We start from the raw sequence: 72,089 nt of genomic DNA, 5'->3' as shown, positions 1-72,089 counted from the left end.
CTGGTCACCTTAGAGCAGGATTATATGCACCCTTTGAAAGATCCAGAAGGAATTATCTTCTGGAGGTTGCTGCTGGCCTCTCTACACTCTCTCCAGTGTGGAAATTGATGTAAGAGTCACAGTCTACCTTTTTATGCATCTCCTAGTAATAACGACTTCAGTGAGGGGTATGCCTGAATGAAAAGTGAGCCAGAGGCTCTGGATTTAGTCCATTCATAATAATTAACATACAATACCTTGCACTCATATAGCACTATTCATCCAGAAGAACCTAACATTCATTCTTTTACCCATGTAGCATTCTGCATACTGTCCTGTGTAGGTCTTTAATTATGGTACTGCCACAGATCCAGTTGTGTACTGTAACAAGACTCTAGAGAAGTGGATGGTGTGAGAAGTGATTGTTAGGATTTTATATCAATTTAAGAAATATCTATAAAATGTAAGAGGTCTAAATAACTAGCAAGCTTGAGTCTGTAGACTTTAGCAAAATATTTTAAAACTGGGTATTTAAAATTAGGTACCTAAATCAGTATTCAAGAATTTAAATAAAAGTGGCTTGTTTTTTCAGTGGTGTTGAGCACCCACAGTTCTTGTTGATTTTGCTGCTGAAAACCAGCCATTTTATATGCCTAAAAGGGTATTTAGGTGCCTAATTTTAAGTACCCAGGCTTGAAAATATTGGCTTTTGACTTTCATGGGAATATATGACTGACTTTACAGCAACTTGTACTTCGTGAGTTTTAAGTTTTCCCTCCTGTTAAAATGTTTAAAATAGGCTAAACAAGAATTTGTGAGGACCCAGAAATTACCCACAAACACCTTCCTTAGTGATTATTATAAACAAGGTGGTTTGAGACCAATAAAACATCATTCTAGAAGCAGGAAATGTTGAGAAATTGATATTCATAAAAGTGATGACAAAGGCTTTTTTGTAAACAAACTATCTCCTTTAATTTGCGACAAAAAGAACACGGCAGCTGACAAAGATGAAGATTACATGGACCGAGACTGACTATATCTTTCAGTTGACATGGTAATGAAAACTCATTTTGGGTACAGACGGGAATTCACCAATACAAGACAAATGATGGTATAAGATAGAACAGGAGGTTGGTGAAAATAAAAGTTATAAATGACAACACTCCCGTTATCCCCTGATGTAGCAATCACAGTAGACGCATTCCAACCGTCCATCTTAAAAAATTGGTTTTATCCCCAAAGATGGTCTCAGTATTTGCAGACAAATCATGTTAAATATACAGGTGACATCATCGGCATACTGCCCAAAAGTGAGGGAGAGCTAGAGGACATGGTTAAAGACCCAGGATCACTAAAACCCACAGGGTTCGCTAGAATTGTTAGAAGCTTGCAAGAACAGAAACCACGTTAGTGGCGGGGCCTTTCTGCTGACTTTGCTAAATGCTTTGCAATATATAAACTGGCTTGATTTTTCAAAAAGACTGGTGACCTTGGGTGCCTCCAGTTTTGGGGGTCCAATCTGAAACACTATAAAGGGGCTTAATTTTCAGAAAGTCCTAAGAACCCCACCCTCTGAAAATCAGGCCTATTTAAGGTGCGTCAAGGCAAGCGGAAGCCAGACAAATTCTAATTAGAAACAAGGCACACATTTTTAACAGGGAAGGTGATTAACCATTGGAACAAGCTACTGAGTGAAGTGGTAGATTCTCCAGTGCTTGATATCTTCAGATCAACACTGGATGCCTTTATGGAAGAGATGCTTTAGCCAAACACCAGCTATTAGGTTCAGTACTGGGATAACTGGGTAAAATTTAATTGTCTGTGTTATACAGGAGGTCAGACTAGATGATCTAATGGCCCCTTCTGACCTCAAAGTCTATCAATCAGTAAGAAGGCCTGTCAATGAACTAAACCACAAATATAAGCCGGCCAAGCATTCAGTAATGTTTAGCGGTTCTGTTCTTTCTGCCCCTGCACTGTCTTTCCACGACATAATGATGAAAAGTAGGATTAATTGTGCAAGTTTAACATTTTCTGGACTGGAAAAGGATTTACTTACCCCGCCAACCACCACTACAATACTGGACCAAAACAGACGTAATCCTCAGTATCTAGCTTCCACTCGTTTTCACAAACACACTCCATTTTCCTAGTAACTTTGTCTGTGATTTTTAAAAGCACTCAATATTAGCCTAATTCTGCTCCCACTAAAGCCAATGGAAGTTTAAATAGACTTTACTGGGAGGAAATTTAAGCCAATGCAGTGTTGCCAACATTCATGGTTTTATCATAAGTCTTACAATATTTGTTTTCTTTCTTAGAGCCCCAACTCCTAGAGTCATGTGATTACCTGAGAATCTCAGATTTCATTAGCCCTCGTGGTTGCAAAGAAGAACTTGAAAATGTGACTCCAGTGCACTTAAAAATGCTCAGAAACCAGAAAGCCAAGAAAAAGAACCTAAAATGTATATTTTTTGTTAAATCTCATGATTTTTAAAACAATCCAATGATTGGGGGGGGTCTAACTAGTGAGTTTTGAACACCTGAGACTGGCAAATGATACAATGCTAAATGATTTTGTGAGGAGTGAAAGTTCATAAAATGTCACAATAACCTATCACGACAAAAGTTGACGGGAAAAGGTGCGAAAGGGAGACAGAAAGACCGAATCAGTTGAAAGAAAAAGGCCTCCTGCTATAACTCAAGAACTGTGTTAAGATCATGGCTGGGTAAACAAGAAGAATGTGGAACCAGAAATCAATGGACAACAGTTAGTGTTGGAAATTGGGCCTAATTCGTGGACACAATGATGAGAGGATGGGCTATTTCATCCATCACTCCCTTCTGAAGTCCTTATTAAAAAAACAAAGAGGGAGTGAGACAGACGGACTTGGGGAAAGCCAGCTATCTCTTAAAAGACAAGAGAAAGGAAGGAGTGAGTTTCACCAACATGGCTGACAAGCCCACCATCTCCTGGGATCTCAGGAATCAGCGTGATACCCTTGTGCCTTCTTTATCCTAATCCTGAGAGATGCCCTGGCCCCTGACCAGCCTGGGCCACAGGATGACACTGCCAACTCCACCAGTTCTGGCCAAATCCCAAACATCACCTGGGATGCAAGACTGTCTCGCTCTTCTGCCCCCCACACATCCACGTGGCCTTTTACTTCCCCCACCTTCTTTATTTTCTTTCCTATCCCTTTTCTTTTCCTTTCTCTCTAGTAAGAGTCTGGCATGTTAACACCTTTGATTCTTTGGATCCATTTATTGCATCTGAACTAATACAACAGTAAGTATTGATTTAACTCACATCTACAGAAGGATATCTGGGTAAGACAGTACAAAGCTGAAAAATACAAAATATACGTAGCCAAACCATGTGTCCAGTGCCCATGGAAAAACAAGTCACCACATCGGTCTGAAGAACCTCTCCTTTCCATCAATCTACCCAACTGACAATATGAATCCCAGATTAAGCAGCTGTGTGGAAAAGCTGCCAACATTTCACACTGCTTCATACTTGAGAAAAACTGAGCTTTTTGCTTCAGAAGGAACCAATCTAGGGCCTGTAATAACTTGAAAGTTTGGTTGAAATGTTACACGCTTGAGCATTGCTTCCTATTCTTCTGTTGTTCCATTAAAGATAATGAGCTTGCAGAAGAGGGCATGGTTGTGGGTGGTGGAGATTTTGGGTGGTATTCTGGGTAATGTAATTGTTCATTTAAATCCCGATTCATCATAAGTAATTACTCTTAGGTAATTACCAATCCATGCAACAAACCTCGATGACAACTCTGCCCACATATCTACACCAGCGACACCATCACAGAACCTAACCAGATCAGCCACACCATAACCGGTTCATTCACCTGCACGTCACACAAATCAGATATTAGGAATGGCAATATGCAAAAACCTGTAGGAGAACATGTCAACCTCCCTGGCGACACTATAGCAGACCTTAAGGTGGCCACCATGCAGAAAAAAAACTTCAGGACCAGACTTCAAAGAGAAACTGCTGAGCTTCAGTCCATCTGCAAATTTGACACCATCAGCTCGGGATTAAACAAAGACTATGAATGGCTTGCCAACTACAAAACCAGTTTCTGCTCCCTTGGTTTTCACACCTCAGCTGCTAGAAGAGGGCCTCATCCTCCCGATTGAACTAACCTCTTTATCTCTAGCCTGCTTCTTGCTTGCATATATACACCTGCCCCTTGAGATTTCCACTACATGCATCTGATGAAGTGGGTATTCACCCACGAAAGCTCATGCTCCAAAACGTCTGTTAGTCTATAAGGTGCCACAGGATTCTTTGCTGCTTTTACTCTTAGGTTACTTCCTAGCTCTTCCAGTTTCGAGCTGTCAAGTAAATCAGAGCCAAGTCTGGAAGGCAGGGCAGACATTTCTGTGTTGCACCCACAGGAAAAGGATAACATTAATAATTAGGCATTATCAGAGGTTAAGATCCCGTCAGAGAAACGGATCTGGGATTTGGCCCTATTTTAAACCCATGACTCCCACAGGAGGTGTGCGGAAGTCTATTTACTGTGCTCTCTAATGTCTTCCAGCTGCATTTGATAGAGGCTCGTACAATCACAGATCACCTGGGCTTTCAGAGGGCCTAGGGTGGATGAAGGCAGAAGCAGGAGAAGAGCATTTGGCATTGTTATAACTTTAAATAAAGGCACACACAAAACAGCAGTCCAAAACTAGCTGGGACAGGCCCAGGGTTGCCATGGCGGCCATGAGATTCCCAAGTTAGCCCTGAAGAGCCACAATCTATATGGGCATAGAAATCACACAGGATAATAAACCTGGCAGATGCCAATACCTAGCAGTATGAAAGCCTGACAGGTTGAGAGAGGGAGTCTTGAGACACAGGGGGGGAGGCCTCTATTATCGAATTTCTGTCCCATGTAGGTACTTGAAACAGGGATCAAATCACTTCTCAACCTTCTCTTGGTGAAGTTAAACAGATTGAGCTCCTGGAGTCTGCCACTATAAAGCATGTTTTCTAATCTTCTAATGGTTCTTGTGGCTCTTCTCTGAACCCTCTCCCTCCTTGAGCTATGTCTATCAGAATGGTGCACAGTATCCAGAAGCAGTTGAACCTCTGGACTTCTACTCAAATTTCCCCTCTTTACACATCCCAGGACTGCATTTGCCCTTTTTGGCCACAGAGTCATACTGGGAGCTTGTGTCCAGCTGATTAGCCGCACACACCACGTCTTTAACAGCGTCACTGGTACCGTCTGAGTCACCATAAATGAGCCCTAAAAGCCCTGGCTCCTGCTCAGGGAGGATCCACAACCAACAGGCACTGCAGGAGACGGCCATAAGCCCTGGAGTAAGAGGCATTCCAAAGGATGAATGCAAATGGGAATAGGTACAGAGAAGGGCTACTAGGATGATCCAAGGAATGGAAACCCTGTCTTATGAAAGGAGACTCAAAGAGCTTGGCTTGTTTAACCGAACCAAACGAAGGCTGAAGGGAGATATGACTGCTCTTTATAAATATATCAGAAGGATAAATATCAGGGAGGGAGAGGAATTATTTAAGCTTAGTACCAATGTGGACACAAGAACAAATGGATATAAACTGGACGCTAGGAAGTTTAGACTTGAAATTAGAGGAAGGTTTCTAACCATCAGAGGAGTGAAGTTCTGAACTGGCTTCCAAGGGAGTAGTGGGGCAAAAGACATATCTGGCTTCAAGACTAAGCTTGATAAGTTTATGGAGGGATGGTTTGATGCGATAACCTAATTTTGGCAATTAATTGATCTTTGATTATTAGCGGTAATATGCCCAATGGTCTGTGATGGGATGTTATATGGCGTGGGATCTGAGTTACTACAGAGAACTGGCATGGTGAGTCTTGCCCACATGCTCAGAGTTTAACTGATCGCCATATTTGGGGGCGGGAAGGAATTTTCCTCTGGGGCAGATTGGCAGAGGCCCTGAGGTTTTTCGTCTTCCTCTGCAGCATGGGGCACGGGTCACTTGCTGGAAGAGTCTCTGCATCTTGAGGTCTATAAACCACGATTTGAGGACTTCAATAACTCAGATAAAGGTTAGAGGTTTGTTACAGGAGTGGGTGGGTGAGATCCTGTGGCCTGCATTGTGCAGAAGGTCAGACTAGACGATCATAATGGTCCCTTCTGACCATAAAGTCTATGGAGGAGGGCGGGAAGGAGAGTAATGGCATGAAATGCTACAGGTAAGGCTATAGCATAGCGCTGCAGAGATTCCAGGCAGCACTGTGGCCCATGGGACAGTCCAGTCAGGCCACTGTAATGTCAACCCCCTAGGAGCTTCTCCAGCCATGGGAGCTACCCAGAACTGACAGAGCACAAAAGGTGGCTTACACCCATTTTAGCCCCTACTCCCTCCAAGTTTTGTCTCTCTCCTCTTCTCCTGGCTTTGACTTGGCTGCATTATCCCCAGGAGTGTGGAAACAGGTATATTAATCTCTGGGAGCAAAGCTGGGGTTTGTCACAGCTGACCATGCTGTTCATCTGGGGGCATCCTCTTCTATACAAATGACATCAATGAAAGAATCAACAGTATTAGGAGAAGTAATGACACACAGAGCGAGGAGCAAACGCAAGCCAAAAAGCTGTGGCCGTGCTTTGTAAACAACACAACGCAGCAGTGAATTGTTGTTTTGACAGATGTGTAATATGCCATTTGGCTCGGAGTCGATATTTGTGGTCATTTGAAGAAACAATTAGATGGCATCTGGGAGAATTGGAATATTAAAAAGGGAATGAATCTTAAAGGAACTCAGTGACCTTCACTCACTTCAAAAGGAAAAAAACGTTGTATGGATTTTCCAAGCCTGCGTGCATTAGTTACTGTTTCATTCCCCAGGTATCTCATCTTTTCCTTTTCTTTTATTTTATCCACATAAAGTGCAGATCCGATGGGACAGACAGACAGATGGGCAGCGTGTGTGTGTACACACTTACATGGGATTTGGTCTTACAATTTGTTGCCAACTTGATTTTACCTTTCGGATATTGGCGATCTAACATCATGCAGCCTAATATTTTTTCCAAACAGTACCTCACACTGACTGCCTAATACTCTCCCTGCTCATCAGCTCCTCACTGCTGTTAAAATCAAATTAGATTTTTATTACATTAACATTCTCTAAATTTAATTTATTTTTAAACAATTAATGCGTCAATAGGCAAATTAGCAGTGTGCTCTAATGGAGTTAGACTGGCGGGATGGGGCTTCTGGGTTCTAGTTTCATTTCTGCCACTGACCTACTATATGACCTTGTACAAGTCATTTCACCTCTGTGCTTCTGTTTCCCTTTTCTCCCTCCTACATTTAGTCTGTAAGCTCTTCAGAGCAGCGACTGTCTCCTATTGTATGTAGCACAATGGGGCTTCGATCTTGGTTGAGGTCTCTAAGTGCTACTGTAATAAAAGCACCAGCTGGTAAAAAAAAAAGGTTGAAGGCCTGAAACAGCTTACATTACAACTATTGTTTGCATGCATATTTAAATGTATTTTGCAATGCAACATGCCTGCAGATAAAATTGACAACTGCCAATGTCTTGTTGGCTGGTAAATTACCCTGTATTCCTCCACGCCAAAACAAACAGGGACATAATGGCAAATGATCCATACTGAAGGGATAGGGTTTAGCTTCTATCATTCTTTTTCTGTTATTCCTTTTTCTGTATATATGGCAGCTAATCTGGCACTGGTTGGGCTGGTGACCACTTATAACTGCTCTGACTACTAAGGATTTATGCAACTGCACATGCATCTACTGGTGCCCTCTCCTCTAGTCCCCCTGCCCCATCCCCTCTTACCCGTTTATTCACTTCCTGTATATTATCTGAATCTTACATGGTGAGGTCTCTGGGGTAAGAACTGCCTTTGCATTATTTGTTTGTACAAAGCATCCTGAACCCTTTAGGCATTCCTTTTCAGCTACCGCTATAGAAATATAGTAACTCCTCACTTAAAGTCGTCCCGGTTAACATTGTTTTGTTGTTATGCTGCTGAACAATTAGGGAACATGCTCATTTAAAGTTGTGCAATGCTCTCTTCTAATGTAACTTGGCAGCCGCCTGCTTTGTCCATGGCTTGCAGGGAGAGCAGCCCATTGCAGCTCGCTGGTGGGGGCTTGGAACTAGCGTGGACCGGCAGCCCCCCATCAATCAGCTTCCTGCTCCCCTAAGTTCCTTGTGAAGCAGCTGCCCAACAGGCTAGCAATTGCATCTGTCCCTACCGCCACTGCCATGTGCTGCTCCTGCCCTCTGCCTTGGAGTTGCTCCCCAAGACTCCTGCTTGCTGTGCGGGGCGGGGGGAGGGAAGGAAGAGGGGAGCTAATGTCAGGATGTCCCCCTCTCCCCTGCTCCTGCATCCCACTTACTCCATCTTCCATAGAGCAGGGGGGACACACAGGGCTCAGGACAGAGGGATCTTGCAGCAGCTGTGGTTTCAGCAAGCTGATCTAATTAACAAGGTAGTGTACTTAAAATGCGCATATCTCCTTCCATTCCCGCTGCCTTGTAGAGTAAGGGCTTGGCTACACTCAGAACTCCAAAGCGCTGCCGTGGGAGCGGTCCCGCGGCAGAGCTTTGAAGTGCGAGTGTGGTCGCAGTGCCATCGCTGGGAGAGAGCTCTCCCAGTGCTGCACATACTCCACCTCCCCATGGGGATTAGCTTGCAGCGCTGGGAGCCACGCTTCCAGCGCTGGGGCACTGTTTACACTGGTGTTTTGCAGCGCTGTAACTTGCTGCGCTCAGGGGGGTGTTTTTTTCACACCCCTGAGCAAGAAAGTTGCAGCGCTGTAGAGCGCCAGTGTAGCCAAGGCCTGAGAGAGTTAACTCTTGAGGGCTTAGCCAATTGCTAGTTTATCATTTAGCAGTAAGGGAAATATCTCCCCCTCTGACTCCTCCACCTCAATCAAGCTTCACAATTATCACCACTGTCTACCAATATTAAACTGTTTGTTTAAAACTTATACTGTGTGTGTATATATGCAGTCTTGTCTGGTGAAAAAAAAATTCCCTGGAACCTAACCCCCTCATTTACATGAACTCTTATGGGGAAATTGGATTAGCTGAACACTGTTTCACTTAAAGTCGCATTTTTCAGGAACATAACTACAACATTAAGTGAGGAGTTACTGTAACCACAATAAATATGGTATGGAGAGGTTATGGGGGTCTCTAGAAACAATCAAGGAAAATTTAGAATAATGGGATTCTGAGAAGCCAATTGTGATTTTTTTTCCATATATTCAGCTTTCATACCAAAGGAAAAGAAAATGGGCATTAGATGTAAAGTCTCTTAAGACAGTCTGTGTCAATGCACAACAAAAAAAACACTGTGGTGAGGTCATAAAAGCAGCAGGTAATAATTAGTGCACTGCACACACATATATGATAAATGAGACTTTGGCTTTCCCCACCAGAAAACAGAAAAAAGTCCAGTCCATTTGCTCTGCCTAGGATGTAAATGGGTCTCCAGCCTGTTTGCAATTTACTGATTTGCAACCCACTCTGCGTGAGCCCAGTTAATTAACACTTAAAGGAAACAGGAACACGCTGTTGTAAACCTAACTGTTCTCTTTAATCCCACTCTCCATCCAGGACTGTTTATTTATGATGTACTGTTGGACAATACTGATTAGTGATCACAGCCTCATCCACCTGACTTTGAGTCTGGCGTTGAAATTGCACTTGAATATGAGAACGCACATTTCACGTTCTGATGCATGTACGCAGACACTTGAAAATTCATTCTTCACAGGCAGCGCTCACATGAACTTGTAACAAAAAAGTATTGAATCACATCATATCTTTCTCTGATTGCTCCTGGTTTGCAGCTCACGGTAATGAAGAAGACTGTATTAGAACTAAATCGCAGAGAATTCTGAGGCATAGGGGTATTGCTATGAAGAAAAGTTCCTAGTACATCATCAAAACACTCACGTTCGGTGGCAAGGGTCTGTGCATTTATTTTTCCTAACATCGCTGATCACCGAAGATCTGGAATTCTCTTACTGATTAGATCCTGCAATCAAGATCATAAAAAATGGATGCCTAGAATTAAGATCATGGCCTGGATTTTCAGAAATCCTCACAATGGGAGCTACTGGGTGCTGAGCTGCTTTGAGAATCTGGTCCTCTAAGTCTGTATTTTGAGCACCAAAAGAAATGCTGAATTTTTCAGCAACCTGGTGGCCTCCTTGGAAGACTATGGTCAATTTCACTTCCAGGCAGAAAGTAACATTGACAAAAGCCTTCCAGCCCACTGGTGCGCAGCCCCAGAGGTGGAGGAAAAGGCAAAAAGCCAGGGCTCAGCAACTCCCCTGGAAAGTTTTAGTTATTTCACTGCAGGAAAGAAGCAAAATTAACAAGAGCTTTCTAGGTGGGCAGCTGGGGAATCATCAACAAGATTTCTCCAACAGAAAATGTTTGGTTTTGCATAAAGGGCACTTGACATCATAAAATCGCTCAGACAAAGAATTTAAACAGTGCTGAGCACCCAGCCATTCCCACTGATTTCAGTAGGATCTGCTAGGCACTCACCATTAATTTAGGTGCCTGGAAAAAAACTGAGGGCTGGAATTTTCAGATGATCCTGAGTGAGTTACGTACCCAAATCCCAATGAAACTGGCACGCGTTTGTTAAAATCTCTGCCTCTCTTTGTGAGAGGGATGTGTAGGGCTTGAAAGGGACTCAAGAAGTCATCAAGTTCAGCCCCCTTACACTGAGGCAGGACCAAGTAAACCTAGACTACCCCAGAGAGGTGTTTGTCCAACCTGGTCTTAACCCCTCCCCCCTGTCCCTCGCATGATGGAGATTCCACAACCTCCCTTGGAAGCCTATTCCAGAGCTTAACTATCTCTGTAGTTAGAAAGCTGTGGGGGGGTTATTCTTAATCTTCCTTGATGCAGACTAAGCCCATTATATCTTGTCCTATTCTCAGTGGATCACAGTCCTCTTTATAAACAGCCCTTAACATATATGAAGACTGTCATCAGGTCCCCCCTCAGTCTTCTGTTCTGTTATTAAACACACTCCGTTTATTTCATCTTTCTACGTGGATCAGGCTTTCTAAAACATATCATGTTTGTTGGTGTCCTCGGGACTCTCTCTAATCTATACCGTCTTTCCTAAAGTGTGGTGCCGAGAACTGCACGCAATTCTCCAGCTAAAGCTTCATCAGTGTCCTGCTCTACCTGGCAGTTACCTCCCATGTCTTGCATATGACATTCTTTTTAATACACCCCAGAATCATAGGACTCGAGAGGTCATCTAGTCTAATCCCTTGTGCTCCTGGCAGAACTAAGTATTATATAGACCATCCCTGACATTGTCAGACCCGCTCTTAAAAACCTCCAGTGACAGAAATTCCACAACTTCCCTAGGCAATTTATTCCAGTGGTTAACTACCCTGACAGTTAGAAAGTTTTTCTTAATGTCCAACCTAAATCGACCTTGCTGCAATTTAAGCCCACTGCTTCTTGTCCTGTCCTCCAAGGTTAACAAGAACATTTTTCTCCCTTCTCCTTGTAACAACCTTTTATGTACTTGAAAACTGTTATCATGTTCCCTCTGTCTTCTCTTCTCCAGACTAAACAAACCTAATTTTTTCAATCTTCCCTCAGAGGTCACATTTTCTAGACCTTTAATCATTTTTGTTGCTCTCCTCTGAACTTTCTCCAATTTGTCCACATCTTTCCTGAAATGTGGCACCCAGAACTGGACACAATACTCCAGCTGAGGACTAATCAGTGTGGAGTGAGTGAAAGAATTACTTCTGGTGCCTCGCTTACAATACTCCTGTTAATACATCCCAGAATGATGTTTCCTTTTTTTGCAACAGCGTTACACAGTTGACTTATATTTAGTTTGTGATCTACTATGACCCCCAGATCTCTTTCCGCAGTACTCCTTCCTAGGCAGTCATTTTCCATTTTGTATGTGTGCAACTGATTGTTCCTTCCAAAGTGGAGTACTTTGCTTTTGTCCTTACTGAATTTCATCATACTAACTTCAGACAATTTCTCCAGTTTGTTCAGATCATTTTGAATTTTAATTCTATCCTCCAAAGCACTTGCAACACCTCCCAGCGTGGTATTGTCTGCAAACTTTATAAGTGTACTCTCTATCCCGTTATCTAAATCACTCATGAAGATATTGAACAGAACCGGAACCAGAACTGATCCCTGCAGGACCCCACTCGATATGCCCTTCCAGCTTGTCTGTGAACCACTGATCCATTCCCAGCGAGTAGGTGTTTCCAGCCAATCATACACCCACCTTATTGTAGCTCCATCTAGGTTGTATTTCTCTAGTTTGTTTATGAGAAGGTCATGCAAGACAGTATCAAAAGCCTTACTAAAGTCAAGATATACCACATTCACTGCTTCCCCCTAGCCACAAAAGGCTCGTTACCCTGTCAAAGAAAGCAATTAGGTTGGTTTGACATGGTTTGATATTAGCCTCTTTCACAACTACATCATATTGATGACTCACATTCAATTTGTGGTCCACTATAACCCCCAGACCCTCTTCAGCAGCACTATCCTCTAGCCAGTTATTCCCCATTTTGTAGCTGTGCATTTGATTTTTCCTCCCTATGCGAAGTACTTTGCTTTTACTGAATTTCATTTTGTTGGTGTCAGACCAGTTTTCTAACTTGTCAAGGTCGCTTTTAATTCTGTGATGACGACATGATCCTCTTCACAGCAACTAATTAAGATGTCACAAACACATGGCATTATGGACCAAATTCATCCCTGCTGCAACTGCTTTAAAGTCCTTTGAAACTACTGGGTGTTCAGCACTTCTGAAAGTCATGCCAAATATTAATTTTCCTAAATACAAATTTAGGAGACTTCAGCCACACAAGTGTGAAAATATCAGTCTCACTTTTGATTGTAGCCAAAGCTTTCTATAAGCCCCTGAGACTTCTTTGCAATAGGTTCATGTTTCTCCACTGTTAAGACATTCTAAGCACAAAGGAACCATCTGATATTTGGCCTTGTAGCAACAATGAAGGAGAATATGCATTGACAGAACCCAAATCAGCAAGGGTAAAATTCACCTCCGTGTGCTGTACAAGGCTCTATATATAGGGCTTTAACACGCAGCTTAAGTGGTGCATGGGTCTCTATCTGGACCCTCTGCACTGGGATGAATTTCACACCAAGTCTTGGAGTACATCTACACAGAGGCAGGGGCCTAAAAACAGCAGCGTAGCGTAGATGGCCTTGTACTCAGGGCAACTAGCCTCACCTGCCATTCATGCTGCCCCAGCGCCACTTATCTCCTGATGGCACCAGCTCAGAGCTAGTGCAGGTATGGCTCCTTGAGCTGGAAAAATGTAGACATTGTTGACACCTCCAGCTCAAACGTAGACATCTTCAGTCTCTCTTTGCTCCTATATCCCAGTACTCAAACCTCTCCCTGCTTCACCAATAGCTCCCAACTACCTGTTTCAAGATCCCCTATCTTGTAGTTTAAGGAATCGCCATCTGATTTCCATCCCTTTTGCTGAAGGCAGAATCCCAAGCTCAGTCCCACATCTACCCTGAGGAATGCCCTCAACAGCTTTCTATTCCGAGTTGTAGCTGTCTCTACCTTCTCTTCCATGAAATCCTCTTGTGCTATAGTTTCCTCTGTTCCTCTCTCCTTTGTGGTCTGCTTCACTCTCCAGATTGCTTTTACCTGACCTATAATCCAAGACATTCTATGGCTGAGCCAGCACGTGAAATTGGAAGCCTGTGGAACATTCATTTTTTTTAAGTTAAAGGAACCCAAAGAAATATCAGGATAAGAAACAGGTCTGATTTTTTAGAAGGGAGCAATATCAAAGGTTTTCACTACAAATGGCACAGAATCTTTTACTGTCAAAATTGTGTTGAAATTTTACTTTCCTCTTGAAGAGATTCTGGGACAACGTGGAGGCTAAATTCAACTGATATGATCTTTTGAGATCACAGTGCAGACTTAACTATTGTGACAGACCCAGACCAGTGGGGTACAGGAGTCTGGTAGAGGGCAAATATACTGGTCACTGGATGAGTAGTTTTCTGTTCCCTGAGTGACCAGAGCAGGGGCTGCACTAGAGTAATCAGGAACCTGCTAGAACCAATTAAGGCAGACAGACTGATTAGATCACCTGCAGCAATCAAGGACAGGCTAATCAGGGCACCTGGGTTGAAAAAAGCATCTCACTTCCAGTCAGGCAAGGGGAGCCAGAGCGAGAAGTGTGTGTGAGGAGCTGGGAGGCAAGAGATGGGAAGAGGCTGAGCGCTGAGAGGGTGTGCTGCTGAGAACTAAGGAGTAGCAAGCGTTATCAACACCAGGAGGAAGGTCCTTGGTGCAGGATAAGAAGGTGTTTGGAGGAGAGGCCATGGGGAAGTAGGCCGCAGGAGTTGAGCTGTCATGCAGCATTAGCAGAGGCACTATAGAACAGCTGGCAATCGCAACAGGCCTGGTGAACGGCGGAGTAGAGGGCGGGCCTGGATTCCCCCCAAACCTCCCAACTCCTGATCAGACACAGGAGGAGTTGATCCAGACTGTGGGGAAGATCATTGAGGTGAGCAAATCTGCCAAATAAGCGCAGGACCCACCAAGGTAGAAGAGGAACTTTGTCACACTATGGAGCCATTAACAGCAAATGCAGAGTATGTACATGCATGCACAGATGGGCTGATAAACAAATCTACACAAAGAAGACAGACACCACACACGTAGATAGGTAGGTGCGTAGGTAGATAGAGACACATGGATTCAGGATAGTTCGTTTAATACTTTGCTCACATGCACTAATGAAGTCTCAATTTCAGGGCCTCAGTGGGATGTCAGTCTCAAACTGACAAGAACGTTATCACATAAAAGAAACATTTTAATTTCATGTGTGCTAGGAACCTGTCATTTTTCAAACATCTCAATCTCTTCTCTCTCTCTCTCTCTCAAGATTTGTCCTCTGAGAATATTGCTCAACAGCAAAGGCGAACCTGAAACTAGAAAGAGAACTTGCCAGGAAAATATGAAAATCTTTCAAGGTTGTGTTGAATTACATTTCTTCAAAGGAAACCGCACCACAGAAAAAGGAAGCCTGCTTAGCTGCCCTGAAAAAAAGGCCTAGGTCAGATCCTGTTACCCTTTACTCCCCTTGAACAACACTTGACTCCATATGGAGTCCTGTTGGTGTCAATGGTACCACGTGCTGTGGGGCAGGGGGATCAGAATCTGGCCTCAAATAATGAAACCAGACAAGATCACGGCTTTGACTATGTATGTGCTGTGGCTGTGTACATTGGTGGGTTTGCTGCTTCCCCCTATCTTTTGTTCCTTAAATAGTTTCCAGAAGGGTCTGTCCGCATGTAGACACACACAGTGCCTTTTCTTGTCTGGGAGGGTAACACGGGCAGTAACTGGGAAGGTGGTAGGTGGGACAGGACTGGGAGATGGAAGAATAGAAGCAGAAAGGGACAGTGAGACAGGCTAGCAGGATCTGTAACCATTACAACACTGGTTCTCAACCAGGGGTGCGCATACCCTGGGGGATACACAAAGGTCTTCCAGGGGGCACATCAACTCACCTAGATATTTGCCTCGTTTTACAGCAGGCTACATAAAAAGCACTAGCAAAGTCAGTACAAACTAAAATTTCACACAGACAAGGACTTGTTTATACTGCTCTACATATGATACCCTGAAATGCAAGTACAATATTTATATTCCAATTGATTTGTTTCATAATTCTAGGATAACAATGAGAAAGTCAGCAATGTGTCCGTTTTAGCGTGTTGTGACACTTTTGTATTTTTATGTTTGATTTTGTAAGTGAGGGGAAACTTGGGGGTACGCAAGACAAATCAGATGCCTGAAAGGGGCACAGTCGTCTGGAAAGGTTGAGAACCACTGGCCTACAGTGCAGTCCCCTGGAACAGAACCCAGGAACCTGGAGTCTCAGCATCCCTCTGCTCTCAGCAAATAGCTGTGAAACCCATTAGCAAAATGGGGACCTTATCGCCCTCTAGTGGCTAGCCCACACAGCGAGGATGACAACCTACTAGTGCTCCCAGTTCCTTTATTAGCTCAAGGAAACATCTAAAGTTTCAAACCTTGCTGGCGAACAACACCAATATGGTACCACGTGATGGCATTTCGGCTGTTTCCGTTTGCTCTTTTAAAAACCTACATACAGAAAACGATGTTAAAAGAACGCTAAGGTTGCAAAGTGAAGGACTCAGAAATAAGGAAATGCCAGAATTAAGGGTGCCCTGGCAGTCGACAGTAGTCAAAACTTGCCTTGACCTCAACGGTAATTTGCCTGAGAAACTGTAGGAACTGTGGGATCAAGCCCATTTAGTTATCTCATTATAGGTTACATTTCCAGGTGTACACACATACCTGAGAGCAGGAAGTGGCAGGTGCTTTGTGAGCATTCACGTCTGCAGAGGAAAAATGTGGGAGAAAACCACCTGGGTAGATGGGTATGTCTATTGTTGTACTTGTATGGCCCCCTGGGACTGGAGTGTCTGAGCTCCTCGCAATTCCCTGTGAGGTAGGGCAGTGTTGTTACCCCCATTTTACAGAGAGAAAACTGAGACACAGGGTACATTAACGGACATATCTAGGGTAACATAGGCAGTCTCTGGCTGATCCATGACTCGAACCAAGTCACTTCATCCCGATCCAAATTCTGCACCCTGTCCATTAGACCCTTCTCCCTTCCTTTATGGGTGGAGATGCATGAAAGGATCGGTGTCAAGCTGTAGGCAACAGCCTGTGCTGTGTGTAACTGATTGCACCAGAGCATAGGCCCAGGTGTTGGAACACAAACAGTAAAAGATCTGACTGTGACAAAGCACAGATGTTTCAGCATAAAATGGATAAAAAAGTAAAAAGAGAAAAATGGCACCAAACACATTAGAAAACCATTTTTTTCAAGGAATTTGTGGTTTTTAGAGTGAGCAACCAACAACACTCTTCTAAATTACTGAGCTGCCTTGTGATTCTCACCACACTTTGAACATGCTCCAGCAAAGATCTTAGTAATAACGTAGCCTATTATTTTTATAGCTTCCTGTGAAAAGAACGGCTCAGAGCCTTCCCAAACTATAATCACTCTGCCATCAGAGGCTCCAGTCTGTGCTAAAAAAGCCAAGGAGACCAAGTCATTCCATCTCTCGGCAATGCATTCTGGTACACAGACAAGTCAGTTCCCAAGCCGCAATTAGAACACTGCCTCTATCCATCTAGAAAGGACATCAGTCTTCATCTATCTCTTAGGGCTAGATTCGGACCTGAGTTGGAGCATGGAGTCGCATGTCACCTGCACCCCTGAGATAGGCGCTGTGCCTGGGAGGCACCGCCCTGGATTGCTCCCAGCTCGTAATTTACTACTGATGTATTCTACCCATCCTTGCCCAGAACTGGCTTTGTCACACTGAGGGTGTTGAGATAAGTTTTCAGCTGCTCCTTGCCCTTCCCTGCCCACGCGCTCCAGCAAATAGCCTCATTTCCTTTGAGATAGGAAGTATGGTCTGGTAGTTAAGGCACTGGATGGGGACTGAGGAAACTAAGGTTAGATGATTTTAGGGAAATCACTAAATCTACCATGGCTCTCATTCCCTCAGCTGGGAAATGAAGGTAACAGTGTTTCCCTACCTCACAGGGATGCTGTGAGGATCAAATCCATTAATGGTCGTGATGTGCTCAACTACCATGGTGATGAGGGTCAAAGAAGTTCCTAGATAGATGTTTGGACCCCATATCTGGGTCACTTGTGCAGGGACAGAAGAAGAGTTACTCCCAGATTATGGATATAAGGTGAAATATTTGCAGTCGTTTAGTTTATGTAGGGGTTTCAGATTACCCCAAGTAGCGATGTGAACCAATGACCTGCCCTTGCACCTCTGGGAATGCAGTCGGAGTCCCTGCTGAGCTCTTGGGGGAAAGTTTTGTGTTCTCTGCTGCTCTCCTTGTTGATCGCCAGCATAACACAGCCATCAGAACTATTAACCTCCCCTCTCTCCCCTAGAACAGTAATTGCATGAGGGCTGCGGGACTGTACTAAGGGGTAGTCTGTCTGGGGCCAGCGGCAAGTGATTGATAGACAGTGAGACGCGGCTGCATGCCTAATGGAAATGTTAAACCAAACATTACTGTGCTCAAGATAAGTGATTGGCTAGTTAAATGGCAACAAAGTTTTTAAGATCCTGTGAATCAATACTTTAACTAATTGGTAACTTAATTACTGTCTGTCATCTTTTCCCAAAGTACTCACGTTTAAATGTCATCCGAGTTATTTGGCTGACTTGTAAGAAACAAATTTGAGCCCAACATTTCCCCATTTTTAACTTCACAGATGTAGAGGCAGCCCTTCCCTTTGTATAACCACATTCCTCTTGTTCCCAGGATACATTTCTCTTCTAAAGTCATTGTTAAGACTTTAGCAACACAATGATCTAAGAGGAAAAGGGAGGGCGAAAAGAACAATAGTGCTGGCTCACTCTGGGTGACAAACAAAGTGTTATTGTGTGTCATAAGCATAAATCCCAATTCTGAACCTTATCGTCCAAAATGTGGGTGCCTAGCATAAATTCTTCCAAGCTTAATTACCAGCTTAGATCTGATAGCGCTGCCACCAGCCAGATTCCAGTGTCTGGCGCACTCTGGTCTCCCCAAAACCTTCCCTGGGGGACCCCAAGACTCAGATGCCCTGAGTCTACAAAAAAGGGAAATAACCCCCTCCCCTTGTCTTCCTCTTTATTTCCTCCGGTTTCCCCTCCCTGGATGGCCCTGGACGATCACCCTATTCCAATTCTTGAAATGCAAAACGAGAGATCAGTTTCTTGCACTCAGTCAGAGTCCTGCAAGGCAAGCTTTGCAACTCTGACACAAAGAGATTTCCCTTCCCCCTTTCCTTCCTCCCCACCAATTCCCTGGTGAGTTCTAACTAGGAAAATCCAACAGGTCTTAAAAAGAAAGCTTTTATTAAGAAAGAAAAGACATAAATGTTCTCTGTATCAAGGTTGACAATATACAGGATCAATGCTTAAGAAAAAAATGAATAAAAAGCCTATCCAAAAGATATACATTTAAAACATTCCAGCAAACTACACACTGTAAATACAAAAAAACATAGAAGCTTACTGTCTTTCTACCTTTTGACTTACACTGGAAACGGAAGATTACAGAAGCTTGAAGAGAGAAAGTTCACTCTCAGCGCGAGAGCAACAGACAGAGACTCAGACAAAAGACACACACCCAAAATTCCCTCCTGAGCTTTGAAAATCTGATTTCCTGATTGGTCCTCTGGTCAGGTGTGTGGTTCCTTTGTTAACCCTTTACAGGTAAAGAACATTACCCTTAGCTATCTTGTTGACATTGTGATTCTTTGAAAACCTGAAGGGACCATGAATTGTCAAGAATTGCGAGTGCGGGCACAATCTCATGCAGAGGTGGCAAGCTACAAACTTACCGTCCTGCCCAGGCCTTGAGCTAGCCCCCAGCCTCAGCTCGCGTGTCGCCGTGCTCTGGGCGGCAAGCTGCCAGACATGCTTGCTCTGGCGCATGGTAAGGGAGTGGGGTGGATAAGGGCAGGGGCCTGGGGGGAATCAGGGACAGGGAAGCACGTGGCGGTTGATGTGCAGAGTATTGTGGGGGGTGTCAGGGGACGGAGACCGGGGGTTGGGAGTGTCCTGGGGCGGTTAGTGGTGGAGTCCTGGGGGTTATTCAGGGACAAGGAGCAGTGGGGGGTTGGGTGGGTGGGAGGTTCTAAGGGGGGCGGATAGGGGGCAGGAAGTGGGAGGATAGGGGGCAGAGGCCAGGCTGTTTGGGGAGGCACAGCCTTCCCTATCCAGCCCTCCATACGGTTTTGCAACCCCGATGTGGCCCTCGGGCCAAAAAGTTTGCCCATCCCTGATCTAATGGAAAGTTTGCATCCTGAACCATGGTCAACTGCTCTGCGGTACAGTGAAACCATATTGGCTAAGGGAAAGCACAGGCCAGCATGTGACACCTTGTTCTGCCCAAGGTCAGATTGTTATGTGGGTTTTGATTAATGTGCAAAACACAATCAAATTACCTGACTCAGTGCCCAGCTCTGACGTTCCTTAAAGGAAGTCGTGCTCATTAAATGGAAGCAATCCTCCTGGGAAGGTCAAAGCTGACTTTGAAAACAATTACACCGAGACTCAGGAGCTTGAGAAAGTGATGCAAGTTATGAATATTCAAGATAGAAAAGAAGAGGAGTTTCTGGAATGGACTAGATATTTATCCATTCCCCTATCATTGTAGTATCTCAGTGCCCCACCATTATTAATGCATTTTATCCTCACAGCAACCCTATGAAATAGGGATGTATTATCGCCATCTGAGACCCAGGGTAGATTAAGTGACTTTCCCAAGGACACACAAGAAATCCGTAGCTGAGCCAGGAATTATACTGAGGTCTCTTGAGTCCAAGTCCAGTGCTCTAGATGTACTTGTAACAGGCCATTTATAACTTGGGGAGTTAGAGAAGTGAATGAAACTCAGGTCATTCCTGTTCCTAGCTGCGCTATGGAGAGGTTTGGCTTGACACTATTTAATTACCATTTGGAGTGCTTCTTGTTACTGGATTTCTAGAGGAAGATGTTCTAGGAACATGTATTCAGTTATACGAAGATAACATACTAGACTGTTTAAGTACAAAATAGAAAATGTGTCACTCCAGGGGTCGGGAACACTGTGCTTTAACATAAATGTCTTCTTTACTTTTGACATGCACAGATCTATAATTCAATTCACTGGGCAAAACTGTTAAACCCTCTTCTACCGGATGCTTTCTACACCAACAGGAGAGAGGGTAACCCAAGAGCCAAGAGACAACCATGCATTAAAGGGTCAATTTTTCTCTCCATACATGCTCATATATCTACCAATACTACCAGTAGAACTCACCGTCACATTACATACTGCTCGGTAAAGGTGTGTTTGGTGAGTATTTCCTGGTTTTTGTTCTTGAATACAACATATCATTTTAAAAATTGAAATGAAAAAAGACAGAAAATCAAAATAGTCTATCCTGAAAAGGTCAAAATGGAATGTGTCCACCTTATCAAAAAACCTTTTTTCCACGTTTTTTCTTTATAAACAAAATTTTGTCTAAATTGACATTTCCATACACAAAAAATCCCTTCAACAAATCAGCATTTTCTGGTGGAAAAACATCCTGTCGAATCATTCCCAACCAGCACCAGTTCTCAGCTTACACTGATGATCCTTTACTCATATGATTTCTGTGCAGTACTCACCAACAGGAGAATCGGTTGCAACAATCTAGCGTTAGGGGTGCGAGTCCATTGAAAGCAATAAGCTTTATGCCAGGAATGAATTCGACCTCAAAGGGTTACACTTTGCCATGGCAGTGCTAATATTAAGGCTGAATCTTGTTGCAATCCTCACTAAAAGCCAGCTGTGGTGTCTCTTTCTTACCCTCCAGCATTCACTCGAACAAGTAATTTCAGTGAAGTCAATGGGCATACTTTCACATGTAAGATCTGCAGCCATTGCAGCTGAAGGTTCTCAGCACTTTTAAAAATCAGGCCACCCTTATTAAGGGCATCTAATTTTAGACTACTGTTTTTGTAAATCTTGTCCCGAATGACTGGAGGCGAGGAAAAGTTCATCCTCTCCACATACCCAGCTGTTTATATAAAAAGATGTCCTTGCATTACATATCATTCCTGGGCCACACAACAACCTATTGATGGCCTTCAAACCACTGATTGCTTCTTTAAGGCCTCCCCTGTGAGAAATAGAGTCCTCCAGGCAGCATTAAAATGGGCCACTCTCTCCTGGATATAGCCCCAGTAGCCATGATGCTTTATTCAATACAAAGGCACCTGAGACACCAACAGCTAGGCACTCGGACCGCTCATTTCAGCTGCAGAGTTAAAATATGTCCAGTGGTGTGGCAATTACCCAAGTCTCCATTATTTATCTTCACTTTCACCTGCAGCTATTAGCTGCCCACCTTGCAAGGCTTTCTTACCACACTAGACAGGGAGAATGAGGGTGGCAAAGCTGCTGTGCACTGCTCCCTCCCTGCCAGCCTTTGTGGCATATGAAACTTCCTGCCAACATCCCTCTCCCCCCAGATTTGAAGGAGTGTTTTGGTTTGGTTTTGGTTTGCTGGTTTGACGTCCTTCCTGTCAGTCCCACAGCCATCGCCCCATCCCATGGGGGAATCCACTCGCCACTTCTGGGTCTGTCCTCTTCCTGATACCTTATCTGTCCTCCAGACACCGCATCTGCCCTGCTGAATGCTCCTTCTCCTGCTGCTCTTTCCCGAGCAGCCGGTCTCCTCCCAGCAGTCACTGCTGCCTCTGTCACCAGCCCAAGTATTGCTGTCTCTCATCCTGGTATGCGCTGTATTTCGCAGACCGAACCCACCCATGCCCTCTGTTTTATTCTTGCCGGTATCTGAGGACCCGGGTCTCTTCTCATGGTCTCTGCTGTCTGGCCAGATCTCTCCTCAGGGTTCCTCATCCTTAAGTGGCCCCTAGCTACATCATGTCCCTCTGCTGTCACATTGCCTGCCTCAGGCCTCTTCTCCCCTAGACCCACTCCTCCCACTCTGTCAGGGATTGCCGTGGCGACGCTTACCTGACCGCATCCCTCACACATACCTTCCATCACAGGTACATCATCAGCTCTCTGCCCTTGTACAGACCTTTCACTCTCAGCCCAAGCTCTGGCAGCCATGGGTACAGTGCCCCTTCCTAGACTCCAGACTGCTTTGTCTTTGTCTTCACTGCGATGCATCCAATGAAGTGAGCTGTAGCCCACGAAGGCTTATGCTCAAATAAATGTGTTAGTCTCTAAGCTGCCACAAGTACTCCTGTTCTTTTTGTGGATACAGACTAACATGGCTGCTACTCTGAAATGAGTCCACAGTGTGGTTTAAGGGGCCTCAGCAGATCAAACAGGGATGGAGCACGTTACTCATTTCTCTGCCCAGTATTTACAGTGGCAGGACTCATTGATTCCTTGATCTATCATTCTGCTCGTGCCATTCAGAAGAAAATAGAGCTTGGAAAGACGACGTAGATACGAAATTGCTGCAGCCCATGAAGAATGCAGAGAGGAACTAAACAAATCCTTCAAGAAACAAGTGACTCCTTGAGTGCGCAAAGAGAAGATACCTGGGATTACCAGACACTCCCAGTCATGCTTCCATCACTATCTCTTTGTGCTTTGTTTGGCATTGATTTATGGATAGGACAGCTTGATCCTGTGAGGATTTTTCATTAGCCATCTTGTCAGGCTGTGCAGACCCTCCTGTGGGCAGCCTTCCATGCCCATCGCCGTTGAATTGCTCCTGAGGCTGTTGCAGGAGGAGCAGCATCCTGTCATGAGATGCTGAATGGATTAAAGCTGCCATCAAATAAACTTTCTGGCAACGCCACCCAGTAATTATTTCCTTTTTGTTCAGAATATTCACAAATGTGCTCACTGGATACTGCATCAGACATCTGTCAAAATGTGTTGACCTCTCCTGCCTTGCCCCACCGAATCTCTCAGGCAATAAGGTGCAAGACCTAGCACACGAGACATGGTTACAAGGTGATAAATCTCTGCCTAGGGGCACCTTAAAACTCCAGCAGTAGGGATGCTCAAAACTGTTCTTTCAATGCAAGAAAAGTGATCTATGCTCATAAGGAACCAATCTTGGCTGTTTTTAAAAATGTTTCGTCAGCATTTTAAATTGAATCGTATTTTCACTCCCTCTATCCTTACCTTCTGCAATAAAATATATCATCTGTGGATTTTAGTAAAGCATTTGGTAGAGTGACTCAATGTAACTAACTAATTTATTAAAATTGGTGAATTAACTTTGAAAAAAAAAAAAGCATAAGCACTCCTCTCTTGTATCCTGTGCTCCCACTCAATGTGAGTCCCTAGGCCCAGGGATGTACAAAGCAGAGGAACATTCAGGCCACCTGAGCCCAGAAGAGGGCAAGACTCTGACGTCTGAGCCTTCTAAGTCCGCACTTGGTTCCTGACTACTGCCAAACATCTGCATGATCAGACACCCCTTCCTCCCCTCTCCTCTGGGTTAGGGGTAGGGCCCACTGGCAGGCAACGCATGTGACTAAACAGAGGACTTAGTTGGGAATTGGTCCTGCTTTGAGCAGGGGGTTGGACTAGATACTGCCTGAAGTCCCTTCCAACCCTGATATTCTATGATTCTATTCTATGACTTCATTCTCATTTGCAAAGCATCGCATTTTCTTGGGAAACCTTCCTTCTCTAACACTTCCCTGTCGGAGGGCAGATTCTCCTCTCTGTTGCAATTGTACAACCCTAACAGTTTGAACAACAAGAATAAAATGTGGATTGTTAAATACAAAAGCGGTCCCTTTTCATTATTGACATTTGTGGCAACTCACACATTTCATCTACATCAGAATCTTCAGTTCCTCATGATCACTTCCATGTGGACCCTGAAAAATATAGCCCTTGTTTTGCCATTAAAATGTTAAGAGTCTGAAAGTCTCTGTCTGATTCATTCCTGCCTGCTGAGATTGCTTTGCTTAAACTGGAACCCTATCCAAGTGATGCCACCAGCTGAGCCATTCACAAAAAATTGGAACATTGGCTTTAGAAGACTATCACTCATTGTAGTGAAGATTCACTTACCCCTTCCTTTCAAAGCAGGTAGTATGTATAGATATCAGAAAATAGCCAATATCAGGAGAAGAGCGATTTCAATTTTGGGAAAAATTCAGAGTTCTTTCTACCTTTCCCTCACCATAGCAACTAAAAAAAAAAAAAAAAAAAAAAAGCAAGCCTCCCCTGCTTTCAATCAGGTCTTCTTGTGCAACGAAAGAGAAGCTTTTATGTGCTGGGGCTGGGATGAAAGACCATCCTAACAGCTCATTTTTGGGGCAGGTCTACACTACCGCAGGGATTGATGCTCTGAGGTTGATCCACCTGCAGTCAATTTAGAGGGTCTAGTAAAGACCCACAACATCAACTGCAGATCGCTCTCCAGTCAACCGCTGTACTATACCCTGATGAGAAGAGTAAGATAAATCAACGGAGATTTTCTCCCGTTGACCCCCTGAGGCATAGACCCCATGGTAACTGAACCTAAGGTTCGTCGACTCCAGCTACGTTATTCACATAGCTGGAGTTGCATAGCTTAGGTCGACTTACTGCGGTACTGGAGACGTAGCCTTAGGAACATACGTGGCCTTTTCAAGCAAGTACAAGTCTTCGTTGCTTTAGCCTTGTCTTCACTACTGGGGTAAGTCAACCTAAGTTACACTACTCCAGTTACATGAATATGTAGCTGGAGTCAACATAGCTTAGGTCGACTTACCCCGGAGTCTTCACTGCACTGCATCGACGGGAGACGCTCTCCGGTCAACTTACCTTACTCTTCTCCAGGAGCTGGAGTACCGGGGTCACCCGGAGAGCGCTCTGCCATCAATTTAGCAGGTCTTAGACCCACCAAATCAACACCTGCTGCATCGATTGCAGTATCGTTGATCTCAAGCCCTCAGCACTGTCCATTTTTCACAGGCTGGTATAAAGCATTTCAGTGTTTCCTAATGCAAAGCTTGGATTTCTAACAATGGCTACTCCTAACACTCTGAAAAGGGGAGCGTGTAACATGTTATTTATTCCCTACCACACACTGACACACACACAATGGGACAAATTACTCCACAATAATACCACTGCTTACTCTTCCAGAGTTCAAAGTAAAATGGGATGAAGAACAGTGTGAAAACTGACATTTTATTCCTAATTATTTGTGTTACGGTAGTACCCAGAGGCCCCAACTGAGATCAGGGCCCAATGTGCTAGGGGCGATACAAATATAAAATTGTTTCTTTCACAGTTTTCAATCTACGGTGCGGATCCAATGCTAACTGAAATCAATGGAAAGATTCCCATTGACATCAATGGGCGTTTAATGAGGCCTTCAGTAGGCAAAGGAATTACTAACCTTTATTTTATAAATGGGTAACTGAGGCCCAAGGTGATATAAGAAGTCTTTGGCAGAGCTGAAAACTGAACTGAGATCTCTTGAGTCCCACTTTAGCACCTTAGCCACACAATCTAGCCCCTGGGTCTGGAATCTGAGTCTTCTTTACCTATTATTTTTCTTTTTTTCCTTGAAAGAGAATAATTTCAGACTCAAACTTCTGCTAATATCACAGGAGAAAATAATGTATTGTTTTCTCTCAAATTTCAAAGCCAGTTTTCCCACACCAGCCACCATCATATTATTCTAGATGCCTCCAGTAAAATGTTAGTTGGGCTACAGCAGATCATGTAATTTAACTTGACAAATAGAGAGGGCCTGATTCTCCACTGAACAAAGAACAAAGAATATAGGTCAGGCTTGGGGGACTCTATCTTGGGAAGCAGTGACTCTGTAAAGGAGTTGGGAGTCATAGTGGATAATCAGCTGAACATGAGGTCCCAGAGTGACAGTGTGGCCAAAAGGGCTAATGCGATCCTTGGATGCATAAACAGGGGAATCTCAAATAGGAGTTGGGAAGTTATATTACCTCTGTATACTGACTGGAATACTGTGTCCAGCTTCTGGGGTCCACATTTCAAAAAGGATGTTGATAAATTGGAGAGGGTTCAGAGAAGAGCCACAAGAATGATTAAAAGATTGGCAAACATACCTTACAGTGAAAGCCTCAGGGAGCTCAATCTTACCAAAGAGAAGGTTAAGGGGTGACTTGATCACAGTCTATAAGTACCTACATGGGGAACAGATTTGATAATAGAAGTGTCTTGAATCTAGCAGACAAAGGTATCACAAGATGCAAAGGCTGAAAGTTGAAGCTAGACAAATTCAGACTAGAAATAAGGGGCACATGTTTAAAACTGAGGGTAACTAACCCAAGGAACAGCTTAGCAAGCATTTCAGTGGACTTTCCATCACTGGCCATTTTTAAATCAAGATCAGATGTTTTTCTAAAAGATCTGCTCTAATTCAGCCACAGCTACTGTCCTTCATGCAAGAATTAATGTTTAGATTCATAGATTTTAAGGCCAGAATGGACCACTCTGATCATCTAGTTTGGTCTGTGTTATGCAGGGAGTCATAGAACTTCCCCAAAATAATTTCTGTTTGGTTGCTGCAGTAAATTACAGCTGGCCACCAGCTACTCTGACATATGCCTGGGAATTGGCTTTGCATACAGAAGCCCCAGCAAGTTCTAATAGTTTGATGCCACGTTCACAGCCCGCCACTTGCCCCTGTAGCTGGGAGTCTGGCCCACGGCTGCTAATTTGCTAGCCAGTGAGGAAATGATTTTCCTCACTCAGCTCCAATAAAGAGTGCCACGGGCATTCAAAACAAGCAAACCCCACAGCATTTTAGAAACCCAGAGCTTTTGTTGGAAGGAACCGAGGTTCATTTGCTGTTGCCACGTGGGTCCAAAAAGCAATACCTTATTTTTTTGCTGTGAACAGCTGGAATGAGTTCAACTGAATTTATATCAAGACTGGGGTTGTTTGTGAGCTGATGACTCATGTTTTGTCTATTTCTGATTAAATATTATCCCTGTAAATGGCATGCACATTTTTCACTATTCAATTGTCATGGCTGAGAGGGTTTAATCCATGAACCAATTCAATAAAATGTTATCATTGGCTGACCATCAGAAGTCTTATCTGGTAGCCCCTGTATGCCTGGATGCATTTGAAAAAACTGTACTCCTGATTTCAGAAGGAGGAATTCGAGATTACACTCATTTCACTGTGAAGGAAACAGAGTTAGAAATTCAAACTACAGCTTCATTTGCATTTGGTCTAGGCACAAATATTAGGTGAATTCCTGGTCCATAAAGGTGTGGGATGCGCAGCACATGAAATAACTACATGTGGTGTATGCAGCGGTTGGGCAAACCTCACCCCACCACTCCTATGGTCAGCGTTGACGTGAGTATAACTATGCCTGTGTGTACATGCTTGCCAATTTGAGTAAGGGCTGCGGGATTGGGCCCTATGGATCCATTGACGTCACAGGCAGTTATTTCTCTCTATCTCAATGGGCACTGGTTCAGGCCATAAGCATCTCATTTTTAAAGAGCTCCAAGCTAGCTTTTCTGGTGCTCAGCAATCACCGTCGCAGCTGGGTTTCCAAAAGATCGCAGCACCCAGCAGCTCCCATTGTGACTTTCGTGGCCAGATTTTCAAAAAAATCTCAAAGCAGCACCCAAGGTACTGAGGCTCCTCTGAAAATCTGGCAACTTACTTAGATGCATGCATAGCCGTGAGCGCACAACTTCAGCTGTTGCTTCCTTGCGAAAGGAATCTTCCTTAATAATGTCTATTTCCTCAGGGGATCTCAGAGCATTTCACAATCTGCAATGCATTTATCCTCACAGTATCCCCATGAGGGAGCAAAGCATTATTATCCCTGTGTTAGAGGTAGGAAACTGAGGTACAGAGAGGCTAAGTGACTTTGCCTGATGTTACACAAGAAGTTTGTGGCAAAGCAGAGATTTCAACATAGCTCTCTCACATCCTAAGTCAGTGCCCTAACCACTGGGCCACACTGTGACATGTCATACCATATTCTTTATGAAAATATGCTTATGATATGAATATGACATAACTAAGATATACTTTATGCAAGATGGCTCATGTGAGATCTCACTGGAAAGGTTATGATTTACTGAATGCAATTATCCCATTTGTACACAGATATCATTTCTATATCTGAAGTTAGGAACATGGACTATGTATCTGTATTTCAACTATGCTACTTTGGGTGACACCCACTGCTAACACTTCAGGTACAACAATGGACAAGCAAGACAAGGCGGGTGGCCCATCAGCAAGGACAATGGACTGTAAAAGAGCCCAACCTTCCTGTGAATCTGTGGGTCAGCCTGTGAAGAATAGCTACAGGGGCCCTACAGAGGTATGTGACCATGCCACCTGATATCGGAACCCATCTTGAACTCCGTACTTTTCCATGAGAAGCTGGAGTGGAGGCAGTGGTGAGCTGGAGCTGGTTCCCACCAGTTCACAGGAACCGGCTGTTAAATTTAGAAGTCCATTTAGAACCGGTTGTCCCGCCAGGAACAACTGGTTCAAAAAGGGCTTTTAAATTTAACAAAAGCTCTAGCAGCTCGCTTCCTTTCCCCCAACCCCAGCTCACCCCACCCTGCCTCTGCCTCCTCTTCTGAATGCTCCTCCAGCTTCTCCTCCCCCTCCCCAGCTTCCTGCGAATCAGCTGTTCAGGCAGGAAGCCTGGGAGGGCTGAGAAGGAAGCAGCGGCTTCCCCCAGGTGAGCTGGGGCAGGGGCGAGAGCAGGAAGAGGGCTCCAGGCTCCTGCCCGGCCCCCGGGTCCAGCCCCAACCCCAGGCAGGCGGCGCGGCTCCTGCCCAGCCCCCGGGTCCGGCCCCAACCTCCAGGCAGCACGGTAAGGGGGCAGGGAGTAGGGAGGGGGTGTTGGATAGAGGGCAGGGGAGTTGGGGGGGTGGATTAGTGTCGGGGTAGTCAGAGGGCAGGGAACAGGGGATTGAATGGGGGCAAGGGTCCCAGGGGGGCAGTCAGGAAGGAGCAGAGGTTGGATGGGGAAGTGAGGAGCAGTCAGGTGTAGGGATTCCAGAGACAGTCAGGGGACAGAGAGAAGGGGTGGTTGGATGGGGCAGGGGTCCTGGGGTGCCATCAGGAATGAGAGAAGGGGTTGGATGGGGTGGCAGGGGGCAGTCAGGGGACAGGGAAGGAGGGTGGATGGGGCAGGAGTCCCGGGGGGGGCTGTCAAGGAACGTGGGGAGTTGGATGGGACAGGAGTCCTGGGAAAAGCATGACTCCCTTGTGGGGTGAGGAGGAGGGAACCGGTTGTTAATATTTTGGCAGCTCATCATTGGGTGGAGGGGTCAAACTAGGAAACCAAGGACTCTCACCTTATGCAAATCCTATGTAAGGGTGGAGAGGTAACCCAGGTCATCAGTTCTCCCCAGATACTCCCCGCATACTCCACCTGAGATGATTGGTGGAAACAACTAAGGGCTTGGCTACACTGGTACTTTATACTGCAATAAAGCCTCCTAGAGCACTCTACCTTACTCCTCGTCCACACTGGCAAGGCACAGAGAGCACTCTGACTCCCTGGCTGGAGCGCTCCTGGTACTCCACCTCCCCAGGAGGATTAACAGCTGTTGCGTATTGGGTGAGATGCTTCACTGTAAATGGGGAGTTAAATTACTGCGCTCTCATTGACCTCTGGAAACACCCCATAATCCCCTTAAGCCAAGTGGCCTCTCTTCTCTTTGTTGTGAAATCAGCTGAGGAATGCGGATGTGCCTTTTCAGAGCTCCGTTTCAGACAGCCGCTGCTTATCTGCAACGGGGCAAAGCAAACGTTCACTGAGTGAGTGAGAGAGAGAGAGGCAGGGGGACTAGGGGGATCTGAACTTACAAGACAGTGTGCTGACACTCTCAGCACTCCAAAAACCCACTTTCTTTCTCCCCTCACATAAAAACAATGCACTCCACCCCATCCCTCTCGTTTGAAAAGCACGTTGCAGCCACTTGAACGCTGGGATAGCTGCCTATAATCCACCGCTCCCAATGCTGCTGCAAATGCCGCAAATGTGACCATGCCAGTGCGCTTGCAGCTGTCAGTGTGGACAGACTGAAGCACTTTCCCTGGTGTGCTCTCCAAAGACTTGTTTAACCCAAAGTGCTCTACAACCACAAGTGTAGCCATGACTTAAGACTGAACTGGAGGAAAGAACTGGAACCAGGCCGGAAGAGTATCATGCAGTGAGAACTTGCATGTAGCCAGTTTCTTTAGTGTATTAAGCTTTGTTTGCGAGCTCTGTTTTATTTTCTTAGTAATCTGACTTGTTCTGTCTGCTACCTCCTTAACTACTTAAAATACACTGTTATAGTTAATCCATTTATTTCTGGTTTACAATAGAACCCAGCTGATGTGATTTCTAACTTGGGGGGGGGGGGGTGAGAAGTTGCACACACCCTCCTCCACATGGAGGGAAGAGGTGAATTTCATATAATTCTGGGTTTGTTCTCCAAGTGGGGGTGACCATCTGGGTGCTGTGGCAAGCCCCTTAAGCTGAGCCTTCCCAGAGCGGATCTGTGTGTCTCTGTGCAGCTGGGTGTGTCCCTGTCTGTGTGCTTGGCTGGAAAAGGCTGGGGAGTCTAGCCCAGAAAGACCAGGTAAAAGGGGGCCCAGGCTGGCAGAACAGTCTGCCTCAGTGGCATCCCAACACACCAGCTGACACCCCTGGGGACCCAGCCCATCACACATGCTTCCCCTTTTTTCCCCATTGCTGCTGTTCATGCATAATAGCGTCCCTGCCTCCTGCACACCTGCAGCATGTGGGTAAAGGCTGCTGGATCTGTGTGTCTGCAAGTACGCTAGCCCCTGAGCAAGTCCTGCCTTGTCCCAAACCCACCCCAGGTAAGAGCACAGAGATCTGAGCCAACATGGAGTGCGCACACCCAGCACAGCCCCTGCATCCTGGTCCCTCTCCCTCACATGGTAAAACCCACATCCATTCTGCTGTATCTGGGTCCTTTGCACCCAGGAAGTTGGGGAAGCGAGGCTGGATTTGCCTTTATATGAAGATGAGTAGTAGTATTTTCTTAGCAAAAATAGCTACCCTCCAAATGAGATCAGATTTCAGTCTGCTCATATTTCTTTCGCCATGGGGACTAGTTTTTGCAACTGCCAATGCATTAGAAGATAATAGTGAATTAATGTACAGTAATGGTAATGAACAATAAAATGCTTTATATAGTTTTATAATTATATGGCACTATTACTTTCCAAATGCATCCATAAATCTGCCTGGGGAGGCAGCTTTAAAACAGATCCATTTGGTATATATTTAAAAAATTGGCTAAAAGTCATATAAATACTCAGTAGATCTAATTTTCCATCCCATCACATTTATCAAAACACTAGTGGCATTAAACTAGGTGCATGCTGCACTGCAAACTCTCAGCAGGTCAAAAGGATTGGCACTCTGTGCTAAAAAGGACTTGTTCATAGATGATCTGGAATAAGGGGTAAACAGTGAGATGGCAACATTTGCAGATGATACAAAACTACTCAAGTCCCAGGCAGGCTGTGAAGAGCTACAAAAGGATCTGTCGAAACTGAGTGACCGGGTAACAAAATGGCAGATGAAATCCAGTGTTGATAAATGCAAAGTAATGCACATTGGAAAACATAATCCCAACTATTCATATAAAATGATGGGGTTTAAATTAGCTGTTACCACTCAAGAAAGAGATCTTGGAATCATTGGGAATAGTTCTCTGAAAACATCCACTCAGTGTGGAGTGGCAGTCAAAAAACCAAACAGAATGTTGGGAATCATTAAGAAAGGGATAGAGAAGACAGAAAATATCATATTGCCTCTATATAAATCCATGGTACACCCGCATCTTGAATACTGCATACAGATGTGGTCGCCCCATCTCAAAAAAGGTATATTGGAATTGAAAAGTGTTCAGAAAAGGGCAACAAAAATGATTAGGGATATGGAACCACTTCCAAATGAGGAGAGATTAATAAGACTGGGACTTTTCAGCTTGGAAAAGAGACGCCTAAGAGGGGACATGATAGAGGTCTATAAAGTCACGACTGGTATGAAGAAAGTAAATAAGGAAGTGCTATTTAGTCCTTCTCATAACATAAGAACTAGGGGTCATCAAATGAAATGAATAGGCAGCAGTTTTAAAACAAACAAAAGGAAGTATTTCTTCACACAATGCACGGTCAACCTGTGGAACTCTTTGCCAGAGAATGTTATGAAGGCCAAAACTATAACAGAGTTCAAAAAATAACTAGATAGATTCATGGAGGATAGGTCATCAATGGCTATTAGCCAGGATGGGCAGGGATAGTGTCCCTAGCCTCTGTTTGCCAGAAGTTGGGAATGGGCGACAGGGGATGGATCACTTGATGATCCCCTGTTCTGGTCATTCCCTTTGGGGCACCTGGCATTGGCCACTGTTGGAAGACAGGATACTGGGCAAGATGGACCTTTGGTATGACCCAGTATGGCCAGTCTTATGTTCCTGGCAAAAGTTTAGTATAGGGAAAAGAAAAAGTATAATATCACTCCTTTCAGCCCCACCAAATGCTCTAAAATCCTGGGAGGGACGCAAATAAAGACCCAGATCTTGCACTGATTTCACAGAAGCTCCATTGATGCCCATAGGTCTTTGCACAAGTGCAAGGGTCCTTCTATGTGAATCTGATTGCAGGACAAGAGACAAAAGTAGGGTTCAGCCCTACACTGGGTTGAACTCTCTGGTTCTGATCCAACAATGGGCTTAAGTGGTTGCTTCAGTTTGTGCAGGCTAGTGGTCTTGTTGACTCCATGTGCTTAAAGTTAGATACAAGCTCAAGTGCTTTGCTGGATCAAGATCTTCATAAATTTAACCAAAAAAAATTCAGAAAACATTGAGTTAAGACCAAGATTAAGTTAAGGCCAAGATTAAGCAGTGCATCATGGGAGTTGTAGTCCAAACAGGAAGCTGAACCTATAGAGGTGATTGGGAACATGAGGCACTTGAACTACAACTCACATAAGGCACCATGATAACATTTCAGTATCAAAATATTTCAGTTTTTGGCTCAAAAATTTCTGGGTTTTTTGTTGCGGTTGTTTTGTTTTTGTGGAAGATGCCACAATTTTCCTGGAAAATTTCAACCAAAAAACCTATCTCTTTAGCTTCCTCAAAATTTTCCACAGGGAAAACCCCATTTTCAGAGCCCCTTCACTATTTAGAAACGTATAAAAGAGTCTTCTGCAGTGCAGAGGTGTTGAGAAACCACAAAGTCAATTGGAACTGCAGCTGCTCAGCATCTCTAAAAATGCGGTGATTTGGCCTTAACTTTTCATAAGGTGATTGTGGAGCGTTATTTTGTAAAGCGCTATATAAGTGCAAAGCACTCTCAAAGCCACTGCGTGGCAGAGATGGACGAGAACTCACAAAACAACCAAAAACTCTGTCCCTAACCAGACAGGGCATGTACTTTGGCTGATGGAGTTGGGGTGCCTCTTTCTTCAGCTTTTCCAAAATTCATGAGAATGGCTTTTAACCTCTTCATGTGAGCCACCAGAAATCATGTTTAGTCTTGCAAAATGTTGCCAAAAACCCTTTGACAATCAGACAAGATTTCACTATATGGCCTCATCACTGTAGGATTTGAACACCTCTGACTTTTTTAATGTATTCATCCTCACAACACTCCTCTGGGGTAGGACAGTGCTATTATCCTCCTTGTACAGATGGGAGACTAAGTGACATGCCCAATGTCACTCAAGAGGATTTGCTCCCCATTCCAAACAGTTTACAATCCTGCAGGGGGACTGTTAGACTTGCACTGAACCCTGGTGAAATCAGTAGGACTCCCCATAGGTTTAGGGGTCCCCACTGCAGATCCAATGGCTGGAGTCTGTAAAGCTCAGTACATACTTACGGCATACTACAAGCACAGTTGCCACCCGTCCGGTTTTCACCCCAACAGTCTGGGTTTTGGCTTGTGTGCCCAGATTCCATTTGACAAACCCTGATGTTCAGTTTTTTTGAACTGGAAGGGAAAAAGGCGGAGCAGGGAAGGGGCCTTGAGGGTCCAGTTACCAGCTCTTAGAAAGGTGGCATCCCTAAATGTAAATGATTTGTATTAACAAGTAACTTTTGCAAATATCGCTGCTAACTTTACCCTGGTGCACTGCAATATTATTTCTAAACATCAGTTCAATCATTCCAATTAATAAATTTCTCTGCATACCGATTTCCTGTGGAATCTCTCTTTACTCACTTCTTTAGACTATCGAAGGAAGCCATCCTTTATCTTACAGCATTATTTGCAGTCATTAATGACAGCGTTTTACATTTCTTTAAGCAAACCTCTGATCAAATATTTCCACTCCTAGGCCTCAGATGCAGTCTGGAAGCTTGGTGGTGGTTGTTAATGGACATAAATCTGGAGTTCATTGATTATCCTTCTGAGAAAAGTACTGACATCAAGGAGTGGAGAGACCTGAACCCCAGCTTAAGAAACAAACAAAAAGCCAAACATGAAAGTCCTTGCCAGTATTGCTGCAGGCAAACCAACAGGAGACAAATCTGAACTCTGAACAACTTCTAATTACATTGGTCTTGCTTCCCTTCCTCTCCTGGTGGGGAACATGGCAAAGCATACCCTCAGCCAGCAATGGTGCTGAGAAACCTGGTGCTCGCTATTATGAGGAATCCTTAGCAAAACCTATCTTCAGCATATTCTTAACAGCTGGCCAATGCAATTCCCATTTATGAGAACAATGTAATATTGGAAAGGTAGCGTGATCTATTGCCACTGACTTGCAGGGTGACCTTGGGGAAATCACCTCTCCATGCCTCAGTTTCCCCATTTGTACAACAGATAATGGTACTGACTTTCTTTGCAAAGAACTTTGGGATCTACTGACTAAAAGCACTAAGATAAGAGCAAGAGATGAGTATTATAATTAAATAATTCAGTATTAATTATTATGATTACTACAGCTCCACTGCTGCAGTCCTGATCCCAATCCTGTTTAACTCAGTGCGAGTTCTGTCATTCACTTAAATGGGAATAGGATTGGACTCATAAGTCTCAATCCTGCAAACACACACCTGAGAAATGTCAATGGGACTTCGCAGGTAAGTAACTCCAGCAAGATAGCCCATGAGCATAAAGTTCTTGCTGCATAATAGATTGGAGGAGCAGGACCATAAATTATAATGCATGTGTCCTATTTGTAAAAAGGGACATTTTCAAAAGCACCTAAGGGATTTAGGACCACATCTTACTGAACGTCAATGGGATGTGCCCTCCTAAATCCCAGACGTGCTTTTGAAAATGTCCCTCCACATTTTTAAAGTGAGATTTTCATGGGCTCTCATGATTAGCCCCACTCTGCTCCCACTGAAGCTAGGGGCAGGCAAGTTGTGCCATTGAAGATCCCACGCTTAATGGCTCATGTATTTTCTTGTCTTGTCATGCTCTTCCCCCTGTTCAAGTGGCAAGGAGTAGTTTCCCCAATGCCACATTCCCTCCTAGGGTCTGGTGTTTGGTCTATTTGTGTTACAGCGTGCCAACAAAAAGTGCTGTCATTTGATGTCTGTGCTCTGCACGCAAACCGTCCCACAATGAATTGGCCGGGTGACCAAATCTTCATACACAAGACAAGGCCTATAAATTAAACGATAGACTCCTCTGACAGCAGCATCAGAGGAACACTCTTCCTCACCCTCTCACATACAAGACGCATGCTAGGCAAGCAGCAACACACAGACATAACAGGTGACTGTGGAAGGAAAATACGGTTACAGTAACTAGTCTCCAAGCTGTCAATAAAACTGTCTAAGAGCAGCAGCATCTTTGTTACATGTACATAGCATCACCGCCTGTTCTTCCCAGAGCTGAAATTTCTCTATTTATAATACAGTAGCATCTGAAGCCTCAACTGAGATCAGGCCAGGTGCTGTGCAAATACATGGTAAGAGACAATTTCCGCCCTGAAGAGCTTACAATCTAAACACACAAGAGGTGGGAGGGAAACAAAGGCACAGGTAGATGAAGTGACTTGCCCAAGACCACACAGCAAGTCCGTAGCCAAGCTGGAAACAGAACCCAGCTTCCCCAGATTCCTACGCTAGTGCCCTACCCATTGGGCAACACTGCCTCTAAATCTGCATTGTTAGTAGCCAGACTTGCCTGGCCTGTTAAGCTAGACCAACATTCAGCCTTTTTCTACAGCCCAGTGTGGATGCTGAAAGGAAAACAGTGATTTCCTACTACAGATCCATGCTGAGAAACATACATCACATCAGCCACTCCATCAGGGGCTCATTCTCCTGCACATCTACCAACATGATATATGCCATCAACTGCCAGCAATGCCCCTCTGCCATGTACATTGGCCAAACCGGACAGTCTTTACGCAAAAGAATAAATGGACACAAATCTGATATCAGGAATTATAACATTCAAAACCAGTGGGAGAACATTTCAGCCTCTCTAACCACTCAGTGACAGACTTGGAGGTGGCAATTTTACAACAAAAAAACTTCAAAAGCAGACTCCAAAGAGAGACTGCTGAACTTGAATTAATATGCAAATTAGATACAATTAACTTAGGTCTGAACAGAGACTGGGAATGGTTGGGCCATTACACTAATTGAATCTATTTCCTCATGTTAAGTATCCTCACACCTTCTATGGGTCATCTCGATTATCACTTCAAAAGTTTTTTTTCTCCTGCTGATGATAGCTCATCTCAATTGATTGGCCTCTTACAGTTGGTATGGCTATTTCAACCTTTTCATGTTCTCCGTATGTATAAGTATCTTCTTGCTGTATGTTCCAGTCTATGCATCCGAAGAAGTGAGCTGTAGCCCATGAAAGCTTATGCTCAAATAAATTTGTTAGTCTCTAAGGTGCCACAAGTACCCCTGTTCTTTTGGCGGGTACAGAGTAACACAGCTGCTACTCTGAAACCATATGATAGATATATACTAAGGAGTATACATTGATAAGCTAGAAAATAAAGCCACTTCCAACCACCCACTTGCTGATCTCATATGCATAAAAGGCACACATGAACACAGCAGCTGTGTAATCGAATGCAACGCAATCTTTCCCCCAAGACATTTGAAAAAGAGACATTTCTGATGTACTGACTGACACTAGTGCCAGAGTGTCTGCAGCACTGTTTGTCAGCCATGTGCCAACTCCTGGGGATGGATGCCAACATCCTCAGTCTTACTGACACTCACTTTCTATGCAAGTTCCCATACCCCCAACTCCCTGCCTGGTACAGAAGGGGAGCAGATGCCTCTCTCTCCCCATTCCAAAACAAAGCCCACAAGCTGTGACGAGATAGACCCTTTGTAGAATTAACCTTAACAACCACCACCTCTCCACAGGCCTGGCTGCTCCTCACCTTCCTGCTTAGCCCATACAACATGTCCCCTACATCTGGGTGCAGTAACAAGCCACCAGCCTCAGCGAATCACCAGAACCTACTTGACCTTTTTCCAGTAAGTTTCGAATGCCACCAGCCTGTCACACCGACGTCAAATGGCCTCTAGGAACAAGGCGGCATTTGCTCCTGTGTAAACAAGACAGTGAGAGGCAGGCTGTGGGGTTGGAGGGATTTGTAAAGCACATAGTTCTGGTGCTCAAAGAGTCCCTCTAGGCTCTTCTCCTTCTGCATGTCTATTCTTCTTTGTCATGACCTCTGTGCACCCCCAACTCCTCCTCTGGAGTTCCTGGCACCATGATGGGCCATCTGCAGAGAAACCCTCCTCTCCACATATGGTGTCAGAAAATGGAGACCAGAAAATTCAATGAATGCACTTAGCAGATCCATGGAAGATTGCTAGGTAGCTGTAGTGGTCCATCACTCTCAAGCGGGGAGGGAGGCCACTCTGCCTTGCTGTATCAGGCAACCACACTTGGGCTCAGGACTAGGGTTGCCAGGTGTCTGGTTGATGGTGCAGCCAGGCTGGCAGGCTCCCTGCTCAGCTCTGTGCGGCTCCTGGGAAGCAGACAACATGTCCCTCTGGCTCGAGGGTGGCCACAGGGGTTCTGCATGCTGCCTCCCCCCCGAGCGCCGGCTCCACAGCTCCCATTAGCTTAAGAGCTGGAGGGGTGTGACTCCGCTTCCTGGGAGCTGCCTGAGATAAGCGCCACCTGGAGCTCACACCCCAAACCCACACTTGCACCCAAACTCCCTCCTGGAGCCTGCACCCCCCCCACCCCAGCTCAGAGCCCCCTCCCACACCCGAGACCCCTCACCACAGGAACTGTAGCCCTAGCCCCAAGTCCCCTACCCATAGGAACCCTAACCTAGGGCGGGAATCCCTACTCATAGGAACCCTAGCCTCAATAGACCAAGAGTCACAGAAGAGACCATGTTGAATATCAATATATTTCTAGCATCATATATAGTCTTGTAGTGATGTGGACTCACCCCTGCAGCACCTCCTGCTGGTCTCTTCCAGGAATTAGCTCTCCAGTCTCCAGAGCGCCCTCTGCAGGCTGGTGTCCCGCTGCCTCTTGGCCCCCATGTCCCTCCCGGGACCCCAGCGCCTCTCTGCCTTGGTGCTGCTCCCTGGCAGTACCCCCACAATCTGGGTCTCCCCCTCCCCGGGGAGCCCCCACCCACTATCCCCACCTCACCTCAGTATATGGCTACTGCCAGTCATCATCTAGCCCCCATACCCTGGGGCAGACTGCAGTATCAGCCTACTCATCACTGGCAAGGTTGGGTTTGGACCTGCTGCCTCGACCTACCCCTGGGCTGCCCTCTGCAACCCCAGTACCTATTAGCCCAATGCTAGGCCACAGCCTGGGGCTTTCCAGGCTGGAGCTCCCCAGCTCCTCTGCCTTTCCCCAGCCCTGCTCCACTCAGGTACCCTGTCTCCCTGCAGCCAGACCCATCTCTCTCTCTACAAACAAAGAGAGACTGCCTGAGCTTCTTGCTCACAGCCTCCCATAGAGGCGAGCTGGGCCTGACTGGGGCATGGCCACAGCTGAGCCTACTTTCCCCCAATCAACCCAGGCTTCTTGCCCCAGCCACAGCCCTCTCCTGGGCTGTTTTAAGCCCTTCAGGGCAGGAGCAGGGAACCATCGTGCTACAAGTCTCCACAACCCAGAAATCCAATAGGTACAAGTCTCTACAAGGGAGAGGAGGTTGGCCAATGGAGACTCCGGTGACTGTGGGGCTTGTTTCCAGTCCTTAGTCCGTTCACATGTCCGGGCGGAGTTCCTCTGGGCGGTGTCCACTGGCTCCCTTGACGCCTTCGAGGAGCTGTGGGCACTGTCCGGGGTTCTCTGCTCGGTGTCCCCATCAGGCTCCCTTCTTATGACCCTTTGACCTCACTCCTGTCCCTGTTCTTTTATTAATTATCCCCCAGCATCAGTTGGGTTCTGAGGTCCTGTAGATCCTCCCCTTGGGCTGGGGACGGGATCCGTTAAGAATGGGTGGGCTTCCACCCACCCAGTTCCCGGAAACCCAATAGGTACAAGTCTCCACAACCCAGAAACCCAATAGGTACAAGTCTCCACAAGGGAGAGGAGGTTGGCCAATGGAGACTCCTGTGACTGGGGGGCTTGTTTCCGATCCTCTGTCCGTTCATGCATCCGGGCAGAGTTCCTCTTGGTGGCGTCCACTGGCTCCCTTGACGCCTTCGAGGAGCAGTGGGCGCTATCCAGGGTTCTCTGCTCGGTGTCCCCGTCAGGCTCCCTTCTTATGACCCTCTGACTACACTCCTGTCCCTGTTCTTTTATTAGCTGTCCTCCGAACTCAGTTGGGTTTTTGAGGTCCCATAGATCCTCCCTTTAGGCTGAAGGGGAATCCTTTAGCCTGCCCAGTTCCCAGAAACCCAATAGATACAAGTCTCCACAAGGCAGAAAAAAAATATGTTGAAAGTGAAGAGCCTGATTATCTGTTCTCCTGCACCTTGCATCGTGATTTACACCAGTGCAAAAAGGGGTGCAAACACTCTGACTAGGTAGCATTTTATAGACACGTGGCATTCTCTTTCCCTAGGTGGGAGTGATTGAACCAGGGAGAAAGTAAGAGAGAATCAAGGGCTAATTCTTTGGAAAAATTAGGCTCATGGCAGGGAAGTTTGGCCAGAAAAATCCAGATTTAAAGGACCAGCCTGTGAACATCACAGCCAAAGTAGTTGGAGGGGAAGGTTATATCATCTACCTCCCTCCCAGCCCCAACAGACTGTGTCAGGTAACGGAGAGTCTTGGGTCTTGTAGGATATGGGTTTTTAAAACAGCCAGTGTAGCTTGCCTCACATTGTCTGGAATTTCAGGATCTTTACAAACCATGTATCTCAAAGCAAATCTGAAAAGCTGAGAAATCATGTGAACCAAACTCTGCAGTTCCCATTTAAGAAAAGGATACAATCTGACACCTATAGTTCCAGACACTCCTACTTACAACATTGCCCAGCAGATAGAAAGGAAGTTTTCAGTAAGTGTCATTCTGCCTCCTGTTTTTAATTACAGTGTGTTAACAATCTCACTTTTATAGACAAAAGGGCATTTTGTCAAGCTGGACTAGGTTAGCAGTTTGATCATGTAATTTTGCTTGCTTAATTGGCATCACTCAGATTTCCAGAAATATTGATTAGAAAGGTTTTCCAGACCTTTTACTGGGCTTTGTCTCAAAGCTAGCCAACAAATGTTGTGGAATAAATAATGCAAGGACGGTATATCATCTATGGTATATATTAACTGTCAGTAAGGTAAGCAAGAAGGCAGGCCACAGAGAACTCAGATTTAAACTCTCAGCAGGAACCCCAGTGTTGTCAACTTGTGATTTCATTACAAGCTTGGAAATATTTGGTGTTTCCTTAAAGCCTCAACTCCTGCAGTCATGTGAAATACCACAAAACTTCAGCTAACAAGTTTTAAAAAAAAAAAAAAAAGAGCCAGTTTCAGAACCTCATGCTGGTGGGAAAAAAATGTAAAGGCTGAAAATCCAGAGTCCAAATAAAAAGGATCCAAGAAATATTATTTTGAAAAATCTCATTATTTTTAAACCAACCTCACCAATTTTTTTAGGGCCTGACTCCTGGTGTTTGAACAGTTGAGGTCAGCGATGCTGGCACCCCATGCATGTTCATCTGCCTCTGTCACAACACTCCAGTAAGAAATCACTCAGAAGCAGCAAGAAAACAGGGAGGCAGCAAGAATCTGGGAAACCATTCACAACAGCGAAACTTTCATAAATAACACTTTGGGTTTTTTTTAAAGAATTGTTTAGTATTTTTAAAAATAACTGTCATCTGGGGACTCAGTGACAAAATTATTGCATGTCAACCTAAATTACAGCCTGCCAGTGCAAGCAGAAGACAAAACCAGAACCTGTTACACGCGAATGCTGCAGGATGTAACCGCCGTGCTTTAATACGGGCACGCAGGTAGTATGCAGTGTTGTTCTAATCCACTTCACTGGATTTAGGCCAGGTGATTGTCAAGAAAGCAGTGCAGACAGTAACAAGGATTACTGCTGGGAGTGCTAATTAGGGTGGCCGGATGTCCCAACTTTATAGGAACAGTCCCAATTTTGGGGTCTTTTTCTTATATAGGTTCCTATTACCCCCCACCTCATCCCGATTTTTCACACTTGCTGTCTGGTCACCCCAGTGCTAATGGTACTGACACACGTAGGCGCTGGTGGGTGCTTTCTGCCTTCCAGTCTCACTGTGCGCCATGTACGTGACCTGAGCATCCCGTTTTTTTTCAATGTGTGCTTGAAACCCAGAGCACCCACAGTCGGTGCTTGTGCAGACATGACACATGCATACTTGTCCAATGCATACTTACGCTGTTAGGTTCATTGTAGCACTCGAATGATGCTGTTCACACATTGTTGCCAACTCTTGTGACTTTATGGCAAGTATCACATCATAGGGTGTCCAAGCTCCTGGAGTCAGATGATTATAAGACAATACCAGCCCTTTAAAAAAAAAAAATAGTTCTCATGGTTACAGACAAAAGCTTTAAAATGTGAAAGTGAACCTGAAAAGTTCAAACACCGGAAGGCAAACAAAAAGAACCCCCCCCCCCATTTACTATTTTAAAATCTCACGATTTTAAGCCAATCTCACGATTTAAGGGGGCTGTCATTATTTTTGAACACTTGGGGTTTGGAATACACAAGCTATAATGGCTTTTCATTGTAAATTGTGGCCCGTTTCCTTGAATAAAAGGGGTTGCACTACACAAAGCTCTTTGTCTCCCTAAATTTCGGTTGACAGTCCAACTCTGGGAAACAGGAAGTGATTTGTTGCAGAAGCCAAGATTCCTGTGATGTCATAGTCAGACACTATGGGAACTCGTGAGACCTTGTGGAGCAGGGACTTGAACAACAGGTGTCCTGTGCAACCTTGGGCAAGTGTCTTAGGCCCAGATCCTCAAATATATTCAGGCGCCTAACTCCAATGGGAGTTAGGCACCTGAATAACTTCTAGAATCTGGGCCTTAGTCTCTCTGTGCCTCAGTTCTTCCTGTGTAAACTAGGGATAATACCTGCCTCACAGGGGTGCTGTGAAGATAAACACACTAACAGCTTGCAAGGCTCTCAGATATGATAATGGAGACCACAAAAGTGCCCTAGATAAGATGTGGGAGCACCCTGCTTGTCTTTCTCCATCTCTTGCCATGGACCATGGATATATACCTGGACAAGACCCAAGAAACCTAGGTGCCACTGATGCCGGAATACCATGTCCAGTTCTGGTGTACACAATTCAAGAAGAATGTTGATAAAGTAGAGAGGGTTCAAAGAAGAGCGACCAGAATGATTAAAGGATTGGAAAACATGCCTTATGGTGACAGATTCAAGGAGTGAAGTTAATTAATCATTGGAACAATTTACCAAGGGTCCTGGAGGATTCACCATCACTGGTAACTTTCTATCAAGGTTGGATGTTTTTTCTGAATTAAAGGTTCTAGTTAAACTGGAGCTATTTTGGGGAAGTTCTATAGACTGGTCCATAGGAGGTCAGAGGATGACTGGTCCCTTCTGTCCTTAGCACTGATGAACTTATGATAAAATAAGCAGCTCTTGTTTGCTATATCTCGGCCTAATCCCATCAACGGCATCAGTGCTCAGCTTAGATGCACTCTGGGAGCTCATGTGCACATTGCAGTTGACAGCCATTTACCAACAAAGTTTTTTTGGCATGCAGTTGGGCCAATGTCCCCAAGAAGGCTTTACCAGCTAGCAAATATCCATCCAAACTGCTGCCACCAGTGTGACATCTGGAAGCGTCTGTGAATTAACAGGAAGTGTTTGAGCCTGAGGGAACAGACTATTGTCCAGCAGAATTCACTGTAAGCCCCACGTCAGTCACTACTGTTAGTTGCTGTGTGCACACTGGCAGGATGTTGAGGATAACCAGGTCATGTAGGACTTAGTCCTACCCCTAAGGAAGGCAGGGGAAGTTTTGGTCATTGACTTCAATAAGAGCAGCATTGGGTCCTTACCGATTATATTAAGGATATGTTGACTGTGCCTTAAGCATACTCTGAGATAAAACCCGAGGCACAGTTTTCTTATGCGGTCGTTCTAAATTACCACAGCATAACATGCTCAGGCGAATCAATTATTTTTTCCATCTCTGCCCAAGGCACTGCAAAAGAAGCAGTCAGCAGAAGAAAAGATGTAGCAATTCTCAATTAGAATCAAGAAATTCCTCTTCGGTAATGATCACTGGATTCAAAAGTAAAAATTTAGTTAGGTTATTACGGAGATAAGTCTTATAGGAAAATAAAATTTTCAATTTTTTATTTTAATCTTTGTGGAAATTATGAATTCTGAACACCACTTGGGGTCACTGCACTAACATCCATATCTCTTCTGAAGTAGAGACTGCTATAGTAAAAAAAAAAAAAAATTAAAAATAGGGGCTTTTTATTATGGAAATCAGTCTGATGAAAAATATTCAAACATCCGTAACAGCATTTTTTATTCTATGTTCCATGGAAATTAAAAATACTCATCTGCACTTTTTCTTCAGAAATTTGCAAAATATGCATGCTGGTCTATTTGCACTTAGTGCGCTGCAGGAATTATTAAAAATTGCAACATGTTTTGATGATAGTAGGGTGATGACAATGGCAGTGTGAAGCAGTAAATAATGCTGTGTGCTAGGGGAAGGGGGTGGAGTCGGGGTTTTTTTCTTATTATTGAAGCTAGACTAATGAAAAAATGAAACATTTCATTATTTTTTTCTCTGTGGGATTAATAATAGTAAAAATAATGTATTGAAAAGGTTGTGTTCTGCTGTGGGAAGAGCAAAATATGAGACTAATAAAGAGTAGAGGTATTTTTATTAACAACAAAACATGTTTTATTCATTTAGGCCCTAACTACAGTGGGCATAAGATCAGTGGAAAGACTCCTATTGACTTCAACTGGCTTTAGATTTAGCCCCAAGACAAGTGTGGCAGCACTGAAGGGGCTGGAGAATACAGAGGTGAGTCAGGAGGCCAGCATGGCTCAGCCATGAAGAGAGAGGGTGTTATCTGAGTGGAGACACACAGTTGTGCTAGGACATAGATTACCACTCAGCAGCAGCATGACCTGAAAGTGGCATTATATGCCATGAGTCATGCAAGAAATGACTATCTTACAATGTCTCAATCCAAGGAGCATGACTGTAGGCTAAAGGGGGTGCTCGATGGCTTATGAAATGCAGGATTCACAAATGCCAGGTGATGGACATTGAAAGGAATCACATGAACTACTAATACAGCTTGCTGAGTCCTAATTTACTGGTAACTACTCAGGAGAAAGACCTGGCCGACAGCTGGATGTACCTCTATTCAACGTGTGCAGTGGCAGTTCACAAAGCAACCAAGAACTTGTCACATCCATAACATCATCTTCCATCAAGACCATCTACTGTCCTATAATCAAGATCGTCTGTAGCCTTTAGATACTTTTCTAGTGCTGCTAAAAATGGCCTCCTCCATCTATGGCATAGCAGTCCTACTGTCGCGGACTGATTTGGCCATGTTGAGCTATGGACTCCTGAACTCTAGCTTGACTAGTGCAATTCGCTATGACTAGCAAAGAAGCAACAAACCCTGAAAAAGGTGCAGCTGGTTCAGAAGGCAACAACTCTGCAATACATGCTACTAACGGCTCGTCACCCCAGTGCTCCACAGACTTTGTTGGCTCCCCGCCCCCATGGCCTATAGAATCAAAATCCAATATTCTGAGCCTGCCTCAGGATTTGCTCAGGTCACCCAGGAACTGCTTTCCTCTACATGACCATGACTTCCCATGACAGCTGCCAGTGGGACAACAGTTATTAAGGCTGAGATTTCTAAGCCCACAGGTGCAGAGGTTGCTTGGTAGCTGCCTGATGATTTTAGAACCCACTCCCAGCATCATAAAGCATCATATTACAATCACATTGATGTCAGTGGGACTCTTGCTCAGGTTTGAGAGCCAAAGCTGCAATAGAAGGACTACTCAATGTAGCTCCAAGATCCGCTCTTCAGCTGGGGTAAATCAGCAAACCCCATTTAAGTTAGTGAACCTACACTGCTTTACACTACACGTGTGTAATCCCACTGATTTCTATAAGGTATTAATCAACATGAGTGATCTGTCTGGAATCCAGTTGTTCCCCTTCTCTACTCTCAGGGCGATATGTAAAAAACATTTTATGCAGAAGTTTGAGTGAAAGCAAATTGTTGCTTAACATGGTTCAGGTCTCTGTAGATCTTGTACCTTTGAAGTGATCCACAGTTAACTGATACAAGAGATACAGAAAGAAAGAAACGCATGGTTTGATTTTTGCCTTACTTGGTAATAAGAAGGAAGTTTTGAAAACAAAAACTCAAGATATGGGAGAAAATGAAAAAGCAAATGACAGCACAGAAGATAGAAAGTCAGCTGCACGACAGGTTTCTTTGTAGCTTGAAGGATGAGATAAAAAAGCCTGACAAGAATAATGTTGAGGGGTATGTGTGCCTGCATAAATGTATGCATTTATTCATTGACAACTAATCTAAGGTACTTCAAAAATTAAACCGAAAGGTAACATGCCTTCAGTATAAACAAGATAATGCAGCCCCATACACAATACTGGAATTGATTTTGCAGGAATTAAATGAACAACTACTAACCTAAGGACAGAAAAACTAGAGCAGAGAGCAGAGTAGGCCTCAGAAATATCCACCAGGTAAAGAAGATATGGTACCAGAATCAAGATGCTATTCAGATGTAAACAGTAAAACAAGAAAAATAATCTGCCAGTTTAAAACTGCTGGCCACTTCGGTGCTAACTCACACCCCATGTGGCTCTACTGAAGGCAGTGGAATTGCATGGGGCATAAAACAGTGCAGAATTTGACCTCATTGTGTTCTATATGGTATAGGTCTAAATCCTAAAAGATCTCAAACCATCGTGTTTCTGGATGAAGACAAAATAAGTAACAAAGCGTTTGATCATGATGTTCTTAGGCATACAAAACTGCTATTGACTTCACGTTCCATGGCTCCTGAAATTCTCTGTCTCAAATGGCCTTAATTTGGAGGACAGAGCTACCCAAAGGGCTGTTCACGCTAAAGGAATGAATCCCACCGCTTCTTAAATTCCCTGTACGAATAACTTCTTTCTCTCTCATTGAGGCTTTGTCATATATCGCATCCTGCATTCGGGCCGTGGCAGGTTGAGAGGTATGCTCGACAGTGACAAATGTTTAATAAAAGACAGGAAAGTTGCTGGAAAGACGACTTTGAAGAATTAGCTGCGCAGGTGGCCTCTGCGGGTAGAGACGACTGCATGTTGAATGTTTATTTCAATTTTATATCCTGTAAAGAAATGCCAGAATGAACCTGTTCTCATCTCTCTCTAGCAAGAGTTAAAAATCCACACATGCCATTAGTGGTGTATCTGGCAGCAACATAATGGAAGGTATCAAATGTGAGACAACTTTTATTCTGTTTTGGAGCATGTGCAGACTATGCCAAGCCAAGATGTTCTGCACAACAGTACTGAAACTATCAGGGCTTTGGAGTAGAGCCCAGAGATGGAGTGTGGAGCAGCTCCGGAGCAACGGAACTGCAGATTTTTGCCTGGAGCTGGAGCGGAGCCGGAGCACAGCTCCAAAGCCCTGGAAACTATCGCTCATATTTTACAGTGAGGAAAAAACGTTATGTCAAATATTCTCAAATGAGATGTTTAGCTAGGTTAGATGTACATTGTTAGATTTGTTGGAATGTCAGCTCCACAAGAGCTCTTTACAGATTCCAAGAATCCTTTGGGAGGGAAAATAGATTTTGTAAGTAGGTAGATTTGACCTTTTTTTTTTAATTTGTTGACAACTTTAAATGATTTGACAAATAGGGTGCAAGGGGAAGATGGAATTGTCCAAGCAGGTAGGAAGATCACAAAAGCAGAGGATTATTTCATGCTATGCTAGAAACCTTCTCAGGTGGATAGGTTGCAATCTGGAAATGCCCCAGTAATTCTATGACTCCTGCTCCTTACTAGATAGTGGGTAAAATTCTCAAAAATGCCCAAGTGACTTAGGAGCCCAAATCCATTTGTCTGAAAGTGATTTAGGCACTTATGTGCCTAAAGTGCGTAAATAACCATGGCTCCTAAGTCCTACTAGCCATGGCTTCTAGGACACTTTTGACAATTGGACTTAGGCTCCTAAACGACTTAAATGCCTTGGAAAATGTAGCCATGTCTCTCACAGCGTTTCTCTTGCTGGGGTGGGGAGTAGGAATGGGCGGCAGAGGGTTGTTTGGATCAGGGGACTCTAAAATGGGTAATGGAAACTTCTAGTAATGGGGATCCAGCACTGAACAGAGCTCTAAACTGTATCTCACTGTGTTGTGTGTCCCACACAGGAGCTGGTTCAGCTTTCCTGTCCCACCAAACTGCATTCTTGGAGGGGAACTGCCAGTAGGAAAATTCAGGTAGGAGATGTGTGAGAAGGGAGAAGAATCCAGTGCAGCCAATACTTTTTTCACAGGGGGAAGGGTGAGGCTAGCAGAGCCATCCCTGTGCTGTGGGGAGAACAGGAAGACTTGATTGTGGGAGAGAGAGAGGATCAGGGGTCAGCAGTGACTATTCGATAGATATGGAGGTCTTGATGGGTGTGGCCTGAGGCAAAACATGAGTGAATGAGCATTATTTGCTTAGGAATATCAGAGAGGATGGAACAATGGAGGAATGAAGACAAGGAAAAGGCCTGGGTTGGAAGAGAGAGTGATCGGTCATGAGGAGAAGTGGCAGGACAGGACAGAGCAGAGATGGGAGACATTGAGCAAGATGAGAGCTTGAGGAGGAGAGAGAACATGTCACAGGGAGTGAGGAAGCATGCAGAATGAAATGGAAGGGCAAGGAGGCTGGCTGGAAGTGAGTGGAAATGCCCAGGAATGGCACAACTTTTCATCTCAACCATAACCCAGAAGTTCTTGAAACTGAACAACTGAAACAAAGCAATGTTTTAAGTCCAAACAAAACACAGATTTTTTTTTGAATTGGTTCTAAACTTCCTACAGGAAAACCAACATTTTTCAACCTGCAAGTTTCTTTCTAAATTTCTCAGAGAATAATTTCAGTTGTGCAGCTAGGGTGACCAGATGTCCTGATTTTATAGGGACTGTCCTGATATTTGGGGGCTTTTCTTATATAGGAGCCTATTACCTCCCATCCCCTGTCCCCATTTGTCACACTTGCTGTCTGGTCACCCTATATGCAACCACCTCAAGCCCTATAGAATCATAGAATATTAGGATTGGAAGGGACCTCTGTAGGTCATCTAGTCCAATCCCCTGCTCAAAGCAGGACCAATCCCCAGATTTTTACCCCAGTTCCCCAAATGGGCCCCTCAAGGATTGAACTCATAACCCTGGGTTTAGGAGACCAATGCTCAAACCACTGAGCTATCCATCCCCCCCAAATATTTTTAAAGGTCATTGAGTCCAGCCCCCTACCTTCACTAGCAGAACCAAGCACGAATTTTGTCCCAGACTCCTAAGTAGCCCCATCAAGAACTGAACTCATAACCCTGCATCTAGCAGGCCAATGCTGAAACCACTAAGCTATCCCTCCTCCCCATGGACTATAATCTTGGCTCTAGCCTCAGACATGTCATTTTGGCAGTTTCTCCCATCTGTAAAATGGGAATAATAATACTCTTTGACCTCTCAGGAGAGTTTAAAGATACAGTAACTCCTCACTTAACGTTGTAGTTACATTCCTGAAAAATGCGACTTTAAGTGAAACAGTGTTAAGCGTATCCAATTTCCTCATAGGAATTAATGTAAATGGGGGGGGGGTTAGGTTCCAGGAAATTATAATTTTTTTGCCAGACAAAAGGCATTATATACATTTTAAACAATTTTAAACACGCAATTTAATACTATGCTGGGGGGAGGGGAGTAGTGTGCATGTGCTGTGTCCTTACAAACATACTGTACATACAGTACAGGACTATAGTTGGGAGATGCCCCTGCCTCACCCCACACAGGCACAGCCCACTGGCCCTGGAGATGAGGCAGGCAAGGAGGCTGAAGGTGCTGTAGGCTGGAAGAAGCACGTTGCATGGCAGTGGCAGCTTCTTCTACTGTGCAAGCACCAGGGGCAGGGAGGGGCTCAACCTTCAGCCCGCCCATTCCTCTCCTTCCCCCTTCCTTGACCTGCCTCTTCTCCCCCCGACCTCGTCCCCCTTTACGTCCCACGCTCTGTCCTCGCTCCTTCCTTCTAAACGCCGCAAGCCAGCTGATTGCCGCGTTCGGGAGGTAGGGGAGGGAGGGGGAGCCAGCGCACCAAGCCCTCATTCCTCTCCCCTCCCTCCTGCCCCCAAAACGCCGCAAGCCAGCTGATTGCCCTGGGCAGGAGGGGGGTGAGGGGGAAGGCACTGATCCGCAGGGTCTGCCTGCGGGCGGGAGGCACCGTGGGTAGGGGGAGGCGTAGGGAGACTCCCAGCTGTGGAGAAAGCAGGCAGCCAAACAATGTAAGAGTGGGGCATAGAACAACTTTAAATGATCATGTTCCCTAATTGATCAGCAACGTAACAACATTAACCGGGATGACTTAAAGTGAGGAGTTACTGTACATTCATCCATGTCTGTGAAGCACTCAGGTACTACAGTATTGTTAGACAAGCGTGGAAGTGAAATAGCTTCAGGCCAGGCCTGGTGGGGTGGGGATGGAATTAGCCCTGCAGCCTTATCCATTCTCCCGTCCTACAGCATAACTCGCCTATGGACAAGATTTCTCCAGCTAGATTCAGCCCCGTTACAATCCCGTAGCACAGAACGCTCAGCACCTCTGACCCTAACACTAAGCAGCATGGCTTGGACTAGATGGTTGGACTAGATGACCACCTGAGGTCCCTTCGATCCTGATATTCTCTGATTATATGGCAATTTGTTTCAAACTGAGAAGAGACTCATATAGATTAAGGGCAGCTCTAAAATGCTAAGGATATAGCATTTTATTTGAGAGAATGACCCAGAATGTACAGACTTCTCAAAAATCACATCAGTGGGTCTCCCGTCCACCTCACATTGCCCATAGCTCTTTTCAATAGGCTTTAAAAGCAGACACTTAGCTGCAAGCCAATCCAAGAAATAAAGGAAGCCAAAGGGGGTGGGGGAGGGAAGTAATAAGACAATGTATGGATGTGCTTCATTGTTTCCATAGTCAGGGCATCTTTCTGAGTAACAGATAATTCATCTTTTAACAGCTCCGTTGCTTAGAGATCAGTCTCATGGTTATCAGCTAAACCTACATAAACTGAAGCATTTTCCAAAAGGAAACCAGATGCGATGGGGTCAGCCCCAGCCTGCAACAGGGACATCTGGGTTAATTATGACTGATGCCGTATCACTTTTCATAAAGTGCACACTTGCCACATCAGGTATTTTTACTGTCATTTATGGAGTGCAGCAAAAGACGTTCGTTACGGAGTTCTAAGGTCAAGGAGAAAAGGGACGGAGCGTCAAATAGGCAATTAAGCTTTCCAGGGTTGCAGGGAGGAGTAAATATAAATACACAATAAGCGTATTCTATATTTTAAATCCTTTGCTTTTAATACTTTTTGTGGGCCAGATCTTGCCAGCCTTATCCACATGAAGTAGTACCTTGCTTCCTTGATTTCACTGAGGCTACTCCCCAAAGTAAGGTGCTGCTTAATATCAGTAAAGTTGGCAGCTTTAAATATTAGGAGCCCCCTACAGCTCCCCATGCTGGAGTAAACTGTACAATGCACCACTGAAGTCATTGGTGTAAAGCAGGGATCTAAACAGAATTGAGCTCTTAGGATTTTTCTGTCTCCCAGTGGCCCATGGCTGGCTATTCCTGAATTACTAGGAGCCATATACTGATATGGAAGGAGTGGGGACCTTGCACAGCCTGTGCATTGCATGAGCAGAATTCTGGTCCCTGCACTCCAGGGAATGCCACATCACACCCTGTCATGGGTTCACAGCTCACCACTGGGGAACCTCCTGGTGGCTCATCTGGGGATTACGCTGCCCAGTCTGACACTTCTGGCCTCTCACTTGCACTGTGGCACCTCCTGGTCCTGGAGGTGCAGCCTTTCATCTTTGTAAGTCAGGAGGCTCCCTCTTCATGGCTTGGCCCTCCAGTCAGGTCACTATATGTTTTCCCCTTCTGAGGTGTCAAAGTCTCATCAGCCTGCCTGTCTGGGTATTGCTCCCTGCAGTCCTCTATGTCAAAACTATACCACTTCCCTCAGGGGATGGTAGGCAAAGGCAAGAACCTCCCTCTGCTCTGGATGCCAGCTCAGGAACTCTCTAAATCAACAGCCAAAGTCTGCTCCCTCCCAAAACTTTCTGCTGTTTCCCTGAGACTTTTCCCACTCCGCCTCTCTCAGGCTTCTACTCCATCACCCTCCTGGGTAAACGCGTCCTTCTGGGCCTGTACCCCAGGGTGTCTCCTCTCCCCCCGGGGTGGCCTTCTTTCCCTCTCTAATGCCTAGAGGGTGACAGCCGGCCTCCTTGGTGCAGCCCCTTCCTGCCTTCCTTCTCAGCTGGGCTCTATCATCAATCTGGGGTTGCTTAGGCCACCTGACTCCCCTCAGGTGCGGCCTGTCTGGATAACTGACCCCTTCTCAGCCTCATTAACCTTTTCCAGGATGGCATGGGCTGAACATCCCCATCCCACTCCCCCTACGGCACACAGCACCCCAGAAGTGGCAGGAAGGAAAGGAGAACCAGCTTTGCCCCTCTCCCCCGCAGTGGGGCATCTCAGGAGGCATTGTGCCTCTCCGAAGCACCGCCACACTCTGAGGTGGCACAGCAGCTTGGCAATGCTCCTGCCAAGGAGCCGTGAGCAATGTCTACAGTCTAGCTATGCACCTGTTCGTGTTTTTTTTCTGTGCAGGCAGTTACTAAAGAACTCACACAACTTCACAGGTGAATGGCAGAGTTTCTATAAAATAACTGCCAAATTATTGTGCACTGGATTCTTGCAGACTCTACTGCGACCATATAGAGAGTGGCAAGAAAGGTGCTACTCCGAGCATTGAGAGCATCGTAAAGAAAGCAGGCAAGGAGGGGAGGGGAGTAGGTGGATCCATACACTCAGCCGCTGCCATGACCAGCCAGCAACACCTTCACAACAGAGGAGTGAGTGGTCTTCCGTAAAGGGATATGGCAGCGTGAACTCTGCCTTTGCACCCTGGGAGCAACGGGAGGCATGTTACCTCTTTGCGCTCTGCACTGCCCACTGCACAGGGCCGTGCCTAAGTGGCAGAATCAAGGACTAATTCTCACAGTGTAGGGAGATCTGGTGGAGAGTTCTCCATGCGGTCTGAACTCTGTATGGAGGAATGGATGGAGTCAGAGCAAGATTGGGCAGAAGGGGGTACATTATGGAAGCAACTTTGAAGAATGTCCATCCTGCTGCCCTCTGCAGCTACAGAAGATTCCCTGAGAAGCTAATACAAGCTCAGACTTGGTGTGAACATCAACATGTTTGTGCACACACACATGCAGTGTCACACTTTACCCTCCACTGAAATTCATCTACTTCTCCGGTGGTACATGGCAGCTCTACAAAAGGTCCGTAGCACCACTACAGAGCAGGAAGTGAACTAGCACCACTTCCTGTGGAAACCTTCAACGCTAAGCATGTGTGAACTTCAGAACTATCAATCGCTACCTGGAAGGCAAACACTTCTCTTGTCGAGGCTAAGATCTTTGGAGCAGGGACAGTCTTTTTGTTATACACACACAGCACCTAGCACCCCCGGGCCCTGATTTGTTACTGGCAATTCAAGGTGCTGTCAAAATAGAAAAAAAGGAATAATATCATAGTTTGGATAAGCACTCAGACAGTCCGATGCTTATCTGAACTACCCAACCATAATAAGAATTAAGCAGTAAAATCCTTGTTTGAATGTGTCTTGTTTCCATTTTTCCACTTTTTTTTTTTTTTTTAGTTTTTTCTTCAAATCTTATCATCCCAAAAGTATTAAAACTAAAATTAGGGATAATTTTTAGCACATCATCTGGATGGGGTGGGAGTGGGGGTGGGGGAATAAACAACTTTCAAATTAGTTGCAGAGAAGTGCACAAATGAATTACCCACTGTTTTCAGCCCATCATGAATAATTCAAATTCCCCCGTGTCAGTGAATCTAATTAGTAATCATCCAAACTATTCTTAAATTATCTAGTTTTGAGTTACTTACAGAGCAACTACATTTATTTCCAGTCGAATGATTAACCCGTTTGCCAGTGCAGTCGTGCTAGCACAGTCTGTTGCTGGCAGTGGAATGCTCCCCAGCAAGCACGCCATCAGTTTCTGTTATTAATGTTCCTTTAACAATTAATCCCCCTAGTGCTCAGGGACACACAGCATATGTCACATGGAGAGATATTTTTAAAGTTCTGTGGCTGTGCACCATATGTCCTGCTGGCTCAATCACCTTGAAATGCAAAGAGAGATGTCATTAACGAAGGTCTGACCGGAGATACATGGGGAGGCATAGCACCTGGGGGGATAATATTGACGTGCAATAATGGAGTTACCTAGCATCATAACAGAAGTTAAGGTGTGAGTCTACTCTGAAAAGTGACTTTGTAAGAATGACCCAGTAGGCATCCAGATAAGGCTTCTCACTGACTTTCAGAACAAGTACAAAAGATTAGTTTTTCTTAACCTTCAACCCTGCAAGCACAACTTGGAATATGCAAGTCAAACTGGATCAATCAATCGATCATGGAATCATACAATATCAGGGTTGGAAGGGAACTCAGGAGGTCATCTAGTCCAACCCCCTGCTCAAAGCAGGACCAATTCCCAGCTAAATCATCCCAGCCAGGGCTTTGTCAAGCCTGACCTTAAAAACCTCTAAGGAAGGAGATTCCACCACCTCCCTAGGTAACCCATTCCAGTGCTTCACCACACTCAGAGTGAAAAAGTTTTTCCTAATATCCAGCCTAAACCTCCCCCATTGTGACTTGAGACCATTACTCCTTGTTCTGTCATCTGGTACCATTGAGAACAGTCCAGATCCATCCTCTTTGGAACCCTGTTTCAGGTAGTTGAAAGCAGCTATCATATCCGCCCTCATTCTTCTCTTCTGCTGACTAAACAATTCCAGTTTCCTCAGCCTATCCTCATAATTCATGTGCTCCAGCCCCCTAATCATTTTTGTTGCCCTCTGCTGGACTCTTTCCAATTTTTCCACATCCTTCTTGCAGTGTGGGGCCCAAAACTGAACACAGTGCTCCAGATGGGGCCTCACCAATGTCAAATAGAGGGGAATGATCATGTCTCTCGATCTGCTGGCAATGGCCCTACTTATATAGCCCAAAATCAAAATGGCTTTTGGACCAAAACAAAATTGGATCAACTTTTCCCAGTTCTTCAGTGAAGAACCAGAAAGCAAAAAAGATGAAAAATTTAGGTTTTGTATAAAATGTTTTGGTTTTAGGTTAAATTTTCCAGTTATTGATTTTCAAAAATTAAAGATTTTTAACAAAAAATAGTCTTTAGTTTGGGTTTTTGACTGAAAGCCCAACTCGGGGGGTGGGGTGAGGGTATTAGGGTTTTCTGGGAGCTGAGATGGGGAAGTTTCAGTCTTGTGGACTGGCTTGTTTCGTGCCGAGAGGCTGTTCACTGGCTCATGCGCTGTGTGTTTGGGGCTGGATTGCATTTTTACAATCACTTAAGGGTGCGTAGAGCCTAGGATATGCTCTTCCTTTGTATTTGACAGGTTGAAATCTAAATAAATAAGTCAAGAGAGCTGGTCAGACACATCCTTGTGAATCATTTTTCAATAACTGACAGAGGGGAAAAAACTATTGAATAAGCTATTCATAAACATCATGCAGCCAGCTCCTGACACAGGCAAGCATCGGCTCCTCACCGTGCATGGTTCGGCACATGTCACTGCAAAGACATGCAAACAAACCACAGCTCAGATTTCCTGAAAGATTGTTACCCCCATTTCGTCACCCTAAAATTAGGGGTTCTGATGATCAGAGTTTTCCTCATGGCCACTTAGCTGGCTTCTCCAGGGCTTGCTGGATTAGCACGGCAGAGGGAGGGTCAGTGGATGGAGGGGCTGCGTGTGACTTCCCCTCCCTATGCCTCGATTTCCCTTCCCACTCTCTGTCTGTTGATGGTCCCAGCTCCAAAGAGCTTACAATATCTCCGACCATATGTGTTTGTATAGTGCCTGGCGCAATGGAGTCTCAGCTGAGGCCTCCAGATGTTACTGTGATACAAATATCAACAACTCATTCTGATCCACAGTAAACACAGGTACACACTTCAGTTTTAATTTTAAAAAAAGAGTAAGTCAGTTGAAGCAAATATTCCCCTCTCAGATGTTGGGCTTCCTTGGAATTTGGTATTTGCAAGCATAGCATCTAAACACCTTGATATAAATTAATGGAGGATAATCTAGAGAGAATACGGACTTCTCCAGTTCATAAAAATCAAGAGAGAGAGAGACCTGTAATTAATTAGAATTGTGAATGCTTCCTCATTAGTACAATATGTTCTGCTGGAACTGGCCATGTGGAAAAGTTCTGCATAACAAAATAGCATGGAAGAAAGCACAACACGATTTATATTAAATTAAAAAAAAACTGATGCCACTAAAGGAAAGGAATAAAGTTATAAATATATTTCCCTGGCATCAGCCAACAACCGGAGTCTACAGTCTCACTTCTGTGGCCAAGTATCATAAAATTGATCTGTTAACTATAAAGATCTATATAATAGTTTACACAGAGTCTGAGTTATTGCCAGTGGGATCCGAAATTGAATTCTCCCAAAAGAAACAGATCTTGGAAGTATTCCTTTTCCATTACACATCACTGCAGCCGAGCAGCAAATAAGGGCTAAGTTTCCTAAGACTTCAGTACTTGGACGCTGACGGGTTCCCCCCTCCCAAAAAAAAAAAAATCTGGACCCTCTAAGTATGAAAATTTCTAGGATGGGTGAGATGAAAAGAGCAGGAAGAGTTAAAATGCAGATGTATAAGATCAAGAGATAACATGGCCAGATTGGTACTCAAACTAACCCAAACATTCAAAAAAATCATGATTGGCTTACAAAAAAATTCACAGGCTCTTCAAAACCAACACATTTTAGGTCTTTTCACTTTGCCATCTGTTTTCTGGGCCTTTAGATTACACTTGGGTCACATTTTTCTAGCTTTCCTCACAATCAGGAGGGCTCGATTTTTTGATTTTTTTAAATGACAGCTGAGATTCTCATGAAATCAGGTAGGCCTTTAAGACAGACGCCGCAAATGACTTTTTAAATTAAATCATGAGAGTTGGCAACAGTGTAAACAAGGCCACCTTCTCTACACTGGGAGTTTAGCCAACACTGCTACAAAGTCCTAGTGTAGACATGGTTTGCACTAGTGCTGCAGGATTTAAGGGTCACTCCAGGTCATCTGGGGTGTACTGGGGCCACTTAGTCACTGGCCTGAGCAGCGGGGCTGGTGTGGGACTGCGAAACAGACACAAATTTGCAAGACATTTTGATGTCACCAGATCTACATTTTTCGCTGGGGAAAAAAAAAAGTTTCAACCAAAAAACTTTGCCCAGCTCTACTCATGAGCCAGATATCAGGAGTAAAACGCCACCAGCCCGCAGCTTCTGCGGTCATTCTGTGCAAAGTGAGTGCCCACTGGGTGCAAAACACCATTAACACAGACCGGCAGTGCCCCAAGCATTTTTTCCATCTCTCTGCTCCCAAGGCCACTGAAGCTAACTGGAGTCAGGTCTTAATGGAATCCAGGTTCTTCAGGCTGATTTGCCTGGCAACTTCAATAGCCAAATCTTTCTTTATGCTCCAATTAAGTTTTTCACGTAAAAAGAATAACGGTGAGTGAGTCTCCCACTTCTCAGCATATTTGGTATCTGCGGCTCCCTGGTGCATTCAACATTGCTAGCACTTGTTTTTTTTACTGTGTAGGCCAAAACATAAGCATACCAGGATTTAGTCTGAAATGTACCAAGGTTAAGAACAGTGCAGCATTAATCAGGGACCACATGCACAATGCATTAACAATTTGTATGCGAAGAGGAATTCGACACCTTCTCCGAGACAGGGAGTGTATTATAGACAACGGAAAGCTGGAAGACTGAAGGAAAACGCATGCACTATAGGCCATATTGTGACTAGAGGCCCAACTCTGAGTAAGGGCTGGTGTGTAAACTGCACTCCTCCAGGAGTACCAGCAAGAGGTACTGTGGCTCAGACACATCCTTCTGAGTCCTACTCACACCTGCTTTCTCCTTGCTCCCCGAGGATAATAGAGAGTCACACGCTGTGTAGCCTGAGCATATTGCACAAACCAGGGGCTCCCTGCATTCCCCTGCCCCCAACCTCCCTGTGTGCCATACTGCCAGCCTCCTCTATTTCTGGACTCCTGACTCCCTCCCTCATGCCAGGGGCTCTGTGTCACCCATTACCCTCTCCCCACCTGTGATGTTTAGATGTCGCTTGTAATTATTAGAACTGGGAGCACTGGCTGTTGGGAATCTGAAAGGACAGGGAACAGGAAGGAGGGGGGAGGAGTTGAGGAGGCAGAGCAAGAGTTACAGAGGGTGCAGCAGCAGCTTGGTAAAGAGGTTTCCACTTTAAAAATAAAGTCCTGCTGAGCTTGCTAGTACCTTGCCTGAATACTACAACACCCATGTATCCTCCCCTGCCACATCTGGGGCTCTATATGCTCCCACATTCTCCCCTCCATACTTGGGTCTCTTCCAAACCCAGGGTTCTGGGTGCCCCTGTAACAGTGACAGACCCTGGTCGTCGGCAGAGAGGATTGAACCCAGGACCTCTGGAACTAAATGCATGAGCCTCTATTGTATGAGCTAAAAGCCATATACTTGTAGAGAAGATTCAATCCCTCGCTCTATCTCGGTGCCACTAGAGGGGGCACAACACCACTCCCAGGAGGTGTGTGGGTTATACCCCCACAGGAACAAATATTATCTAAACCCCATTGCCTTTGAGTGGGAGCTGGGTTCCAAACTGCCCTTGGTACCTTTGTAAATCTCCCTCAAAGTGACTAAGGCCTGGGCCACACTAGATAATTAGGTTGGTTTAACTGCCTAAATCAGTGTGTGAAAAATCCACACCCCAGAGGTGTAGTTAAGCCGACTTTAGTCCCCATGTAGACAGTGCTCAGTCGATTTAAGAATTCATCCTTCAACCTAGCTACCACTTCTCAGGGAGGGTTACCTGCACCAATGGGAGAACCCCTCCCGTCGGGGTAGGTAGTGTCTACACTGAGGCACTACAGCGGTGCCGCAGTAGCATTTTAAGTGTAGACGTACTCTGAGACTTTAACACAGGGCACGTCTAGACTACGCGCCCTATCGGCGTGTTAAAATCGATTGCTCGGGGATCGAAATATCGCATCTGGTCTGGACGCGATATCTCGATCCCAGAGCGTGCTTAGATCGATTCCGGAACTCCAACTAGACGACCGGACTTCTGGATTCGACACGGCGAGCCGCGCGGAGCGATCCCGCGCGGTGAAGACGGGTGAGTAAATCGATTTTAGATATTCGATTTCAGCTACGCTATTCTCGTAGCTGAAATTGCGTATCTAAAATCGATTTAATCTCGTAGTGTAGACCTGGCCACAGGTGCCTAAAGTTATGCACCTCTGAGATTTAATGGGAGCTGCTGAGTGTTCAGCACTTTTGAAAAGCAGGCCATTTATCTAGGGGCCTGAATATGGATTTAGTAGTCTAGCTATGCTACATGCCACATGTTTGTTTGTTTTTAACTTTGTTTTTATATACAGACAACACAACAAAAACAGACCTATATAAATACATGCACAAGATGGAAATACCACATAAATAACCAAAATTCAGTGTTATTTGCTAAACCTGGACACAAATAAACCCTGTACCCATAGAAGTCATTCAGGGCATCATTTATTTAAGTGATTCCATAACCTATGAGTGTGCAGGACTAATATATACTAAGCTGCAAAAAGTGTCCAATCGTGTAATGTGTGACCAGACAGCCTCATAGTTATTCCAAGTGTTTCTATTAGACAGAGTCATTTTTTCCATTAATGCAGCAGTAGAGAACTCACTAAGCCAGTCTGTGTATGAGAGAGGGATTGCAGATTTCCATTTTCTCACAATAATTCTTTTGGCCACTAATATGGTTGCAGCAATCCATTTCTTAATGTTAACTGGTAATACCAACTCCTCCAGCACCCATAAAGTACACCCGCTTGGAGAAGAAAAGCTAGTGACATTTCAAGTTTTGGCGAGAGCACGGAATATGGTGTTCCAAAACACAGGCATTTTTGACAGCTACAGGGGATGTGCGAAAGGCTGGCACATGGCTGTTTGCATCTCCAGCATTCATTGGGTGTTGCCAATCCAGCCTTGAACAAATGTTCTGGAGGCCAGTAGTAGCTGTTTAATACCTTGTTCTGGAAGAATTGCAAGGAGGCCACATATTTTACAGAAAAGCTATTTAGGAAAGGACATTTTGCAATTGTAATTGTTACCACTTTCACGCCCATCAAAGCTTGCTGCCATAGCAATCCTCCTGAGTCCATCTGCATACATCTTGGAGGAGGAAGATCATAACCAATATCTTTTAGAACCTTATAGAAATATGTAACATAGCTTTTCAATACATAATAATGTTGCAGTTTTAAGGTCCTATATCTTAGGGCCTTCTGGGGCTGAAGAAAAGCATTGAGGATCCTGTTGAAAAGCTTGGGAAGGAGAGCGATCCCCATAGTATCCCCTCCCACACCCCCAATACATAATAATGTTGTGGTTTTAATTTCTTTAATATCTAGTATTTAATATTTAATGTTGACGATATATCCTATATCTCATGGCCTACCAGGGCTAAAGGAAAGCATTGTGGATCCTGTTGAAAAGCTGGGATCTCTCTCCTTCCCAAAAGTATAAACCCCCCAGCTGGGAGTTTCAACGTTGGCCTAGCTGTTCTACTCCTGAAAACAATGAGTGTTAGCTACTCACTGACTTCAGTGACGGCAGAGTTAGGCCCAATGCTGAGCATTTTTGAAAACCCAGCTCTCATGGAATGTCACGTATCAGACTTGAAACTTTCCACAGCTACAGCATAGCCTGCACTTCAAGCCGATGTAATCTGAAGGACAAATATAGGACAGTTTCAAAAGTACCCAGCACCGGGACTGCTTGAAGCCAGGGCCGGTGCAAGGATGTTTCGCGCCCTACGCGAAACTTCAATCTTGCGCCCTGCCCCGTCCCGGAGCCCCCGCCCTGAGGCGACCCCCTCTGTGGCAGCCCCCCCCTCCACCTTGAGGTGCCCCCCCTTGCTGCAGCTCTCCACCCCCCACCCTCTGCCCTGAGGCAACCCCTGACCCAGCTCACCCCTGTTCCGCGCACGAGCATGAGCATCCCGAGCACGCCATGGCTGCTTCACTTCTCTCACCTCCTAGGCTTGCGGCGCCTAAGCTGATTGGCATCGCAAGCCTGGGAGGCGGGAGAAGTGAAGCAGCCATGGCGTGCTCGGAGAGGAGGTGGAACAGGACTGAGCTGGGGCGGGGAGTTCCCCTGCTTGCTGCCCCCCGCCTTACTTGCTGCAGGCGGTCCTCCCCGCGCTCCCCTGCCCCAGCTCCCTCCGCCTAAATGCCAGCGACAACCAGGGCAGTCGAAGATCCGGCCGCCGCGGTCGCTGCCGAAGAAAATGGTGCCCCCCAAATCCCAGAGCCCTAGGCGACCGCCTAGGTCACCCAAAGGTTGCACCGGCCCTGCTTGAAGCTAAACTTCGGTTTCCCATGTAACTGACATTTTCATGGAAGTATCTGCTTTCCTTGGGGTTGGGTGGTTATTGTTCTGTTTTTTACTCTTTCGTTTGACAACGGAAGAAGTTTACAGGCAAAATGTTTTCAGCTTCACTGTTTGTTTTGTAGTGAAAGGTCAAAATTTTCCACACTGGAAAAACCCCATCTCCAGTGAGCTCTCCTCAGCATCCACAATTGGAGCCATATTTTAAAAGAGCTCAGCTCCTGGTTAGGCACCACAATGAGGTGGCCACATTTCCATAAAGCCTCAGTAGATAGAGATACACATAGGCAGACTCAGATGTTAAGGCCAGAAGAGACCATCATGACCATCTACTCCAGGAGTAGGCAACCTATGGCGCGGGTGCCGAAGGCGGCACGCGAGCTGATTTTCAGTGGCACTCACACTGCCTGGGTCCTGGCCACCAGTCCAGGGAGCTCTGCATTTTAAATTAATTTTAAATGAAGTTTCTTAAATATTTTAAAAGCCTTATTTACTTTACATACAGCAAGAGTTTAGTCATATATTATAGACTTATAGAAAGAGACCTTCTAAAAATGTTAAAATGTATTAGTGGCACACGAAAGCTTAAATTAGAGTGAATAAATGAAGTCTTGGCACACCACTTCTGAAAGGTTGCCGACCGCTGATCTACTCTGACCTCCTGCACATCGCAGGCCACAGAATCTCACCCACCCACTCCCTGTAATAGACCCCTAACCTCTGGCTGAGTTACTGAAGTCCTCAGATCTTTATTTAAAGAACTGAAGTTGCAGAGACTCCGTCATTTACTCTAGTTCCAACCAGAGGCGCTGGAACAATTTGTATAGTGGGGGTGCTGGGAGCCATTGAACCAAACTGTAAACCCTATCTATAATGGAAACCACTTCAAGTCAGGGGGTGCGGCAGCCCCCCCCCACACACCCCACATTCCTAGTTCCAGCAGCTATGGTTCCAACCAGCAAGAGACCTGTGCCCCATGCTGCAGAGGAAGGCAAAAAGCCCACATACATGGTACACAAAGCATCAATGTCATAATTGTTCTCACACAACTGAATAAAAACACAGCATTGCTCTATATCTACATCCTTGCAGAATAAGTCTCTTGATTATTCTTCTTGGACCAGAAATCAACATTCTTATCCTCTTCATAGGAAGGATTTAATCTGAAGCAAAAAAAGTTGCTGCTGTAAGAATTTGCCGGTATCCCCCTTTTTCATGTCCTAGCTAAAAATCTAAAGCTGGAACAGATGCTTACGGTTTAGATATGGTGGAAATGAGGTTCTTATTAATTTTTATCTGTCAACAAGTCAATTGTTAACGCATCAGTCTTTTGTAGAGGGATTCTCTTCTCTGCGCCTAACTCCAGAAATAAACAATGGCTGTACGATCTGTGAATTGCTTGTTACAGTCCGGGAGAAGGAATCAATAGCCTCTCTAGAAAATTCCTGCTGCTAATAAGGATTGGATAGGACAGGGCTGCTCTGATCTCCTGTTCTTTGTGATACACAAGACAGAGATTGCTCGCATTGCAGTGTAACATAGCAGTGGCATTCTACAGATGATAAGATCGTCTTCGTACTCTAGTGCTTGACCCTGTCACCCCTCTTTGCATCCTTCCACCGGCTCCAGTTCTATCACATCAAACATAAGCCGCTTCTCTGCGCTTTCAAGGCCTTTCATGGTCAACCCGCACCCTGCCTGTCATCTCTCATTTGCTGTTGAGTCTCCAACGCCTGCCTCTGATCAACCAACCAAGCCCACCACCGTTGCCCACTTGTCACATTTACAAGCAAGCATCTTCGTGCTGTCTCCCAGGCTGCCCTTCGCGTTTGGGAGAACCCCCCACAAAGCTACAGCCATACACACCTGCTAATCCGCCTCAAGACCTTTCTTGGCCATGATGTCTACAAAACACTTGACAGGGGTTAGGTTGGTAGTGTGCTGAGACCTCTGCCTACCATACTGACCAATCCTGTCCCATTGTTTGCCTGTACTCCACCATCTGCCTACATTCCTCTGTTGCCTCTTCTCTTATACTTACACTGTAATGTCTTCGGGGCAGGGATTGTCCTTGTTCTGTTTATATACAGCACCAAACGCAGTGGGGTTCTGGTCTGTGATAGGGCTCCCAGGCACTGCAGGAATACAAATAACAGTCATATACCAGCATCTGCAGCACAGACTGGAATACAGCCTAGAATCTGAACCTGCCCAGAATGTGTGTGCCCGGTGTCTTTTCTGGGGTATAGGTTAGCTTACCATTTAATAGGCTAGCTCTCTCTGGTAGCTGAAATAGGCTCATCACTCAGTTTGGGGGGATCAAGGAACCTGGTTCTAGGTCACTTCTCTGCATGCCTGATCCTGGAGCCAGTCAAAAGCCAGCTCAGCCACAGCCTGACTTTTAAGGATTGCTCTAAATTATGCTAGAACCATTCTGCTGGCTGAGGATACCCAGAATGCAGTGCACTCTGGGAACTCTTCCTGCATCCCATTGCCTTAGCCTACGGGGCATGGATCAGCACTCACGCCATGCTCCCCATCAGTACCCAGCCCAGAGAAGCCAATGATTCAACCAGAGGACCAAATTTAGTGATGAATCCTGGTCATATGCCACCTGAGACACAAGGCACGTACACTACGAAAATTGTCTTGGCCTGTCACAGTCGCAGTGTTTATGCTCAGGGAGCCGGGGTTGTTCCCTCCATCAGCCTTCAATTGTGCTCGTTTGATCCCCTCTGCACCTCAAAGCGAGACAATCCCATGTATCAAAAAGACAGCTACCTTTTCCGCAACTGGTGTTCTTCAAGAGGTGTGCCCCACATCTATTCCGCAATAGGTGAGTGTACTCGCCATGTGCACCGGCGACTCCATGGTTCCTTCTTGCCACACAACTCGAACAGAGGGGAAGAAAGGCGGGATGTGGAATGGACACGAGCAACACATCTTGAAGAACACCAGTTACAGAAAAGGTAATTGTCTTTTCTTCTTCAAGTGCTTGATCATGTGTATTCCACAATAGGTGATTCCAAGCTACATCTGTTGAAGGTGGGTAGGAGTTCACAGATGCTCGGGATGCAGCACAGCCCTGCCAAACCCAGCATCCTCCCTGGTCTGGAAGATGATCACATAGTGGGAGGTGAACGTGTGAACTGATGACCATGTGGCAGCCCTGCAAATGTCCTGAATAGGGACGTGGTCCAGAAAGGCAGCCAACGAGACTTGTGCCCTAGTCAAGTGTGCCCTCACAATGGGCGGCCGTCAGGTTGTAACAAGTACGGATACACGAGGTGATCCAATTGGTGAGCTGCTGAGTGGAGACTGGCCGGCCCCTCATGCATTCAGCCGAGATGATGAACAGTTGCGAAGATTTCCTGAATGGTTTTGTACATTCCAGGTAAAAAGCCAGAGGCTGTATCACATCCAACATGTGGAGGCGGCGCTCCTCACTGGATAAATAGAGTTTGGGACATAGCACCGCCAGGAAAATGTCCTGGCCCATATGGTAGGCGGAGACCACCTTAGGAAGGAATGAAGGATGCGGTCGGAGCTGGACCTCCTTATCCTTATGGAACACCATATACAGGGGTGTGGAGGTCAGGGCCTGGAGCTCTGAGACCCATCTAGTGGACGCGATCACCACCAGGAAAGCTATCTTCCTTGAGATGTGTGACCAGGAGCATGTAGCTAGCGGTTCAAATGGAGGTCCAGTTAACCTGGCCAGCACCAAGTGGGGCCTAACATATGGGAAGAGGTGATCCAAACCCTTAAGGAATCAGCCAGTCATGGCATGAAAGAATATTGTGTGACCCTGCACCAGTGGGTTGAAGGCCAGTATGGTCACCAAGTGCACCTTGACAGACAAGGGCGCTAGGCCCTGGGTTCTAAAATGAAGGAGGTAATCTAATATCAGCTGGATCAAAGCAACCGCAGGCGAGACGCCCTGATCAGTGGCCCACCAGGAAAACTGAGACCACTTCACCAGGTAGACCCAACGTGTGGAGGGTCACCTGCTCTCCAGGAGGACGTGCTGAACCCCTTCCGAGCAAATCCTCTCCTCCCGACCTAACCATTGAGCAGCCATGCTGTGAGGTGGAGCGCCACTAGGTTGGGGTGGAGGAGGCAGCCGTGGTCCTGGGAGAGCAGGTCCAGGCGGGACGGCAACAACTACAGAGAGCCGACCTCCAAGCTTGTGAGCGTCCTGTACCATTTTTGCCTGGACCATGCAGCAACCACTCATGCTGAGATGAGAAGTCCCAGCTCAGCTGATCCGCCCGAGAGTTCCGGACTCCCAGTAAGTGGTGGGCTTCCAGGCAAATATCATGGGCTATGCAGAAGTCTCATAGTCTGAGGGCTTCCTGGCAAAGGGCTGAGGATCGGGCCCTGCCTTGCCTGTTGATGTAGAACATCAAAGCCATGTTGTCTGTGAGAACCCTGACCACTCTGCCCGACAGGTGTGAGTGGAAGGCCATGCATGCCAGATGGACCACACTGAGCTCCTTGACATTTATATGCAGGGCAAGGTCCTGTGCAGACCACAGACCTTGGGTCTGGAGGTTTCCCACATGGGCTTCCCACCCCAGGTCCAATGCATCAGACACCAATTCCACAGACGGGGGTCAGCCCCCGAATGGGACCCCTTGGAGCATGTTTCTTGGGGAGGACCACCGGCGCAGGGAGGCTATCGAGCACAGTGAGGACTTTGTCCATCCTGTCTCTGGACTGGGACAACATTGAGGTCAAGCAGAGCTGGAGGGGCCACATTCTGAATCTGGCGTGATGAACCACATAAATACACACCCACATATGACCTAGGAGTTGGAGATACACTATAGCTGTGGTCATGGGGAATACCATGACTAAGCTGATGAACTCCCTTAGGGTTTTGAATCTGTCCAATGGGAGGGAGGCTCTGGCGATGTCGCATCCAGAATTGCCCCAATGAACTCTATGCACTGCACCGAAACTAACGTGGACTTGGTGTCATTCCCCAACAGACCCAGTGTGGTGCATGTGGACAGGAGGAGCAATATGTGATCCTGTACCTGTGACCTGGAGTTGTCTTTGACCAGCCAGTCATCGAGGTAGGGAAAGATCTGGACCCCCCCAAGGTTTGAGGTAGGCCGCAACCACAGACATACACTTTGTGAACACTCTGGGAGCCGTAGATAGGTTAAACAGAAGGACAGTGAACTGGTAGTGCTCCTGCCCAACCATGAAATGGAGGAAACGTCTGTGTCCCTCAGGTATACGAATGTGGAAGTACACGTCCTGGAGATCGAGGGCAGCGTACCAGTGCCCGGGATCCAGGGAGGGGATGATGGAGGCCACAGTTACCATGCGAAACTTGAGCTTTAGCATGTACTGGTTCAGGCCTCCTAAGCCCAGGATGGGCCAGAGTCCCCCTTTGGCCTTCAGGATAAAGAAATAGTGGAAGTAGAACCCCTTGTGTCTGAACTCCGCTGGCACCACCTCCACCACTCCTAAGTCAAAGAGCTGCCTCACCTCCGGCTCAAGTAGGATCTCGTGAGAGGGGTCCCTGAAGAGGGACGGAGTGTGAGTGGGAGGGGTAGAAGTAAACTGGAGGGTGTAATCCTGGGAGATGGTGTTGAGGACCCACCGGTCCGAGGTCAGCCGCAACCACTCCTGGAGAAAAGCACACAACCAGTTGGATAAGGGAAGTTTTATTACAGGTGAATCCCTGGTATGAACTGGTAAGTCATCCCAAGGCATCCCATCAAAACTGGTGCTTTCCTGCCTGTTTCCCCTCTGTGGGCACTTTTTATAAGAGGCTCATATCTGGAGTGGGTGGCCTGACTGGGAACCTGCTGCAATTTAAACTTGGTCCTGGCCAGGGCACAGAGGCCAAGAGTCTTTAATGTCGTGTGGGAGTCCTTCAGATCATGTAACTTCATATCCGTTTGTTCCACAAATAGGGCCTTGCCATAGAACGGAAAGTCCTGTAAGGAGTTCTGTGCCTTGCTGGACAATCCAGACAGCAGAAGCCATGACGCTCTCCTCATGGACACAGCGGAGGCCACAGACCTTGCAGCCATATCCGCAGCATCCAAGGCTGCCTGAAGGGCCACTCCTGGTGGCAGCCGTGCCCTCCTCAACCAAAGCCTTGAACTTTTTCTTATCACGCTCCTGGAGGGAGTCCACAAATTTGGGTAGGGAGCCCCACAAATTAAATTGTATCTATCCAACAGGGCCACCCTCACTTGGAAGCTTGAGGACGAATAAACCTTTCTACTGTATAGATCTAGTCTCCTCAAGTCTTTATTTTTAGGACTAGGAGCGGGGTTGACCTTGCTGCTCTCTATGATTGACTGACTCGACCACTAGGGAGTTGGGAGTAGGGTGGGAATACAGGTATTCATGCCCGTTGGCAGGCACGAAATACTTCCCTTCTGCCCTCTTAGACACGGGAGGCAGGGAAGCCAGGGCTTGCCACAAGGTGTTAGAGATCTTTGCTACCCCTTCATGGAGTGGGAGAGCCATCCTGGCCAGTACTGAAGCTGAGAGGATGTTAAAGAGGGAGTTCGAGGGGTCCTCCACCTCCTTGGCTTGTAAATTGAGGCTTAATGCCACCCTTTTCAACAACTCTTGGTGAGCTTTCGTGTCCTCTTGTGGGACGGATGGAAGAGAGGCCCTGACTGCCTCATCCGAGGAGGATGAGGATGGGGACACCGTACTCTGCATCCCCACAGATGCCTCAGGTCTCATAACTTGGTCTCCTTCTGAGCGCAGGACTGGAGATGAACACTCCATCAACTCCTTTCTGGGAGGCTAAGAAAGGGAGGTTGATCGTCTTTACGAGGCTCCAGCCACTGAGCGAGCCATCACCAGGGGCTGCATTAGGGCCCATTGGTACCATGGTGCCAGCCAAGGAGCCCGGTGCCACTGCATCTGCTGTGGCACCGGCAGAGCAGGCTGTCCAGCCTGACTAGTCTGGCCCATTGACTGACAACTTCAAAGGGAGGCCAGGCTGGCATATGATCGACTGCTATCCTGGGACTGGGACAAGTGGCGGCGTCGGGAGCAGTGCCGACCACGAGACCGTGATCCCAGTGTGGAGAAGCAGGAGTACCGCTCCGGGCCCAGCTCCAATGAGTGGATCTGTGATGGCGGGGTGCTGGCGATCAACTCCTGGGGTTGTAGAAGTGGTGCCACAGCGGGGACCTTGAGCGAAACAAAGAATGGGAACAGCATCAATGCCCATACTGCGAGGGACGACAGTAGCTTCTCAGAGACAACGACCTCCGGAGCCATTTGTCCCAGTCTCGGCGGGACACGCTCTCCTCGCAAGCTCTACGTTCCCTCGAGGTGCAGCGGTGCCTGGAGCCCCTGCCGGTCAGTATCCAGCCAGACAACCTGGTGGAGGTCGACGGGGACCAGCGCGGATTGCGCATGCAGCGGTCACTGCGTGGGAAATAGCATCAGGAATCTTCCACTGTGAGTGGTACTGTCCAGGCGGCGACTGCGGGGGTCCAAGTGGTGGCTTGCCTCTGGACCAGGGAGCCAACGACGGCCGTGCTACCAGTACAGCAGAGACATAACGTCTTGAGCCGCCTGCAGGGCCTCTGGCATGGAAGGCACCCAAATGTGGCCACTGGGGTCCTGGAAGGCTGGCTCAGAGTGGGCCGGACTTCTTCGCTCAATTTGAGTCGGAGGCCACGAGGCCAATGGGGACCGAGAGCTGCCCAATGGGGGTCTAGTCTCTCCCCCGGTCAGTGCCTTGGTGGAGAAGACCTCTTTTTCGCCTTTTTGGAGTGTCCCGTGGATGGGGAGCAGTGCCAACTGGTGGAGGGCACCATTAGGTCACCGCGCACCAATGCCACGGTGCTCAGCACCGACTCGGAGTGGTGCAGCGGTGTCAGGATTAGGGCTGACTCCATAAAAATCACTCGGAGTCGAATGTCCCACTCCTTCTTGGTCCGGGGTTTGAAGGGTCTGCAAATCTTGGAATGATGACTGAGATGGGTTTCCCCCAGACAGCGTAAACAGCCTGTGTGCAGATCACTCATTGGCATAAACCGTTTGCCAGTGTCACACAACTTAAAACCTGGGGCACGGGGCATGCCCTGACCCAGGTGCACTTAACTAATTCTAACTAAACTTTTCTTCTTTTTTTAAACTACAGGCACTACGAACTACCAGAGGCCACGAGTGAAGGCTACAGCAGAGCTGGAGCAAAGCAGTTCTGAAGCACCTTCCCTGGCGGCAAGAAGGAACTGAGGGTGGGGGGAGTGCGCAGCGCCTCTTATACCGCGCCATGGCAGCGCCACTCTAGGGTTTGCTAGGGCGTTCCCCTACGGGTACTGCTAAGGGGAAAACTTCTGTCACCAGTGCATGTGGTGAGCACATGCACCTATTGTGGAATGCACAAAGAACAATAATCAAATTACAGCCACGGATACCTGTGCTCTAAAGCGGTTCCGGTCAACCAGTCGCCACTGGACTTAAACACTTGGCACTGGACAGCTCTAAAGCCGGGTACAGACTTGAAATGAAATAGGTTCAGCTGTCCTGTGCCAGAACAGGTGCTCCCAGCGGGACAGGAATGGGGCTGTGAAGGGGCAGGATGGCAGTAAGGAAGGGGGATACTCTGGGAGCAGGAGGAGCAGGTAGCCCCTGTGTGGGGAGGCAGTAGGAAGCGGCTAGGGGAAAAGACATCCAAGGAGGTGGCGTTCAGATAAAAGAGCGCAGAAGAATTCTGCCATAAGCTTTGAGGTGGGAGAGGCTGAGACAGGCAAAGGGGAAAATCCAGGGGAAGCTGTAGCCCAGGGTGGACTGAAGAACTGGTTTCTGTTTGGGAAATATTTTTTAAAATGTGCCTAAAGAGAGACTCATGGAGGGCGAAGAAGCCAGCACCTCCCAGCCTGCACTTCCAGGCAGGCGTCCATTGCTGCAGGGGCAATTCGCACCCACTTTGCATTGTACCCACAGATGAATTAAGGGTACCATAATTACTACAACTGCCATGCTGTTGAGAGGTAGGAAGTCAGGGCCAGACTTGCCATGCAGTCAGCATCCCACAGGGCCCATTCAGGCACCTAAATAGGCAGGGGCGGCTCCAGGCCCCAGCACGCCAAGTGCGTGCTTGGAGCGGCAAGCCGTGGGGGGCGCTCTGCTGGTCGCTGCGAGGGCAGCAAGCAGGTTACCTTCGGCGGCATGCCTGCGGAGGGTCCGCTGGTCCCGTAGCTTCAGATCTCCCGCAGGCGTGCCTGCGGAGGGTCCGCTAGTCCCGTAGCTTCAGACCTTCCGCAGACATGCCTGCGGGAGTTCCGCCGAAGCCGCAGGACCAGTGGACCCTCCGCAGGCAAGCCGCCGAAGGCAACCTGCCTGCCTGCTATGCTTGGGGCGGCAATATCCCTAGAGCTGCCCCTGTAAATAGGTGACCAGATTTTCAAAAGAGCTCGAGCAAAAGCTGCTGGATGCTGCACCCTGTGGGGAATCAGCTTCATTCTGCTGCATGGGAGCTGAGCTCTTCAGAAACTCTGGCCCTAGCTAAACTCCAAGAGTGGGTTTTTCCATTGACCGTTCCCCTTTCTCCCATCAGCAGCCCAGCCTCCTGCTCCTGCTCATTGTACTGCTTGTCCTGGGTCTCTCCCTCCCATGCAGGTCCCCTCTCACTTTCTCCATTCCTCTCTCTTACATCAACACTCCCTTCCCACCATTCACCTCTTGCCCTTTTATCCCCAAATGCCTCCTAAAAAGACAGGCAAAAATGTCCGAAAACAAAAACAAATAACTCATTCGGTCTAGATTTAAACAAGCAGAACTAACCAAATGTGGCCAATCACCCTGCTCCTATTGTTTGCACAACACCTCGCAGAATGGGGAACTGATGCATAATACAGCTCCTAGGCTACAGTAATAAAATCGATTGTTTGCATGTTGTGTCCTTTTCCCCACCCTCTGTCTAGTTTTGTCTCTGTTAGGCTGTAGGGCTTGGACTGTGTCTTTCTCTATGACTATACACAGCCCTCAAAGACATTTTGATTGCTACCGCAGAACCAATGGAGTTTAAATACTCGTCATCCCAAATGATCTCCTGCGCTTTGCTGAGTAGGGATGACCTTCAGCACGTGTTAAGTGCTTCACTGAATTGGGGCTGAGTGCAGAAAAGTGTCCTGCTTTAGATTCTTTTGAATCGTTAATGTGTAAGGGAAACACTGGAATGTTGAACTCAGGTCTTGGTAAGCCAATAGGAGGAACTGATTTT

Source organism: Chelonoidis abingdonii, chromosome 5 (assembly GCF_003597395.2).
Source record: "Chelonoidis abingdonii isolate Lonesome George chromosome 5, CheloAbing_2.0, whole genome shotgun sequence".
Lineage (NCBI taxonomy): Eukaryota > Metazoa > Chordata > Testudines > Testudinidae > Chelonoidis > Chelonoidis abingdonii.
This window is presented reverse-complemented; position numbering follows the sequence as displayed.